This window comes from Drosophila miranda, assembly GCF_003369915.1.
Source record: "Drosophila miranda strain MSH22 chromosome Y unlocalized genomic scaffold, D.miranda_PacBio2.1 Contig_Y1_pilon, whole genome shotgun sequence".
NCBI classification, from domain to species: domain Eukaryota; kingdom Metazoa; phylum Arthropoda; class Insecta; order Diptera; family Drosophilidae; genus Drosophila; species Drosophila miranda.
In genome coordinates this window covers 35,861,463-35,931,195 of record NW_022881603.1, presented here as the reverse complement: position 1 = coordinate 35,931,195, position 69,733 = coordinate 35,861,463, and the positions used below count along the sequence as shown (strand labels likewise).

The window sequence follows — 69,733 nt, the reverse complement described above, 5'->3', positions numbered from 1 at the left end:
CTCGCTGCCTTACCTTTCTTCGGATACACCTTCGGTGAGAGTGTGTGAGAGCCATATGGGTGTGTTTGTGTGCACAATTTACAAAGGAAATGAGAAAAGGTTTTCGGCTTGCTGCTTCCATTTTGTGTTTGTTTGCTTGCCTTTGGCGATGCTCGCGGCCGGGGCGGAGTGGGGCGGGGCGGCTTGCAAATTGGCGTGGAGAAGGAAACAGGAAGTTGTCAGGGCAGTGTTTATTCTTAAGCAGCAGACGGGAGGCAGGCCGCAAGAAGTCATAGGGAAACGAGACGAGGAGAAAGCGCGTAAAGAGGAATACGGGACGGTGAAAAGGCAGCTGGGTAGGGAGGCTATGGTAGGGTAGAGGTTGACATTCGCGGCATGCAAATTACAGCGGAATTTCGATTGTAACCTAGAAACAACGGCGACCGCGACCCTCCGCCAACCCGCCTGCCCGGAATGGCCATCCACAGTGAACCCCAGACGCGAGAGAAGAAGAAAGGTACGCGCATTAAATTCGAAATGTGAAAGGACCTCGACAAAATAATCTCTTAAATGTAAGCATAGTACGAGTATCTTGCGAGACTGGCGCACCAGAGCACCGGATCGGGCGGGCGTGTGTTGCTTCAGCTAAATGCCGAAACTGGCAATTTGCTAAAGTTTGCCCCGACCTCGCCCCCCCACAAAAGTTAACAGAAGAAGGACTACAGATGGGGTGCTGTGCTGCCTGAGAGGGAAGAGTCCCGGGGGTGGGAGGCAGCGGGATATAAAAGTCAAAGCTTGTCTGATACCGGGAGGAGCCCGGGTAGGGACAGGGGCTGTGGCAGTGGCAGTGGCAGTGGCAGGGGCAGCAATGCTCGTTGTCAGGTTTATCTTCGCAGGGGCCAGCGCACTTGTTGAGCATTTTCAAGCAAATGTGTCAAAGAAATTGAAAGTCTGTCTATCTGTCTGTCTGTTTAGTTGAGGGTAGAGTCAAGAGACAGGTGCACCGGATGGTTTGTGGCACAGGAGTTCGTTGTCAGTGAGCTTTTTCTCTGGTACTCCAGTGTCAGAGTCAGAGTCAGTGGTAGAACAAAAAAGTGACCTTGATGCCGGAATGCGGATAAAAAAATATGGATAAAAAGTCAAAACATTCTGAAAACATGCTGCAGTCAGCGCTCCGGGCGCCCGGCAGCAACGTAACCCAATTCTGATCCCGGTCAAGGGTTGGCTTTGCCCCTGTGAAATGAACTGTTAACCGCAGGGATAGCAAATTCCCTATCTCCCCAGCTCTTGGGGACGCTCTTGGCCTTGGCATCCAGTTGCAACAAAGTTGCAACTCTGTTGCAACTGTCACGGACACGACTTCCATGTCCCAAACGCTCTTTTTTACGTCCGTCGATGCCAGAATTTTTGTTTATTTTTTCAACATTTACCATATTGACAGGGCGTGGGCATGGACGTGACATTTTGAATAATGCAAATTTAAATTTTACTTGGATTTCTGTTATACCCGATACTCAAAATGAGTATTGGGGTATATTAGATTTGTGGTAAAAGTGGATGTGTGTAACGTCCAGAAGGAATCGTTTCCGACCCCATAAAGTATATATATTCTTGATCAGCATCAATAGCTGAGTCGATTGAGCCCTGTCTGTCTGTCCGTCCGTCCGTCTGTCCGTCCCCTTCAGCGCCTAGTGCTCAAAGACTATAAGAGCTAGAGCAACGATGTTTTGGATCCAGACTTCTGTGATATGTCACTGCTACAAAAATATTTCAAAACTTCGCCCCGCCCACTTCCGCCCCCACAAAGGACGAAAATCTGTGTGGACGGTTTTCTAAGGGTTAAACTACAAAGAGAGTGAGAGCGCTCTAACTGCGATTGCCCACTCGGAGAACGCCGTCTTTTCATGCTAGGGCGGCGTAACCTCGTCTCCGATCACCAAGAAGAGTCTTCGTTTGCGTGTCGACGAAATCACAACGACAATTAGCAGTTGCAGCCGGCCGCGCTTAAACCCTTATTACCCATTACATTGTACTCTATACTCGATTAAGATTAAAGTTTAAGTTGATTGAAGTCCAAATGAATAAATCTCGAATTGTCTATATCGTGTAGTACATTATTAAACGCAAAGATTCCCCAGAGCATTTCTGCTCAACATTGAAATCTCGTATCGAGGATTTCACAACATTTTTGGTGGCCCATGGGGGGAACCGCGTTTAATTCGTACTATACGCATATGATTCTACCTCGTTCCGCGTTCAGTTAAATGTACAAATAAAATCATATTTATATGATAGCTCTGCGCCTGGACAGTAGCACACAACAACAACACAAGCCGACGGTTAGACAGCAGCCTCTCTCTCGTGCATAGCAGAGACCAAGAGACCAACGAGCGTTCTGTTGCTGCACATCATCTCTAGACACAAGGCCTCAACTCAACGCTCACAGTAGCACAGTTTCTGCTCTCCGCTCGGACAACACCAACAACAACGACTCGCAAGTTCTCTTAAGCTACGCTTTAAGCAAAGAGAAGCCCTCCCGAGTACCAGAGTAAGTGTTTCGTTGTGGGTATTTTGTACAAGGTCAAAGAGAGTGCAACTAAGGGTGAGAAAGGTACATACACATATAACAGCAACATGTCAACAGCCGAGTCCCACGACCTCGAAGCCGATCCTCAGGTGGAGATCGACAATCTCAGTGTTATTCAGACAAATCTCATTGCGAGGGTTAATCAAACGGTGCGTAATTTCAGAAAGGATGGCGCAGATCGGAAAACAAAAGCTTATTTTCAAACGCGCTTACAAACTTTGCAACGGTTCTTAGGTGAATTTGAGCAAAATCATCAACGTTTACTAATACTTCGATGTCCAAGTACGCATAGTTATGTGTCCAGCGAAGTGGCCTTTCGCTTTGATGAAGACTATACAACGTCATTCAGCATCATATCAGAGGCCTTCGAAAATGTATGTCCAAGAGCACCACCGGTAGAGCAGAATCCGGAGCCAGCAAATCCATCTGTATCATCAGTGCAATTTCCCAAGCTACCTGTACCGACATTTACAGGCAAGTTTGTGGATTGGCCGGCATTTCACGATGCATTTGTTCAACTCATCCATAACAACCAGAAACTGTCCGACGTCCAAAGGTTTCATTTCCTGAAGCAAGCTCTTCCCTCGGATCGCGACGAGGATATTCAGCAGATGGCGCTTGCGGGAAATAACTATGCAACAGCTTGGAGTCTCGTCCTCAAGCGATACGACAACAAACTGCTGCAGTTTATGTACCATATGAACGGTTTGTATGACTTGCCACAGTTGACAAAGGAGCAGTCTGCTGATATAAAACATATGCTTAATGTTGCGACGGTTTGTCTCAATGCTTTCAAGAATCTAGATGTTCAGCATTGTTCATCTCACTTCCAGACTGCCAAGCACGACACTGCAAGCTTGGGAGCTCCATCTCGGTAGCTCTGCCGAACTTGCCACATTTTCTCAGCTACAATCATTTCTCAACGACCGTCTCGTCAGCATCGATGTGTTCGAAAATCGAGGCCACTCCACGACGCGGACACCTGTGCCGCAGCCTGTCAATCAAAGGCACCCGAAGAAGTCAGTTGGCAACGTAACATACAAGGGCAACAGTTTCCACGCCAAGATTGCGGTTGCCGAACACACTCGCTGCCCTCACTGTAGCGACAGTCACAATCTTCGGCATTGCCCGGACCTTTTGTCCAAGGACTGCTTTGCAAGGAAAGCCATCGTCGATCATGCAAAGGCATGCCTCAACTGTCTGAGCCGTTCCCATGCACTTTCAAAATGTACCAGTAAAAGGAACTGCACGCAGTGTGGTCAAAGACACCATACACTGCTGCACTTCCCAACTCCTGCTCAGGTGGCAACACAGCCTCACGCAGCCTCCCATAGCGCTCGTTCCGGTAACTCCTGGCAGTATACAACGAGCGACTCATCTGGCAGGGCTACACCTACGCAACTCTACGCTAGGACCCCACTTCCTACTCAGAGCACTGCACAGCCTCTCCCAGTTGTTCCCAACACTAGTTCCGGTGGTCATCCACAGTCTGCAGCGACCGACTCGTCTGTGAGAACACACTCTGCGCAACTAGTCTCCGCTACGGCAACGCATCACGGACCCAGCACTGTCCTTCTGGCCACTGCCCTGGTCACAATCCACAAACCCCACACTGGCCAATCAGCTGTGGTACGTGCGTTAGTGAATTCAGGCTCGGAAGGAACCCTCATTACAGAGCACACAGTGCAGGCTCTCAACCTCAAGCGGCATCCAATTTCGGCAGAAATTGCTGGAGTTGGGACCACCTCCAAGAACAGGTGTACCTACACTACAGAATTGTCATTACGTTCTTGTACTTCGCAGTTTTTTACTACCATTGATACTGCGTTTATACTTAAAACGCTTACATCGCAATTACCTTCAAAATCCATCAAATTGCAGCAATGTCCTCATTTGAACGGAATAGAACTCGCCGATCCCAGGTTCTACAAATCACAACGGATTGATCTTCTGCTGGGAGCGGACGTAATCCCACAGATCCTGCTTTCAGATATCCGCAGAGGAAAGGAGAACCAACCAATTGCACAGCACACCCAGCTTGACTGGATAGTCTTTGGTCGAGCCACTTCCACACGCTCACACGCTGTCACCATTAGATGTCACCACAACAGGCTAGAGAATCTCGTCCAGAAATTCTTCGAAATGGAGCATCTCGGTTCTGCAAAACAGCTCACACCAGAAGAGCGATGGTGCGAGGAGCATTTTAAACGAACTCACATCCGTCAACGAAACGGCAAGTATTTGGTACGGTTACCACTTAAGCGTTTGTTTGACCCTTCGCAGGTGCTAGGCAAATCACGTCAAATCGCGATTAATCGATTCCAAATGCTTCAACGAAGATTCCAAAGGCAGCCGGAGCTGCAAAATATGCCAAATATTCGGAAGTCATGAATGAGTACTTTCAACTAGGACAGGTGACCAAAGTAACAACCAAGGAGCAGCAGCATTGCATCATTAGCAAGGAGAATGGAATCGAGTCCACATGTTGCACCTTGCCTCATCACGCAGTATTCAAAGAGGAAAGTGTCACTACTAAGGTTAGAGTAGTATATGACGCCTCCTGTAAAACGTCAAACGGAAAATCGCTCAATGACGTCCTATGCACCGGACCAGCGCTTCAAAACGATCTAGCCGGCGTGGTCCTGAATTGGCGTTTCCATCGTTTTTTTTTTGCTGCCGACATTCAAAAGATGTATAGATGCATTGACATGAATGCAGAGGATTCGCAATATCAACGCATCTTTTGGCATGACGAACACAACCAAGTAGCTGAGTATTATCTCAACACAGTTACGTTTGGAACCGCTTCAGCTCCTTACACAGCCATTCGCGTCATACATCAACTGGCGCAGGATGAACGCGACCGATACCCACTCGCGGAAAGGGTCCTTCGACACGAAATATACGTTGACGACGTACAAAGCGGAGCTTCCACTCGCGAAGGAGCATTAGAAATTCAAAATCAATTGATCGGAGCCTTACGATCAGCAGGAATGGAGCTTCGAAAGTGGTCTGCGAATGACGCTTCTCTGCTACAAGACATACCTCCAGACCATTTATCTCATAAGACATTATTAGAGTTTGAGTACCAAGATCCCGTTAAAACCTTAGGCCTCTATTGGCATCCACATCAAGACTATTTTGGGTTCAAGATAAATTTTGAAATCAGTCACGCACATACTAAACGTTCTTTACTTTCCACAGTCGCCCGACTGTACGACCCATTAGGTTTCATCACGCCCTGTGTCATGACCGCGAAGGCGATACTCAAGGACTCATGGATGGCCCGCATCAAACGCAACGATGGCAGCCTAGCACAACTGGACTGGGATGAACCGCTGCCAACCGAACTGCTTGATAGATGGCAGGGATTCATACAGAACTTGCCATATGTCGAGCAAATTCAAGTACCACGATGGCTGCGCTTCAACATCCACGAGCTTGCGTCATTACAGCTACATGTTTTCTGCGATGGATCATCACTGGCGTATGCAGCATGTGCATATATTCGTGCAGAGCTACCAAACGGAATGATTCAAACTCATTTGCTAGCTGCACGCAGTCGAGTCACACCCACGAAACCGATCACAATTCCACGAGTCGAACTTTCGGGTGCGCTGCTGGCAGTTAAACTGGCAAAATGGATCCGGGACCAACTTCGCACTGCAGGACCACCTATGGCAACCTTCTATTGGTCAGATGCTACTATCGTTTTGTTTTGGATAAATGGAGACCCCCACCGATGGCAAACCTTTGTGTCAAATCGCGTTGGACAGATTTTGGAGCATAGTACATCAACTCAGTGGAGACATGTACCTACTGCGGTAAACCCAGCGGACTGCGCAGCTCGTGGCTTAACACCACAAGAGTTAGCAGTACATCCATTATGGTGGTCTGGACCATCATGGCTACAGCAGCCGGAAAGCCAATGGCCGGCAAACGGAGTTCCCAGTCAGGACATCGACAGGACTATAATCGAGGAGAAACCATCAGTTTTGTTCCAAAATGCTGTGCAAGTCTCGGAGGCTCCAGAAGCCTTCATCCAAAACTCGTCCTCATACGACAGGTTAATATCAGTCATGGCATATGTTCTACGGTTTATACATAACATTCAAGCCAAAGGGGACAAACTGTCTGGACCACTGAGTGTGCAGGAGCTCGACAACGCTTTAATTCATCTCGTTCGCAGCATTCAACAGGAGGTCTACGCGACAGAAATATTGAGGTTGAAGGGAAACAAGGCACTATCGGGCACACACAAGCTGTGTCAATTATCCCCATTTCTAGATGACCAACAAATTCTACGAGTCAGAGGTCGACTGCGAAATGCAATGCACCTTCCAATAAGCCAGCGACAACCAATGATCATTCCCAATCATCATCATTTTACCGATCTCGTCGTGCGTAATGCCCACCGTCTCGCACTCCACGGCGGCACCGAATTAACGCTGGCCACTATTCGACACAAATTCTGGATAGTCAACGGAAAACAAACTGTCAAACGCATTCTTCGACAATGCGTCCGATGTTTTCGTCACCGACCGAAACCAGCAGCACAATTGATGGCCGATCTTCCCCTACATAGAGTCAATCCGCCAACTCGTGCATTCATCGCCACCGGAGTGGACTATACAGGCGCGTTCGAAATTCAAGCATCCAGATTCCGTGGACACACAAACTACAAGGCGTATATCGCAGTTTTCATCTGTTTGGCTACAAAGGCAATTCATCTTGAAGCGGTCACGGGCTTAACCACCGAACACTTTCTCATGGCCCTACAACGTTTCATCGCGCGTCGGGGCTACTGTCAACACATGTGTAGCGACTGCGGCACGAACTTCATTGGTGCCGACCGGGCTCTTCAAACCTGGCAAATACATTTGAAACGAGAGCTACCCACAACTGTAATACCTGCTTTAGCGGCCCGAAACGTCCAATGGCATTTTAATCCACCGCATAGTCCTAATTTCGGAGGCCTTTGGGAGGCAAATGTAAAGTCTGTCAAAACAAATCTCTATCGAGCCTTTTCAGGATATAAAATGACCTACGAACAACTTGCTACCGTGCTAACACAAATTGAAGCCTGTTTAAATTCCAGGCCATTATGTCCACTAAGCGCGGAGCCGGAGGACCTAGCTGTCCTCACCCCGGCACATTTTCTTATTGGAGATTCATTATTAGCTCCGCCGGATGTAACGACAAGGGATGTTCCACTCACAGTCCAATTTCTGGAAAGACAGAAAATGATCCGGCAATTTTGGAAGCGTTGGAGTTCGGATTGGCTATCACATCTTCAAGCCCGTCCAAAGTGGCGACATGAAACCGACAATCTACAAGTCAGCGATCTAGTAATTGTCAAGGATGACCGACTGCCACCCAACGAGTGGAAACTGGGAAGGATAATAGAAGTTCACCCTGGAGCTGACAGTTTAGTCAGAGTCGCAACTGTTAAAACAGCATCAGGCGTATACAAACGATCGGTCTCTAAACTATGTTGTCGGCTACCGTTGTCACAGACCTCAGAATAATCCTACCACCGTTGCTAGCTCCATTCGACCATACATGTACCATAACAGACACTTTATTTATTCACAGAGCTTTCACATGTGACATCCTTTGGTTTCTAATACTGGTCCCAGTATTGAGGGCGGCATGGACGGTTTTCTAAGGGTTAAACTACAAAGAGAGTGAGAGCGCTCTAACTGCGATTGCCCACTCGGAGAACGGCGTCGTTTCATGCTAGGGCGGCGTAACCTCGTCTCCGATCACCAAGAAGAGTCTTCGTTTGCGTGTCGACGAAATCACAACGACAATTAGCAGTTGCAGCCGGCCGCGCTTAAACCCGTATTACCCATTACATTGTACTCTATACGCGATTAAGATTAAAGTTTAAGTTGATTGAAGTCCAAATGAATAAATCTCGAATTGTCTATATCGTGTAGTACATTATTAAACGCAAAGATTCCCCAGAGCATTTCTGCTCAACATTGAAATCTCGTATCGAGGATTTCACAACACTGTGGCATCCACAATTTTAAAGATATGAGAAAACCAAAAACGTAGAATTGTAGAGAATGACCATAACTTTAAGACTGCAGAATCTGAATTGGATCGTATCATTATTATAGCCAGCATCAAGAAAACAATTTCATTTTTTCTCTCTAACACACACGTAGCATAGCCGGCTTTGCTTAGAGTAAAACATTAGCGCCTAGATCTCAGAGACTATAAAAGCTGGAGCAACCAAATTTAGTATCCACACTCCTAATATATCGGACCGAGACGAGTTTGTTTCAAAAATTAGCCACACCCCCTTCCGCCCCCGCAAAGGACGAAAATCTGGGGCATCCACAAATCTCAGAGACTATTAACGCTAGAGTAACCAAATTTGGTATCCGCACTCCTGTTAGATCTCACTATAAAACGTATATCTCAAAATTTCGCCCCACCCCCTTCCGCCCACACAAAGAACGAAAATCTGTTGTATCCACAATATTGCAGATTCGAGAAAACTAAAAGCGCAGAATCATAGATAATGATCATATCTATCAGATTGCTGAATCTGGATCAGATCAGATCATTTTTATAGCCAAAAGGAACAAATCAATTTGCACTGGCTACGCAGAGCCCGACGTCACGCTCAGACTGATTTTCTGTCTCTCTCGCACGCACTCTTTGTCGTGTTAAACGGCACGGCGTCTGCCGGAGGAGAGCCATACTGACTTAGTATCGGGTATAACTGTAGAGTTGCGGTGTCCGCAGCAACTCACACCGTTCCCCCTCGTTTTTTTCTGGAATCAGCAATTCTGTGAAATCAACTCTAGCGGATGCCATTATTTCAGGATGTATGTAAGGGGTGTACGTATTTCTCTATTACTTATGTATGGTTACAACATGCTAATATCTGCAGACAATAGGAAAGCTTTGACTCAATGTATTTCTTAAAAAAAAATTATAATTTTCTTGGCTGATACTTATGAGAACCCGAACGGACTTCGAAGAGCTCGAAAAAAAATGGAGGACCAGCAATTCGAGTATAAATCCATATCCACTGACAAGCCCAAGGACTAAGTACCGCCAAAATCTCAAATTTCATACATAACAGAAAGCGCCTTCTGCAAACCTCTTCGCACCGACTCATACGTCATATCGGCGGAGCAAAAACGACAGTTGCTGGCTTTGTACCGAAGCTGAAGTAGAAAACAATAAAAATGTATACCTTGAAAGTAGGTCGAGCTCAGTTTTCAGAAATACGTATAATTAGGTCGATCTAGATCTACTCAGAATGTTCTTTGCATTGGCATTATCAAATACCGAGCATAAGTAGATTATATTGATTTAGGCGAATCGTTAGCTGAGACGTGCTCTAACTAGATTATAAACGCCGTAATCTTATACGAAAGAGTTTTACCACAATTCTGTAACCCGTTCTTAAGCAAGGTGCAATGGATCTACAGGTGAAGCGGCTCACATTTTGTCTGCCATTATTTCAGCACTGGCAAGGTAGATTGTTTTCTGTGTTACTTGTTGTAAAAAAAGCTGAAATCTGCCACCAACAGCGCGACTGGTTTGATGCCCTGACTTCCTGCCAATATTTAAGTATGATGATGTAAGCACAGCACATACCTTCCAAGAGATCGAAAGTAAACTGCTTGACCGCGAAGAGTATTGGTTCGGCTTAAATGGATATGAGAAAATGACCTTTAAATACGTATACGCGTACGCTATTGGTACAGCATCTTGCGGGCAGCTCAAACGATTTGTGTGCACCCCTACCGTAAAATGCAATGGCCTTGAGACGAACAGCAGCTTTGTTTCCAACTTCCCCACGGAAGTGCCCTGCCAGCTCAGCCCTGAAGTATCGACTATACTCGGCGTTTGAATTTTTAATGCTACGCTGCTATTTTAATAAATGACTTTCAATTGGCCTTAATCTTGACATCGAAAATGTCATCAACCTTATCCTAAAACCGCAGTCAGCTGCTAAGATTATTTTTTTCATTATTTTCCTTCAGACGCTTGCGCTTTCTCCCCTTTTTTTAACTGGGACAAATATGCTCGACATTTTGTTTTGTACGCCTGGACAATACGACCTCCAGGTGATAGAGCAATCGCTGCATGGATCTTTAATGAAACACAATTAGAATTCCGCACATTTGGGATATGAAAAGGCTTTACCTCGAGGTACTGCAGTTCACTTTCATAATGCAACGACTCCTCTAGAAGACCTAGGGCCTCCTAAAAATGTTCTGGTCGCAGAAGGTAGGACATTTCGCCAATGTTCTGCTTGTACCACTTAGCGTAGTTATCGAGATTGCTGTGAATGTCCATTGTGCAGGCTGACGTGGCACGCGCCGTCAGCAACAAATGCAAGAGAGAAGTCAGACAACCAGTTGTAGCCATGTGCAGTACTCGGCTTTTGAGGTATTCTATGGTGGATATGCATAAATATACATGGGTATAGACCTTCAAACCAATGTTTACTTTTCATAAACGCTGTTGTTTCCGAATTGCAGGTGCTGGCTATGGACTGCACCAAGATGAGGTAGAACTTCCAATTCGTGAAGTTTTCGGAGTTCGACTGTTTGAACAGCACTTGAAGAGCCTCTTGGTGATGGCAGGCAAAGAGCTGAAAGAATGTTTCAGTTAGTCTCAGCAACTAGCCTTTATCCGACAGTGGAAACCTTTTCACAGAAAAGCTTTACAAAGGTTAGCTCGTCCACACCTTCATTGATACAGGCACTAAAGCTGGCAAATGCCTCAATGATGTCCTTAGCCTTGTGCAGTTCCAGCAAGGTGCACAAAAGCATATTCATACACACGCCCATGGCATCGGCTGCTAGCATCAAAGCATTATTTGGAAGATATTTCCGGGATCCTCTTACCTGGCAGGGCAATGCACAACGGCTCGACATAGCTTAGGTTGCTTATCTTCGGATCGGCCACGAGTCCAGTAAAGAGATTGCCCAAAGCGTCTGCCAGAATAGCCGAAAGCTTCATTCCAGACTCCGCATCTGTCAAGAATAGAAGCACATCAAATTGGGTGCAAATATCATCTGGGTATGAACCAACCATAGGCCGCAGATACAAAGAGATTGGCCAGGAGCTCGTACTCAGTTTCCAGAAATATAATTAAATTCACCTGGAGCTGCTCAGAGTGTTCTTTACTGATATCAGGGATTAATCATTGTCACATTTTGATCATATTGAATTAGGCGAATGGTACCAGTACCTGGTAACTGGTAATAGAATTTGGATGCCAATAGCTAGAAGGTATCCTTATGTACATATGTATGTATTCATGTGCATCTAAACTGGCGCACTCACCCTTTCCTTAGCATTTAGTTGTCTCAGGAGTTGGTCCAGCTCGTACCTGGCCCCAGGTCGCTGCTGCGTAATTCCGCATTGTGTTTCTATGGTCTATGTGGTAAAAACAGGCATTGTATTATCAACGCACCTTCCTCCGACTATCACTCACCTTGCAAACTAGCGGAAAGCAGTTTCTAATAGTAGAGAAATTTCTGTTTAGCATAATTAACTTTTAAAGAAACTCCCGCCACCCTGGAAAGACCCTCAGAAATATACCAAAATATGACCATCTTATTTTAAAAATATACCGTAAATATACTGACGAATTCAAGTTCTATTGTACGAACTTAGCCCACTTAAGCCCCCTTTATTTAAATAGTTAAACTACTTGAGGTAAATGGCGGAAAATATTAACGCATGTAAATTCTTCTTGTAGATCCATTTTATATTTCCTCTGAACTTACAAAAACCACCATATCTTTCAAGCTGCGCTACAATTATTAAATTTTCATTATTTTCGGTGGAAATTTGAAATACCCCCTTGGCTTATAATAGGTTAATCATTTTCCGTCAAGTATTGGAAACCATATTGCTAAATTTTGATGTTCGGTCCAATATTATTAGCTAGATAGAACATTTAGCCATGCCCAAATACTTGCTTATATTGGATCTTGTCTAAAATAAGGTTTTAGCAAAATAGGTCAAAACAAAAAAAAACCAAAGCGGATAGTCGTTCATATTGCTCAATTTAGAATAAATTGTATACAAGATTGGCTAGTTTTTATTCCTTGCTTTTATTGTATTTAGGCTAAAACCAGGCTTAAACCAAATAGTTCATCGAAAAAACAGTCGCAAAGTTTGCTGGCATTTGCGTGTATAGGCCTTTGTATACCCTATTTCGATGATTTCATATGAAGACAGTGATTTCCAAACTCCTTTTAAAACGTAATTAATAAAGAAATTTTCTCAAATTGATACGTTTAAGACATATTGATGCATATGATTACTATCTTGTAACCTACGGAGCCTACAAACATTTTCTCAATTATATAATAGTCTTTTCGTTAGGGTATGAAAATTAGTGTTGCCCGCAACATTGTGTATGGAATGGGGCTCAGTGTCGTCAACCGGTTCAAAGAGAGCCTTACCCGATTGAAATTAGGCTATCGATACTATCGACTGGATAGTGTGTTGCGCGCCAAATATAAATTGTTTGAAAGTGAATGAGCGAAAAGGTATTTAAGTGCAAGTAGTGCAAATTCTGTTTAGCATAATAAACTTTTAAAGACCTTCCGCGTACAAATATTTAATACAACACATTGTGTCTACTATCGATGTTTTCCTAACGTCAGCTCAGTGCTGAAAAACATAAGGAAAAGGCGCGCTTTTTGAATTCGAAATAAATTAGTGCTATTATTTTAGATGTATTATGGAAGTCTTTCCATTCAAAAAAGTGGCTTCCATTCAGCAAAAGCACCAGCCCTACATTATATAGATGTGCCAGTTCATGCAAGGAAAACGTGCCAACATTTAACATTAGTTTGAGCCACGCCTCCATCGCAGAACTAGTTATTAATATGCACATCTGTGTCAAACGAAAAGTCCTAAATTAATTAGTGTTCAGCATGCAAAACTTTCGTACTCGTATATATAAAGATCGACTGATGCTACGGCCCCAGTACAGAAGCAGAATAACTACATATAAGTGAAAATGTCCGTATGGTGTGCAACGGTTGTTCTCATCCTGTGGCTTGATCCTACATTGGTAGATATTTGTTTTCCATATATGCAAAGCAAACACTTACAGTGGACTTACAGTGCCTGGGAATATCAAACTACGATGTTAGACTTGAATCACTCGAGAAAATAAAGGTTGATGAAGAAGCCTTGTTTGAATTCAATCTCAAATTAATTGGGCGAGACCGACTGCTAAATGGATCTTTAATCAACCACGTTGATATGGATGAGCAATATGACGTATGGATAGATATTGCGACATTTAAGAACGGAGAATGGATGCCAATGAATTTGAAAATACGCACCAAGCCATGCGATTTTATGAAGAACATTTTTGGAAAATATTATCAGCCCTTGTTTTTGGATTCAAACTTACCCACTGGCGATGACCTGTGCCCGTTCCACAAGGGTGAATACTAAGCTAAAAATATTGCCATGTCCACCGATAATTGGCCATCTTTCACAATAAAAGGACTCAACAGAGCCTGTTTTTCCTTCCTGAAAAATGGCAAGCCAGTTGGTGGGTTCGTTGTGGTAATTAATTTATTTGATCGAAACACTTGAGTGATCGAAACTAATAAAATTAATAGTTTGAATTAACATTTCTGAAATAAACGATTACTGCGTCCAAATGTATATATCCAATCCATTTTGCATGCCTCTGTAGCGATAACAGAGTTTTCTATGCCCTAATCTCATTTGGTTGCTGCTGGTCATGCCCCTGCCACACTTTGTATTGAAGCCGACATGGATCTAGATCGAGACCTCCGATTTTCAACTCTCATATCCATAGTTTTCTTTATTTTTGTCATCGACACTCATCGAGTGGAGTCCAGAGGAACTTGCCACTACTTCAGTGTCGTAAAGGTAGTTGAGCTGATTGTATTCTAACCATTTTCCACAGCTCACAATTTCAATCTAAATTCGCGTAGAAAAACTGGGAAACTGCATTGGACATATGCATGGGAATGAGCATGTGCCTGGCAGACTTTGATACTGAGAAACACTTTCGAATTCTGAGCTCCCTGACTCTAAGTCACTCGGAGTACTGGGTTGGCTTGAACAGGAATTTTACAGAGGACTGGAGTTACGTATCAACCCACCACAGTACCAGATATTTGCCACTCGAAAGTAGCTTGAGCGACGAGCATCATAACTGTGCAGTTATAAGGTCTTCGGACCAGGAAACCTTCGGTGTCTGGGCTGCCCGATGTGAGGAGGAGAAGATGTTTGTCTGCGCAGAATCTATTTTCTGCATGAAGGAACATCAGTTCAGCAGATATTCGAGTGGCTACAATTCGTTGCCGAGGCATGAGGGAATTGCCTGCTGCAGATAATTATTTTTATTAAGTTAGCAATCACGCCCAGTCAGAATAATTTCTTTGTTAACGAAAAATGGCTTTCCCATTCAGTCAAAGTTAAATTAATAAATTTATGGAGCGGGTAAGTTTCTAAGTGTTATCTTTTTACTCTTTGGAAGTATTCATGTTTATGAAGCTATCTACTACGAGTACTCGTATCCTAGCTATCTACTTGACGCAATAGTCCTTTCGCTGCTGCCGAATGACGGCGTTAAGTTTGAGGCACTGCTGTCGCAGCCCATCGTTGTCGCCCTTGAGTACCTCAATGGTTTCCTCCTGTCGGTGAATGGTGTGGAGGACCCTGCAAATCGAGAAGTGATTGATAAATGGGGCTGTTGCTTACCGTTTCTGGAGCTGCTCCATTTCCTGCTTATGGCGCTCGCTGAGGACGCTCAGCTCGCTCTGAATGTCCGCGTTGAAATTTTCGCGGAGCTAGTCTCGTTCTCCGATGATGTCGCCGCACATTTTCTTGCTGTGGCTGAGCTCCAGCTGGAGCTGCTGAACCTCCGCCTGGGAGTTGCGCACCTGGGCATCGGCCTCGGCCAACTTGCCCCGCGTCTCGGCATACTTCTCCCTCAGGGACCTCTCCACACTCTCGGCCAAGGTCAGATCCTTCTCGTACTTTTCCTTGAGCCGGCTTCAAAGGATGGACGTTGCAGAAGAATTGACTACACAAGCATTCAAGTTACTTACGCGATCTTCTGCTCGTGCTCCTCACCGTTCTGCAGGGCGTCGGCCTCCATGCGCACCACCAGCTCATCCAACTGGCGATCCCGCTCCGCCCGATAGTGCTGCCGGATGGCATTCTCCTTCTCGGCCTGGTCCAACTTGCACTTGTTCTCGTACTCCGCCTTCCACAGCTCGAAGTCGGACAGGTACTGCTGCTCGATGGTGTTGATGCGGTTCTGGTACTTCTCCTCCTCCTTTTGCCATCCTCTCCTGCATCTCGAACTTGGCCTGCTCCAGCTCGATGTCCTGCTCGCGCTGCGCCTCCTGCCGCTTGGCCTGGTAGTCGCTCTCCTTCTGCCGCAGCTCCGTCTGCAGCCGCTCCCGTTCGACAGCGAACTCCTCGCTGAGCTTTTGGCGTTGATCAGCTTGGGCCTTCTGCTCCTCCTGCAGCTGGCGCTCGAAGCGCTCTCGTATTGCAGTGCGCTCCTTCTCGATGATGGACTCGCGATCCTGCAGTCAGCTCTCCCGAATGCCCGTCTCGATCTGCTCGTGCTTCAGGCGCACCTCCTCAAGAGCGTCGAGCAACTGCATCTGATGGCTTCGCTTCAGCTCAGTGACCTCGCGCTGATGGTCGCAGTTCATTTTGTTGATCTCCGCCTCCAGGCCCTTTACCGTCAGCTCATACCAGTGGATGTGGAAATGCCAGAAAAATTAAACAGAACTATTAAAAACTTGCCTCCACCTAACCCACCTTAATCTTCTTGGTGTTCTCGCGGACCCAGCGCTCGCGTCGGATCTTCTCGCCCGCCAGTGTAGTCTCTTTGGCCCGCGTCAGCTCCGTCTCCAGACGATGTTCCCAGGCCTGGTTCTGGCTCTCCAGGCGCCGCGTCAGGGCAGCCACCTTCTCGCACAACGACCCCTTATCCTTCAGAAGCTGCTCAATAAAGCCCTGATGCCGGGACACCACCTCCTCGTAGTGTTTCTTCTGGTCGCGCAGCTTGCCGGCATTGTTTGCCTTCTCGGCCCGCAGCGACTTCTGCTCCTCGCGCAACTGCAGCACATGCTCCTTGGACAGGTGAATGGCATTGGCCAGCTCATTGGCCCGCAGGCTCAGGCCAATGACACGGCGGGCCAGTTGATGGTTGGGCTGCATCAACAGTTCCGATAGCCTAGAAAGCAGAGCCAAATCGATCAGCAAAGCTAGGAGAATCAACCTAGGATCTTTCATTTACTTGGGCACTTCGTCTGTGATGTCGGGTTCCATCACAAACTCAACCTCCGAACGATTGCTATCCGGCATGGACCGCCGCGTTTCCATCAGCGTCTTGTCACAGCTACTTTCCACATTGTTCAGATAGGCCTAGGTGTCCCTAGAACGGTTTGGAATTCTCGTTATTTCTTTAGAGTCCATTTCGCCTTTAGTCAACTCGATATTTACTTGTACTTGTCGCCGCTCTCCTGGACAGGTCCCTCACTCATAGTCCCCGTGTCGGCGGTTTCGCAGCGCGAATCCAACTTTAGGTTGAGCTTAAGGTCGTTGGGAAGACGTTCGGCATAGTTGTCTATAAAGATGATAATCTATTAGGGCCGAGCTCAGTTTAAGGAAGAAGGAGCGGGGTATATACTCCACTCTGTCTAAGAAGTTACCTCTCTTCTTGTCCTCTTCGATCTCCTTGATCACCGACACGATCTCGTCGTAGGTGGAGTCCCTGGAGTCTTCGTTTGACTTCAGGGACAGCTGTGACCCACTATCGATGTCATTAGCATCTTCCAGACCATCCCCTTCCAGTCTGTGCTTGTGCAACTCCTCGAACTGGGCACGAGCCTGCTTTTGGTCTGGGGATGCTGGTCTGGAAGATGGTAATGACATCGATAGTGGGTCACAGCTGTCCCTGAAGTCAAACGAAGATACAGGAGTATGCTCATCCAGCTGTCCACCTTGTCCAGATTGTATTCACTGAGCTTGCGCAACTCCCGCAGGCTCCCCACACTGACCGCCTTCTTGAGCTTCCCAGCGGGACAGGCGCTGATGGGTATTCCTGTCTTTGGGAGCTTCGACTTGCTGATTCTGTTGTTGTTGGCCTCGGCACTGGCGGGCTTTACATTCTCCTTCTTCTTTCCCACAAATGGCGGAGTGGATGCCACCTTCAGGTAGTTGTTGATGACCGAGTCTGCGCTGCTGTTGCTGTTGCCGTTGCCGTACTTTCGTCGATCATCCTGCACCGCTGGAAGAAAGTTGTTTTCGGCCCCAAAGTTCCGACCGCTGGCACTGGGGTACTGCTGGCAGGAGGCACTGTTGGTGCTGTTATTCTTCGGAGAGCTCTTTGGAATAATAGTGGCCAGGTTCTTGGTCTCGGATAGATTCTTTTGATTCTCCTTGGCCGGTGCCGCTGCCGCTGCCGGCGTTGAAACTGGGGCATACTTGTCCAGATAGCTGGGAAGCGGCTCAATGTTGTTCAACGGCTCCATATGCTTGGGTGAACGGTCCATGCCGAGATGGTTCCTCACGATCTGAACCCCCACTGCCTGCTTGTACTCCCTGATGACGTCTAGCTCTGGCGTGGTGGACTTTTGGGGAACCTGCAGAGGGGGAGAGGGCGGAGATGGAAACGCCATGTCCAGCAGCGGAGTGGACTCCATAAAGCGACAGCTGGGGGCGTCGCAGGCACGCTTGACCTCAGCGGAAGAGGCCTCATTCGTGCTGGTGGTGGAGGAGGAACGCGTATTGCAGGTGCAGTTCTCCGAGGGGCACTTGGGGTACTCGTACGTCTCGGCCAGAACTTCGCCCTCGGCTGCGGTAGAGCCAAAGTGCACGGATTTCTTCTGGCCAGCCGAATCCGGGGGCTCCGCCTTGCTGTGGAAGCTGGACAGAGCTATTGGGCCGGGAGCCGAGATGCTGGGCCGTGCTTCCTGCTTGTCATTGTCGCAGTCGCTAGGGTCCGCATCGTGCATGTTGGGTTTGCTGAAAAACACACGCCCCGGCAGATCCGGCTTGGCTGTCTTTTGTAGCAGGGTTGCATTGCTGAGACCCTGACCCTGGCCCTGGCCCGTCCAGTTGGTACCAAAGGACTTGTTCTTATCCGCGACGGGCATAGTCACCAGGAAGCGCTCCAGCTGCTGCTCTCCCTCGCTGCTGTCCGGAGTGCGCTTTTGCGAGGAGAAGTCCGACTCTGAAGAGTTGCACGCGCTGGCGCTGCGGCACAACCAGCTTCGTTTGATGGGCTCCCCCAGCAGGGACTTGAGCAAATCGTTGGAAGACACCTGGCGCTGAAGATGTATAAGATATTAAAATGATGAAAAGATCCTTAATATGCTTGTGGCTCAAGCTCAACAAACCTTGCTGTGGGACTTAAGCTCCTTGTCGTTGAAGTAGACGCTCTGCCGTTGTCCAAACTTCGGGTCCGCGGACTGTGGTCGTCCCAGGAAGGGCGAGGAGCGACTACGTTGCTTCAGGAAGTTTGCCGAACGGGGCCGAGAGTGCGGGCTCGGATTGTGGAGAGTCGTCAACGAGCGACTGTTGTACTTCGGTTTCGATTTCTGTCGTGTGGCGAGGTTTATCTGCGTCCAAGGTTCGAGTGTAGCGAAATAGGATAATAGTAGGAGGAGCGAGTCTAGTCCACTTACCTGCGAGCCCTGAAGACATAGATCCATAATCGCTTGCAAATTAGTAATCAGAAATCGGGGGGCAGCTCATCTAAGTAGTCAGTTTTCAACTGACAGGAGTGCCATGGCCAACTGATTTCGAACTAAGGATTCAACTGAACTGAACCCCATTTGATAATTCGTTAGTTGTGCCATGGTCGAGCGGCACTTTGTTTTGGCCAAAATGTGAAAACAACCACCACATGGCTGCGGCATATCGATTTAACGCAAGGCCCGCCTGGGCCAAGAGTTGACATGGTTACCGGGCCACTACCGCTACCGGGTCCAACCCCTGACAGGTACAGGTGTCTTCTACATGGAACCCACGTGACTCGGTCGGTGTCTATGATTCACCATTCAGCCGTCCACAGTCGGTCTTTTCCAATTAAATTAAATTATGTTATAATTTATTATGTTCGCAATCAATCACTGACTATCGCGTACAGACAAGACCCACCGAATCGAGGCAATTAATCATGGAAGGCAACTGATTGCCGCTAGAGCATATCGAAGCGAAGGACAGCTACACCTCAGGGTTCAATGCTAGACCTCAGCCAACATTTTCGTTTTTTCATTCACAAAAGTGAATTGAGATCGGTGCGAAGTCCCCAAACCCCATGGGGATTTATATTGTATCCATCAGCCGAAAGCCGTCCAGACAATTCTTTGACAATAAATTTTTAATAAACTTATACTTTGGGCGGACTTTAGAACGAATCTTCGTGCTCTCTTATCTGTTATAAACCAACTTTATCGAAGGCTGATTAGTCCTATCTTTGAAATACTTCAAGAGAATCAAACAAAATCCAAGGGAAATGCCAAGCAATGTTCGTTTTTAATAATAATAATTTATTTAAATAAAGCAAATGGTTTCTATTGAAATAAATGTAGTTTGGTTTAGCTGGCTATTTCCATGGTCATAGTCCAATGTGGTTAGGGCTTCATGGATGCTCCATCGTCCATAATCCATAATCCTTTATCCGTTTTCCATTTTCCATTCTCGATACTCGATACTGACTGATGCGCGAAGCATAAAATTAAATTTGGCAACATTTCTCATAATCAACTTAGCAGCTAACACAAAATACAATACATAGATAGCTCTCTCTCTCTCTCTCTTTCTTTCTCTCGTCTGGCCTCGCCTCGCCTCCCCTTTTAACAACAATTGAACTAATCCTGGCCAGAGTCCGCACATTTACTCCGCACGCAGCACGGGCGTCACCTGGACATCGTCCGCCTGGCCATCGTTTTTGATGTCGAACTTCAGTTTAGCCAGATCCTTCAGCTCTCCGTCGGAGGACTCAGAGGTCACCACCATGACCGTGTCGGGATAGTTGTTCTCGCCACCGCCCAGCTCCTGGGAGAAGCTAACCACCGTCTTGGGCTCGTAGTTGACGCCAAGAGCACCGCTGGGGTCCGGCGAGGGTATGCTGGGGCCATCGCTGCTCTGGCCATTGGTGTGGGAAATGGTGATGCCATCGGTGTCCTGGCCATTTGTGGCAGGTGCAGCTGTAGCTGCAGCGGTCTCGCCGTTTTGCACATGCTGCACAACCTCCACTTGAGCCTCAACGGGAGAGGGTGTACGCGCCGCTGTCGCTGGGATGATCTCCTCAGTTTTTGGCTTTGACTCGTCCTCTGACTCAATCTTCATTTCAACGGGTACTGGAACTGGAGGTGGAGCTGAAGCTGGTTCTGCTTCCGGTTCTGGAGTCTCTGCCTCGGGCTTGTCATCATCCTCCCCAGCCACCGCCTTGTTGACCTCCTCAATGGCCTTGGCCACCTCTTCGGGAGAAACATACTTATGATCCGCATGCCCATTGATAGTGGTTTCGGATTCCTCGCTGTGACCATTGGTGATAGCCGCAACCGTCTCTGGTTCGCTAATCAGGGCTGATGTAGTCACAGGTGTGGCACGCTCCCGCTGCTCCTGCTCCTGCTGCTGCTTCTGCTCTTCCTCCTCCTCCTCGCCGACCTTCTCGTGCACTGGTGCAGGCATTTCAAGGGACGGAACTATGGCCGGACTGGCCATGGTCTCCACAAACGAGGTGCGATTGGGCGAGTCTGGCGAGATCACGACGTGAGTGAAGTAGCCACTGCGACGGTTCTCAAAGTCCAGCACATTCTCCTTGGCCAGACGCTCTTGGATGCGTCGCTGACGTCTGATGAACTCCGGCACATTATCATCCTCGGCCTCGGCGGGCGGCGGTGATGTCGCCGCCTTCGGACGACGTAGCACGACCTTGGACGCCTCATTCTCTCCGCCGGCAGCGGCTCCATTCCCATTCAACGAGCCGTTCCCGTTGGTGGTGGCGGTGGCCCAGCTGGTGGCCGCTGTCGATGGCTTGAAGACTCCATTGAATTTGGTGCCGACGATGAATTTGTTGATCTCGCTCCCAGTGCCGTTGCTGTTGCTCCCGTTGTTGCTGGCACTCTTGTAGGGATTGTAGTTGTTGTTGGCGGTCTGCTGGGGCGACAATGGACTGGTGCCATTATCCTCGGCCTTGGGCGATTTGTTGCCGATGGTGAAGTTGGGCTTGCCATGGCTGATCAGCAGCTTGGTGGCCGGCGAGGGGCTCTTGTCCGGCAGCGGGGAGGGCAGTCCATTCCGAATCTGTATGCTCGGCTTGTTGTTGATCGTCTCCGCCATGTCTGTGCTTGTGTTAGAGTGTCTGTGTCTGTATCTGGGTGAGATGGCTTTTACTTTCCGTTTCCGTCGATCTTCGCTCTGTCGCTGCTCTAACGGGTCTTTGGGTTTCTTTGCAATCGCTGAGCTACAAACAAATATAATAAATATATAATTTAATTGCAGCAATTTTATTTGATTAAGAGATTAAGACTTATAGCGGACTAAGGCCCTAGCTGCCCCAGATAAAGTTTACTACTATTACAATCGAAGACTTGAGTCATGCTGCCTTTGTAATTTTTATAGAGTACTTTTCAAGACCTTGAAATTTTTTGTTTCTCAGCATTTTCCGAGATTGAGAAATGAGTACCTATAGTACATACTATAGGTAGTGTTCGATTTATATTGAGACTGTGGCCCAGTCACTTTAGCAAACAAACACCTTACACTCGTCGTTTCACATGGCGTATGCGCAATTACGCAACTCCAGCCAGTGCCAATGGCAGGGTCAGCCGCTGTCTACAGCAAGGCCGAAAACAAATGTCAGTTGATTGTTGCTTGTTGATTGTTGGCAGAGGTAAGCATGCTTAAATATCAATTAGATCGATTGGGGCTTGGGTTTGTCCAAGTGTAATGGCCTGGCGGCAGATGCGGTCCCCGGTTTCGGGGGCCGAGAATCCACGCCGCGGATCGATCAACGATCAAGCATGTGACTTGATGGCTGACCCAAGCCTATCAGTTGACCAGCAAACGTCGGCGATCCACTATCCACATTGCTAGCCCCATGTCTATTAACTGTAAACAGATAAAATGTGTACATAGGTAGTGCCATTTCCCCATCTTTTCCACCTTGCCACTTGGGTAATTTAATTAAATGCTACAATTTATAGACCTATATACTCGTAATCGTACAAGGCAGCCACTCATAAATTCTAAAGGCGTTCAATTGCCCGACGAAAGGTCAGCTCTCCGCTGCTGTTTGATTTGTGTCTCATTTTCTGATTACTCAGTCGTTGCTTTATAGTTGATTGCTTTATAGTGTCTGGGATGGGTATTCGTAATCGCTTTAAACATACACAACATAGCAGATGTCAAGTGAAACGATATATAAATACAAGATGGCTTAAAATATCTATCTCCTCTGTGGTGGATGACGACTCTTGGCAGTGCATCCCTTGGTAGAAAGGGTGTCCCTAGCTACTCCATAGTTAATTCATTCATGACTCATTCTCTGCCATATCTTTGGCTAGACTTGGCTTTATAATTGACATAGTGACTTAATTATTCATACCGCTGGCTGCCAGGCTGGCTGGCTACAAAACTGGGCTGCGAACGTGCGTCAAGAGGCTTACAGGTCTCTGGGTCTGTTTGTTTACTTAAAATGATTTCCTTTCCCAGTTGAAGCAATTAAAGAATGTCTGGAACTGATAGCCGCAAAAAGAAAACGAAAACAGTTTATAGCACAGACTCGACTACGTACGTACGTACGTACGTATTCCCGAGTGTGTTTCAACTCTGCCGCGAGGCTTACTAGCAGTTTGCGAATGTTTATTTTTATGATCCAAAATTAATTGTGCACCACTGAGAGCCAACTGTTCGTAAAGATCCTTCCCACGTCTTCGTCTTCCCAGCTGAAAATGTGTGTTATCTTTTCTCTGTTTGCTATTTGAATATGTACGTTCCCCACTCACTCGGCGATTGGTTTCGTTTCTCACCCAGTAGATTGGCCTTGAACCATGAAGTGCAATGTGAGTTATTTTCGTTGCCAATTTGCATAAGGTGAACGAGAGTGAGACTCTATCGAGAATAAGCTTTGAATTTATGACTATGGATATCAAGGCAGAATAAAGCTTTACCAACATTTTATTAGTCGATATAATAATATATTTTCAGATAGAACCGAGGCCTTTCAGTGTGTTTCTCACATCTTTCTCACAATCTTGTGATGAGATGGCAACATTCCCATGCGAGTAGACCGAGTAGCAGGCCCCAAAAAACAACCAAATTTCTCCAAAAATTCTTCGAATTCAGGGTGTGAATTTATTGTTTGTGCCAAACGGTCAGATAAAACATTCAAAACCATAAAAGCCCAGCTCGAAATGAACCAAACATTGGTTTAGAAATTTAATTTTTCTGCTCTCCCACTCCCCGTCGCCCGTGGACCGTTGCCCGCTGCCCGTGGCCCTTCCAGCTTTCTGCTGCGTGAGCTTGGTGCGTCTGTCAGCCGGAGATCAAATTAGTTTCTTGGCCCCCTTCCCATTCACATTCGCATTCCCGAACCCTTTTCCGTTCGCTTTGGTTCGACTGAAGCTGAAGGTGTGGGTCTTGTGGTTGCCGACAAACTCGGTCATCTCTGTCCCTCTGTCTCTCTGTGTCTCTGTGTGAACAGTGCACAACAATTGCAATCTGCTCAGATCTCGGCCGGGATGGGAATTCCGCTTACCCAAGAGTTGGCTGGATACGTGCAGGTACTACAGACAAACATTAACAGAGTGGTGTGGTGTTGCCCGTGGAGCTAATCTTATCACTAGCTGGTGTTCTGCCATTGCCAAAAAGAACACTGATAAGCGGCCAGCATAATCCGGGGCGATAAGGCAAGAATATTGTAGCACGGGTCGAGTGCGGGGAAGGCGGTCAGCAATGAGTATTATTACCCAATCATGTGATTAACGGCCCTCGCAGGCGTAAAAAGAAAGTGAAACCTCTTTGCATAAAGAAAAGCTCAAGCCATAGTTGGGTTCAAGGTACGACGACGATGGTGGTGTTGGGGAGAGTGGGGGGGGGGGGGGGGGCTGGGCGCATAATTAGTTGTAAATATTTTTTATTCGTCTTGGCGTTTTGCAATTTATGGGAGTTATAGTTATGTATGTGCATGTCTGCATAATGCCACCAACCACCGCAGCTTGGTTCCAGCCCTGAGCTGTGAAAGTTACCGGTCCGTGATGGGGCGGGGGCGGGGATTAGCCCAGTGGAATTTTTCCTGCCATGGATATTGTTGGTTCGATCGCGTACTATCGTATATAGAACGTGTTTGGGAGACAGACGCGACAACGGCAACAAATGTCAGAGTCACGAACAGTAACCGTAAGCGGCTTTTTCTGGGCGGCCAACGCGGCGTATGAGCAATCGTAAGGCGCTCAGGCAATATTTACACGTTTGCAAGTCTTTCAAAAATTATTATTCTTCCCTCCCTATCCCTCTTCTATTTTTTGACACACACACACATACACATAGATATACTTTTAGACGCACCTATAATTGGAGGCTAACTGTGTTTGTCGTCCGCGCTGCTTTACCGTAAAACGCCAAAATGTAACTGAAACTGAACCTGAACCAACTTCCAACTTCCAACCGCCTGAAGTCAGCGTTGCCAACGCCGTCGTCGTCGTAGCCATCGCCATCGTCGTCGTCGTCGTCGGTTATCGTGCGCATAGCTGGCAAAATAAATACGAAACGAGGGGGAACGTTGTGAGTTGCTGCGTACACCGCAACTCTACATTTATACCCGATACTTAGTCAGTATGGCCACTAACCATACAGTATATAGATGTGCCAGTTCATACAACGAAAGCGTCACACACTGGCTAGCGCGTTCAGTACCCCAGAGTGACGTCATCATGAGAGAGAGAGCGCAGAGAGAACATCTTTGCATGTTTAGTACACACGCAATATGTTTCGACAAAAATATGTGATTGTATGCTTTTTCAGATTTTTTGAACTCTCTCAGGTCTGGTTCTGTTTTGCCACCAGCATGTTTTAGTGTATGGGTGCACATGCATTCTCACGTACTTTGCGTGTGTGTGTTTAGTATTGCTGGCCGCTAGAACTGAAATTTGAGTTTGGTTCTTGTTTTGGGTCTTTTGATGGACTGACCTACCGCCACAAAATAAATGAAGAATGGGCAGGGGGTGGGGGTATGGTACACTAGGGCGCGGGAAATTAAATAAAAGCTGTTATTTGTTTGATTTATACCACAAAATATAAAATATTACAATAATATAATTACACATTTATTTCCTTATTTTAAACAGGTTTATTATAAATTATAAAAATTATGCAAACGCCGTCGGTTCTCGACTTTTTTGTTTTTATAACTAAAACAATGATGTACATATCTACATATATATATATATATATATATATATATATATACAAAATATATATATACTTAATGAAAACCAATTTGCAATCGATGTTTGCATTATTTACAGCGAAAACATATTGTGTTCGTACTCGTGACTAAAAGAGATTCCGAATTCAAACACAGTTTAAGCGAGGGGGAACGTGGTGAGTTGCTGCGGAGACCGCAACTCTACATTTATACCCGATACTTAGTCAGTATGGCTCTCCTCCGGCAGACGCAGCTAATATTAAACGACACGACAATGAGTGCGTGCGAGAGAGACAGAAAATCAGTCTGAGCGTGACGTCGGGCCAGTGCAAATTGATTTGTTCCTTTTGGCTATAAAAATTATCTGATCTGATCCACATTCAGCAATCTGATAGATATGGTCGTTATCTATCTGCGTTTTTAGTTTTCTCGAATCTGCAATATTGTGGATGCAACAGATTTTCGTTCTTTGTGTGGGCGGAAGGGGGTGGGGCGAAATTTGTTTGCTTAGAGTAAAACATTAGCGCCTAGATCTCAGAGACTATAAAGGCTAGAGCAACCAAATTTGGTATCCACACTCCTAATATATCGGACCGAGACGAGTTTGTTTCAAAATTTCGCCACACCCCCTTCCGCCCCTGCAAAGGATGAAAATCTGGGGATATTCACAAATCTCAGAGACTATTAAGGCTAAAGTAACCAAATTTGGTATCCGCACTCCTTTTAGATCTCACTATAAAACGTATATCTCAAAATTTCGCCCCACCCCCTTCCGCCCCCACAAAGGACGAACATCTGTTGCATCCACAATATTGAGGATACGAGAAAACTAAAAACGCAGAATCATAGATAATTATCATATCTATCAGATTGCTGAATCTGGATCAGATCAGATCATTTTTATAGCCAAAAGGAACAAATCAATTTGCAGTGGCTACGCAGCGCCCGACGTCACGCTCAGACTGATTTTCTGTCTCTCTCGCACGCACTCTTTGTCGTGTCGTTTAATATTAGCGGCGTCTGCCGGAGGAGAGCCATACTGACTTAGTATCGGGTATAACCGTAGAGTTGCGGTGTCCGCAGCAACTCACAACGTTCCCCCTCGTTATACCCGATACTCAAAATGAGTATTGGGGTATATTAGATTTGTGGTAAAAGTGGATGTGTGTAACGTCCAGAAGGAATCGTTTCCGACCCCATAAAGTATATATCTTCTTGATCAGCATCAATAGCCGAGTCTATTGATCCCTGTCTGTCTGTCCGTCCGTCCGTCTGTCCGTCTGTCCGTCCCCTTCAGCGCCTAGTGCTCAAAGACTATAAGAGCTAGAGCAACGATGTTTTGGATCCAGACTTCTGTGATTTGTCACTGCTACAAAAATATTTCAAAACTTCGCCCCGCCCACTTCCGCCCCCACAAAGGACGAAAATCTGTGGCATCCACAATTTTAAAGATATGAGAAAACCAAAAACGTAGCGTTGTAGAGAATGACCATATCTTTAAGACTGCGGAATCTGAATTGGATCGTATTATTATTATAGCCAGCATCAAGAAAACAATTTCATTTTTTCTCGCCCTGTCTCTCTCTAACACACACGTAGCATAGGCGGCTTTGCTTAGAGTAAAACATTAGCGCCTAGATCTCAGAGACTACAAAAGCTAGAGCAACCAAATTTGGTATCCACACTCCTAATATATCGGACCGAGACGAGTTGTTTCAAAATTTCGCCACACCCCCTTCCGCCCCCGCAAAGGACGAAAATCTGGGGATATTCAAAAATCTCAGAGACTATTAAGGCTAGAGTAATCAAATTTGGTATCCGCACTCCTGTTAGATCTTACTATAAAACGTGTATCTCAAAATTTCGCCCCACCCCCTTCCGCCCACACAAAGGACGAAAATCTGTTGCATCCACAATATTGCACATTCGAGAAAACTAAAAACGCAGAATCATAGATAATGACCATATCTATCAGATTGCTGAATCTGGATCAGAGCAGATCGTTTTTATAGCCAATAGGAACAAATCAATTTGCAGTGGCTACGCAGCGCCCGACGTCACGCTCAGACTGATTTTCTGTCTCTCTCGCACGCACTCTTTGTCGTGTCGTTTAATATTAGCGGCGTCTGCCGGAGGAGAGCCATACTGACTTAGTATCGGGTATAACCGTAGAGTTGCGGTGTCCGCAGCAACTCACAACGTTCCCGCGCGTTATACCCGATACTCAAAATGAGTTTTGGGGTATATTAGATTTGTGGTAAAAGTGGATGTGTGTAACGTCCAGAAGGAATCGTTTCCGACCCCATAAAGAATATATATTCTTGATCAGCATCAATAGCCGAGTCGATTGAGCCCTGTCTGTCTGTCTGTCCGTCCGTCCGTCCGTCCCCTTCAGCCCCTATTGCTCAAAGACTATAGGAGCTAGAGCAACGATGTTTTGGATCCAGACTTCTGTGATATGTCACTGCTACAAAAATATTTCAAAACTTCGCCCCGCTCACTTCCGCCCCCACAAAGAACGAAAATCTGTGGCATCCACATTTTTAAAGATACGATAAAACCAAAAACGCAGAATCGGTGAGGATGGCTATATCTTCTAGAGTGCAAAATCTGAACCAGATAGTATATTTATTATAGCCAGAATCAAGAAAACAATTTCATTCTTTCTCGCTCTGTCTCTTTCTAACACACAGGTTTCATGGTCGGTTTTGTCAATTGCAAAATATGAGTTCAAGGATCTCAGAACCTATAAGAGCCAGAGCAACCAAATTTGGTATCCACACTCCTGTGATATCGGACCTTGACCGTTTCGTGTCCAAATTTCGCCACACCCCCTTCCGCCCCCGCAAAGGACGAAAATCTGAGGCATCCACAAATCTCAGAGACTATTAGGGCTAGAGTAACCAAATTTGGTATCCGCACTTCTGTTAGATCTCACTATAAAACGTATATCTCAGAATTTCGCCACACCCCCTTCCGCCCCCACAAAAGACGAAAATCTGTTTGTGGAGATAATGTTTTTTATCCCCAATCGGCCGACTAATTATTTCGAATTAAATAAAACTCGGCGCAGAAATAAAATTACGATATGTTCTTTAATGCGTGACATCCAAATTGCAAGTGTGGCTTGCCTGCCCTTTACATTGCCGCTCCGATCGCTAAGCGCAGCTTCGCTCGGCCGACGTCGGTAGGCAGACGCAAAGCGGAGATAGTGAAGAGCGAGCTGGCAGAGAGCGTTTAGCAGGGCAAGCAAGCGCAGAGCTTTAACAAACAAATGAGTGACATAGACATAAGTAACAAACAAAATAAGCGGCTGAGGGCCAAGAATTAGGTGCTATTTGGCAAGCAGCTAATCGGCTGGGTTCTGCTCCGAACATTCACCCCCCGTTGGAAGGCAAAGGCTTTCAACAGATCCATCCTGAAGGGGCAGAACCGCTATTTTTCCAACGGCCCTCTTGAAAAGGCCTTTTTGAGTGCGGATGACGGCTACTCTGATGGTTCCATCTTTTCCTGGGATGACGCTCTCAATGCGGCCAAGCGGCCACCTTAATGGTGGCAGCGTTTCCTCCTTGATCATGACGAGCGCTCCTAGCTTGATGTTTGGAGACGATGACCGCCACTTGCTCCGCTCCTGAAGAATCGAAAGATACGCCGTGCTCCATTTTCTCCAAAACGCCTGCTTCATTTGACACAGCCGCTGCCATCGACTAAGTAGGTTGACCCGGAGATGCGCCACATCTGGCTCGTCGAATGCAGCTTTCGGGGCTCCATTGAGAAAGTGGTTTGGCGTGAGCACATCTAGATCATCGGGACTTTCTGTAATTGCATAAAGCGGACGGGAATTTAACAAAGCAGAGATTTCACAAGCCAAGGTCTGAATTTCATCAAGAGTAAAAATGTAGGTCCCGACGATGCGATGAAAATGATATTTAGCTGCTTTAACAGCCGCCTCCCACAAACCCCCAAAATGAGGTAAGCGAGGTGGGATGAATTTCCAGTCGATTCCACTAGAAACGCAGAGATGTGACACAGCCGACGTATGAGGATCGCTGAGGAACATTTGCCGAAGCTCCAAAAGCTCATTTTTTGCTCCTACAAAATTTGTAGCGTTGTCTGACCAGATGATTCGAGGTTTGGGACGTAGACTTATAAAACGCCTTAATGCTGCCAGAAAGGATTCTGTAGATAGATCCCGAACGACTTCCAAATGAGTTGCTTTGGTGCTAAAGCATACGAAGACAGCGATGTAACATTTGATAGGAGGCCTGCTTCTGACTTCCGACTTGTGATAAAAGGGTCCGCAAAAATCAACGCCCGTTGTGTGGAATGCTGGATTAGTCCTTACGCGATCCGCAGGCAAGTTTCCCATGATATGTTCCCTCAGCACTGGCTTCAAACGAAAGCATCTAACACATTTGCGAATGATTCCCGCAACATATTTGCGTCCGCCAATAGGCCAGAATTTTTGCCGAAGCAGTCCGAGCAATCCTTGAGCTCCTGCGTGGAGAAACCTTTCGTGAAAGAAGATAATAATAGAGACAGTGACAGGATGTCCCTTAGGAAGCAGGATCGGGTGCTTCGCGTCGTAGTCCAATTCGGCATTTTGGAGGCGGCCTCCAACACGCAGCAATCCAAAGCTATCCAGAAATGGATTCAGTGAGGCCATCGTGCTTTTTGGGGGTAGGGCCTGTTTGCTGGCGAGGGCCCTTATCTCTTCCGAAAATTGTTGCTGCTGTATTGCCCTTATGAGCAAATGCGTACCATTTTTGATGTCGATTACGGTAAGTTGACCCTTCGACCGCGCTATGCCTTTGTCCTTGAGAATGTAGAATCGATATATGTAAGCAAAGACGCGCTGCATGGATCCGAATGAGTTTTGAAATTTGCAATCGTACGATACATCCCTTTCGTTTGAAACAACCAATGCTGCATGACGACGTTCTGGTACATCGGTCGGCAATTGCAAGCCTGAAGGCCACTCTGAGCTCTCAAGACGCAAGAATGGTGGTCCAGAGATCCAAAGGCTGCTATCCATTAGTTCAGCGGGCGTGGCTCCACGTGATATGATGTCGGCAGGATTCAACTTTGTGGGCACGTGATGCCAAGTCATTCCAGCGGTGAGCTCCTGAATCCGCTGAACTCGATTAGAAACAAATATATTAAAATTCAATGGTGATTCTCGAATCCAGGCAAGGGCTATGGACGAATCCGACCAGCAATGTATTTGGCATGGAGCTGATAATCCCTTAACTATGGTGGACACTAGTTCGGCTAATACGAGGGCAGCGGACAGCTCAAGCTTGGGGATAGTCATACTTTTCAAGGGCGCGACTCTGGATTTAGAGCATAAGAGATGACTTTGCACAATGCCAAGAGCTTCCGAACGCATGTATACACAGGCGCCATATGCTGCTTGGCTCGCATCACAAAACGCGTGCATTTCTAATCTGGCTTGCTGCCGAAGCACGTAACGTGGAAACTTAAAGTTTTTAACCATCGACAACTGCGAAGTCAGCTCAATCCAAGTCGTATGTAGATCCTGGGGCAGGCATTCGTCCCAATTCAATTTTAGGCTTTTGTGATGATGGGAGAGATGAGCCCTAGAGGATCGTAGAACCTAGCTAGTGTAGACAGGACCGAACGCTTCGATATTGGGCCTGCAGCGGTTCCGACGTGAGCGAAGCTAAACAGAAGATTGTCCGTGGTGGGATCCCAAACTAGACCAAGCGCCTTGGTTACTTCAGTCCCGTCATGAAAGGTAAGGAACTTTTCGCGATCCGCCTCCGATACGCCTTCCAAAGCAGCGGGTTCATTGGAACACCATTTACGTATGGGAAAACATCCTTTCGAAAGTAGCTCCTTTACCTGCTGACGAATTTTGATGACAGAATCAATGCTGTCCCCTCCAGATATGAGATCATCGACATAGAAATCTCTTCGAACAACATCAGCGCCAAGCGGAAAACGCAACTCTTCATCATTTGCCAATTGATGCATAGCACGAATTGCTAAGAAAGCGGCAGGTTTGGTTCCGTAAGTAACAGTCTCCAACTTGAACACCTGAATCTCCTCCTTCGGGTCATTGCGCCATAGGATGCACTGCACGTGCGTATCGGGATGGGAAACGCGTACACAGCGGTACATTTTGCAGATATCGCCACACAAGGCGACTTTAAAAAAGCGGAAACGAAGCAGAGTTATCAGAATTTTAGGTTGGATGGTGGGTCCAGCCATAAGCGCATCATTCAGTGATACTCCAGACGCTGTTTTGGCAGATCCATCGAACACTACGCGTAATTTGGTGGTTGTACTATCCTGCTTGTGGACGCAATGGTGAGGCAAGAAGTACTGCGGGAGGTCTGACTGCCGCGAAGCTGGCGACATGTGTCCTAAATCACGATACTCCTGAAGAAACTCCATATATTTTGCCTTAAGCTGTGCATTTTTTGCTAGCTTCCTCTCCAAATTGAGAAATCTACGTAGCGCCTGCTGATACGATTCTCCTAATTCCTCTAGACTGAATTTGGTTGGCAAACGCACGGAGTAAGCTCCGGACTCTAGGCGAATGCAGTTTGTGACGAAATGCTGTTCGCAATGAACATCTTCCTCCGAAATTGATGAGGGCGAATAATCTCCATCGACTTCCCAAAACCGCCTTACAATATCGCACAAATTAGTCTCGCAAGCGGAGATGACAGGGGGATCTTCAACGGCTGCTAGCGCCGCACGGGCTTTCTCAGAGTTTTTAATACTTCCTGACACTATCCAGCCAAGTTTCGTCTTCTGCAATGTTGGCAATTGGTCTGACAGTCGAATCTGTCCAACGCACATTAATTCGAAAAACAAACCAGCACCTATCAACAGATCGACACGCTGGGGCTTGGCGAAATTAGGATCAGCTAGTTTTAGGTTATTTGGCATTGGCCAATCCTTTGCGTCTAGGCCGAAGTTAGGCTGCATTCCTGTGATTGAGGCAGTGATAATTGCAGAGAGGAAACCGCGATAGCTTTCGTCTTGAGATTGCAGGACGATGTCCACAGCCTTGCTGGATGGTAGAATTGACTCTCCAATACCGGCGATTTTAACGTGAGACGGGTGAGGATCTAACTGCAGCTGATTGGCGAGTCTCGATGTTATAAAGTTAACCTGAGAAGCGGAATCTAAAATGGCACGACATGGAATAAGCGATCCAAAACGGCCCCTGACATATACGATTGCAGTAGCTAGCAGCACGTTTTGGCTAGGCAGAGATTTTTGACTCGAGGGGGGAGGGCTAATATATTTGCTTGCTACTAGGGCACTTGCAGGATCATGCTGGGTCGATTCCGTGCTCGGCGACGGCAACTCAGCGTCAGCGCCCGACTGCATGTGGAGCAGTGTGTGATGCTTGGCTTGGCAATTTCTACATGCCCCTGACTTGCAGCGTTGCAATGAATGGCCTTTGTTGAGGCAGTTTAGACATAAATGGCGCTTCTTCACCTCCTTGTATCGAGAAAAAACAGGGAGATCTATAAATGCCTGGCATCGGGATATGTAGTGCTCGGAGGATTTGCAATACTTGCATGTTGAGCTATTATGATCGTTAATGGAGGTGATTAGGGTGCTAGGTTTACTTTCTCCCACCTGCTGGCTAGGAATTGTTACCATAGCCGATCCCAAATTTTCCAGCATCCGACATCTTGCTTCCAAGAATGAGGCCATGCTTGACCACCGAGGCAATCCTGACGTCGGCAAGTTCTCTTCCCATTTCTCCTTGGTCTTGTGGTCCAATTTCGTGCCTATGATGAAGATCAGCAACCCATCGGAAATCTCCTGCGGGGTCGCCAAGGTCTGAAGTGCACGCAAGTGCGAATTGATTTTATCGCTGAGCGCGCGCAAGCCGATAGCCGAGCCCTTCTCCACCCCTTGCAGCCCGAAAATAGCCTTGACGTGTGCCTGAAAATGTAACAGTTTATTATCGAATCGCAACATTAGTAAATTCAACGCCTTGTCGTAATTCTCCTCAGAAAGTTCCAAGGAACGAATCGTATCCAGCGCAGCACCATCTAGACATCCACGAAGATATTGCAATTTTTCGATGATTGGTATACGATGGTCTTTGTGCACCATTGTCGAAAACATCGCGTGGAATTCTGGCCAATCCATGTAGCTCCCACTGAATCGCGGAAGCTGCAACTCGGGCATTCGAGAACGGCCTATACTATTATAGGCGAACAACGACGAATTCCCCTCGAGAGTATGCCGAGCCGTTGAATTGGCAACATTTACCGTGCGAGCAGCCATCAACTCCCGCGACAGCCTGGACCTAACCTTGACATAAACATTCGAAAAGTCCAGCCGGGCATCATGGGCTAACTGCAGGAAATCCAGCCTTTCAAGGCTCGTTTGAGCGGCATCGAAATCCGCATTCATTCGCTCGATTTGCTCTAAGCGAGCTTGAAGTTCTGCCTCATCTAACTCGGCAAGCTCTTCCTTGGTAAGAAAGCGATCCATGGCCTTTAGTTGGCGCGCGATGGACTCGGCCTTGTGCTTGTAGAAATCTACATCACTCGGCATTGCTGCGTTCGCGACATTGGTAGGCTCAGGTGCTGCCATGTTGAGGTTTTAAAAGAGTCACTCAGCACGACCGAAAAAGACACCCTGTATACGTATAAACGTGGGAACCGAAAGCAAAGGGATTACAGCTAATGCCTTTAGCTGTGCGGCTGTGCGAGCTGTCCGATTCCGCTTTGTACTCCGCTTGTGTGTATTAGTGAGTTCGCTGCACTGCCTACCGCACTGCACTGACCGAATTGTCGCGACAGAGAAATTAATAGCCAGCAATGCGTGTATGTAGGTGTATGTAAGTGTGTTTTAGCACCGAATTGTGCTTAACCGCCGAAAATTTGCTAGGGCTAACGAATGTCGATCGCGAATGATTATTAATTGACACTGCAACTCAGAGATCACGTCGGGGTCACCAAATTTTATGTGGAGATAATGTTTTTTATCCCCAATCGGCCGACTAATTATTTCGAATTAAATAAAACTCGGCGCAGAAATAAAATTACGATATGTTCTTTAATGCGTGACATCCAAATTGCAAGTGTGGCTTGCCTGCCCTTTACATTGCCGCTCCGATCGCTAAGCGCAGCTTCGCTCGGCCGACGTCGGTAGGCAGACGCAAAGCGGAGATAGCGAAGAGCGAGCTGGCAGAGAGCGTTTAGCAGGGCAAGCAAGCGCAGAGCTTTAACAAACAAATGAGTGACATAGACATAAGTAACAAACAAAATAAGCGGCTGAGGGCCAAGAATTAGGTGCTATTTGGCAAGCAGCTAATCGGCTGGGTTCTGCTCCGAACACTGTTGCATCCACAATATTGCACATTCGAGAAAACTAAAAACGCAGAATCATAGATAATGACTATATCTATCAGATTGCTGAATCTGGATCAGATCGGATCATTTTTGTAGCCAAAAGCAAGAAATCAATTTTCAGTGGCTACGCAGCGCCCGACGTCACGCTCAGACTGATTTTCTGTCTCTCTCGCACGCACTCTTTGTCGTGTCGTTTAATATTAGCGGCGTCTGCCGGAGGAGAGCCATACTGACTTAGTATCGGGTATAACCGTAGAGTTGCGGTGTCCGCAGCAACTCACAACGTTCCCCCTCGTTATACCCGATACTCAAAATGAGTATTGGGGTATATTAGATTTGTGGTAAAAGTGGATGTGTGTAACGTCCAGAAGGAATCGTTTCCGACCCCATAAAGTATATATATTCTTGATCAGCATCAATAGCCGAGTCGACTGAGCCCTGTCTATCTGTCCGTCCGTCCGTCCGTCCGTCCGTCCGTCCCCTTCAGCCCCTATTGCTCAAAGACTATAGGAGCTAGAGCAACGATGTTTTGGATCCAGACTTCTGTGATATGTCAGTGCTACAAAAATATTTTAAAACTTCGCCCCGCCCACTTCCGCCCCCGCAAAGAACGAAAATCTGTGGCATCCACAAATCTCAGAGACTATTAGGGCTAGAGTAACCAAATTTGGTATCCGCACTTCTGTTAGATCTCACTATAAAACGTATATCTCAGAATTTCGCCACACCCCCTTCCGCCCCCACAAAAGACGAAAATCTGTTGCATCCACAATATTGCACATTTGAGAAAACTAAAAACGCAGAATCATAGATAATGACCATATCTATCAGATTGCTGAATCTGGATCAGATCGGATCATTTTTGTAGCCAAAAGCAAGAAATCAATTTTCAGTGGCTACGCAGCGCCCGACGTCACGCTCAGACTGATTTTCTGTCTCTCTCGCACGCACTCTTTGTCGTGTCAGTTAATATTAGCGGCGTCTGCCGGAGGAGAGTTATACTGACTTAGTATCGGGTATAACCGTAGAGTTGCGGTGTCCGCAGCAACTCACAACGTTCCCCCTCGTTTTTAAATCTATTTTGGCTTCCGGCGCACAACCGGTCTGGATCAGCCCTCCGAGATCACTCCCGAGCCTGGCCCGCGCTGGACCGTGCCAGAACTCTGCTTTACCTTTTGCAGCTTCTCCGCCGCTGCGTGGCTGCGCAGCTTTCGGCTGTCGGCCTCGGCTGCGTGGGCGATCGGCGGCTTCTCTGCCGCTTCGCTCTCTTGCATGCTGTTCCTTTGCCTTCGGCCGTTCTCTCTTGCTTTGGCTGCGTGGGCGTAAGAGCGACCGGCGAGTCTCTTCGTTTCCTTCTCTTCCATGTCGGCTCTCTTTGCTGCGTGGCCGTAGTAGGCGTCTCTCTTTCGTGTTGTCTCTTCGCTGCTAATAAGTAAAACGGCTCACTATTTTAGGGGTTTTCTTAGCCTATTTCTTATTTTAATTGGGGAAAATAAGGATTCATTGTTCGTTGTCTAAGTAATACTAAGTATAATAGAAGTAATAAGAATCGGATAAAAAGTGATAATGAAATAATGAAATTAGATAACCAGCCGTCGGGGCGGTCCCTCCAGGGGATGGTGTCGTGGTTAGTGCTGTGGAGGCTTATGCCTTCACACTCCCTTCCTACTTCGGGGTGGGGCGCGGTGAAATGCGCACCAAATTCCCGCTGATGCATACGCGGAAGCGTTGGCCGTCGTGGTGTTCTAAGCTGCGGATCCGGCTGCGCGCGTGACGCGCCGCGTTTGCCTGAGCGCTGGCGCCTTCCAACAGGCTTTGCGGGATGCGGCGGTCAGGCGTGCTTACCCGCCAGGCGACTGGGGCGATTGGCCATTCCTGCTCCTCCTGCAGCGTGTTTAGCTCGGGCATCTCCTCGAACGCTGTGAGCAGTCCGCCCGCCTCTGCCTCTTCCAAACCCAATGACAGGTCGCTGTCCTCCTTTGGTTGGCTCGCGTTTCCTGGTTCGGCCTCTCGGGCCGTGCAGCTCGTCGGTTCCGGGTTCGGAGGGTTGTGGTCGGTGGAAACTGGCGATATCCACTTCATTGGTGCGTGGTCCAGCGGCTGCCAATCGGGATTCTCCCTTCTTTCCGGGGCTGCCGCCTCCTCCTGCGCGTCCCACTCCTGCAGTCTGGCGTGCCACCCGTCGTCCCAGCTGGTGTCCGGGATCGGGCCGTTTGGGTTCTCCTGTTGATAGTCCATGCTGCGTGGTGTTGCCCGGTTCTGCTTGCGGGGTCGGAGAGTGGTGTCTTGCTTGTGGTTGGCTGGTCGTGGACCGTGGTTGCCTTGAGCTGGGCGGCGACGCACCCCTAGGATGCCCCTCCGTGCCATCTTCTGCCTCTACAGGCTGTGCGTCGCTGGTCCTTGGGTTGTCCATGTCGGATCTGGTGGGGGGAAGAAACCTTGTTTGGTTAGAACCTGCCCTGTGCTACTGATGTGTCCTGTGCCCTGGGTTTCCCTGATCGGTGCATCTTCTAGTTTCTGGCTATGTCTTACTCTAATCCCTTAAGGGGAGTTAAGCTATCTTACTGAGTGTGGTCGCGGTTTCCCCTTGCGGGGCGAGGACATTACGGCAGCGCACTACCATAAGTGGCCCTCATGAACTCGCGGTTTTCCTGGTGCTGGGGGCGTCGTCATCGTTGTCTTCGTTGTCTTCGCTGGTGAGTGTGTGCTCGTTGTCGTGGTAGGCCTTGAGGTCGGCTAGTCCGGCCGTTCGTCGTTGTCTTCCTGGATGCTTCTGGAGTCGTGCTATGGTGGGAGAAATAAATTTAATTACTTTGTAAGGCCCCTCATATTTGGGAGCCAGTTTGGCAGCGAAGTTGTCCGCCGCTTTGGACAGGTGATGTTGGCGTAGCATCACGAGCGTCCCGATCGTGGGTCTCCATTCGCGTCGACGTAGGTTGTAGGTTCTGCTCTGCGTCTGTGATGCCTGCTGGGTATTTTCTTGTACGATGGCGAAGATTTCCTTGAGTCGCTTGGCCTTGTCGGTTGGGATCTCTGTCACTTCGCCTAGTCCTGGGGTCGCCTCTTCGTACAAGACTCCAGGCAACCGAGGTTCCCGGCCGAGTACGATGAATGCTGGGCTGAAGCCTGTGGTGTCCGATGTGCTGCTGTTGATGGCTAGGCTGAGTTCGGGCAGCAGCTCGTCCCATGTCCGCTGGTCTCCATCGATGTACTGGGCGATCATGGTTTTGATCGTCCTGTTAGCTCGTTCCGTGGGGTTTTGGTGTGGCGTATAGGGCGCCGTATACTCCAATTCCATGCCTGCTAGTTTGCAGAACTTTCGGAAGGAGCGACTTGTGAATTGGGTCCCGTTGTCGCATACGACTTTCCGTGGGGTTCCGAAGCGGCTCAGGATCCGTTCCCGGAAAGCGGTCTCCAGTAGTGCGGTGGTGGCCTTGCGTAGTGGGACCAACTCCACCCACTTGCTGAAGGCGTCGAAGAACACCAGCAACATAGTATTGCCGTGTTTGGATCGGGGCAATGGTCCAATGAAGTCGGCGTAGACGATGTCCAGTGGTTCTTGGGCTTGGCGGGTGTGCATCTTCCCTCCTGGTTTGGTTTGACTCACCTTGTACTGCTGGCACTTGGTGCACTGCTGGATATATCGGGCGATATCTCGGTGCAGTCCGGGCCAGTAGTACCTCTGGGCTATTCGTGTCGCTGTCTTCCTGATTCCGAGGTGTCCTGCTGTCGGATGGTCGTGGCACTCTTCCAGCACGCGTCGGCGGTGGTCCCTGTGGACACATAGTTTCCATTTGATAGGGTCTTCTTCGCTGGTTCTGCTGCTGGCTCGTTTGTATATTTGGTCGCTCTCGATGATGAACTCCGGGTGTCCTTCCGGCTGTTCCTGGATCCGCTTGCGGAGCCTCTGCAGCCAGGCGAGGGGCAAGGGTCCCGGTCTTCGTCCGCTCGCTGCAGGGTTTCTACTGGTTGTCGTGAGAGGGCGTCAGCCACAACGTTTTGGCTTCCTCGGCGGTAGTGGATGTCAAACTGATATTGCTGGAGCTCCAAGGCCCAGCGGGCGATGCGTCCCGTTGGATTATCGATGGAGTTTAACCACTTCAAGGCGAGGTGATCCGTGACTACATTGAAGTGGTATCCTTCCAGAAAGCATCGGAGCTTCCGGATTGCCCAGACTATGGCAAGGCACTCTTTCTCGGTGGCTGAGTAGTTTTCCTCTGCCTTGAGTAGTCGACGGCTTGCGTAGGCGATGACTCTTTCTGCTCTGTCGATCTGTTGTGTCAATACTGCTCCGAGGCCATACGAACTGGCGTCCGTTTGGAGTACGAATCGCTCGGCGAAGTCGGGGCATGCCAGGACTGGTGCTTGCGTGAGTCTATCCTTGAGAGTCTCGAACGCCTGATGTTGTTCCTCTGTCCACTCCCACTTTTGGTCCTTTTTGAGCAGGTTGGTCATGGGCTGGACCACCGTGGCGAAGTTGGGGACGAAACGTCAGTACCAGGATGCCATCCCGATGCAGCGTCGCAGTTCTTTCAGTGTGGTGGGCGGTGCTAGTTTCTGGACTGCGCTGACCTTGTCTGGGTCCGTGTGGATGCCTTGTTCGCTGATGACATGGCCGAGGTAGACTAAACTCTTCCTGAAGAAGCTACACTTGTTTCTGTTCAGTCGGAGGTTCTCCTCTCGCAGCCCTCTGAAAACCTCGCGAAGGTGGTCTTCTAGCGTGGCTCCGATGACGATGATATCGTCGAGTTATGCGAACGCGTACGGCTCCATGGTGGGTCCGATGACGCTGTCCAACGCTCGCTGGAACGTCGCTGGGGCTGAGTGCAGGCCGAAAGGCATGACCTTCCACTGGAAGAGTCCTCTGCCATGGACGGTAAATGCTGTTGCCTCTCTGCTGCCCTCGGCCACCGGGATCTGCCAGTATCCGTTTTTGAGGTCCAGCGTGGAGATGTAGCGAGCGTGGCGAAGTCTCTCGAGAATGTGGTTAATCCGTGGCAGCGGATATGCGTCCGGCACCGAGCGGGCATTTAGTTGGCGATAATCCACGCACATTCGCATTTCTCCGGTCTTCTTTCCTACCAAGACGATTGGGGCGCTGTGGGGACTGTGGGATGGCTCGATCCTTCTGTCCCGTAGCAGCTCGTCCACCTGCGCGTTGATGATCTTCTGCATGGCCGGGTTCTTCGTCTGTCGTGCCTGTCGGGCCTGTCGTCTCGCATTGTTATCGTGTGTTCGGCGATGTGGGAGACTCCAGCTAGTCCGTCGAATTTCGCCAGTTCTTCTTCCAGAAACTTGCCTGCCCACGGCGTGGGGGGTGGTTCGGGGTCTGGGTCTTGCTGCCACGGCGATAGGTCCTCCAGTTCCCGGGCGGTAATGGCGGCCAAGATCGCGTTCTCGTCATCCGAGTCGGCTGGGCGAAACGGGTTTCGTTCCCGGGCTATTTCGGCGTCGGCTAATGGCTCCAGTTGGTAGTCCGTCGTCGAGGTCTCTCTGATCTCGTCCTGTGGTCTCGGGGTTCGTGGCTGGCGTGATGTCTGTCGTGCTGGGTTACTTCGTGGTGACTCCCGGTTCGATGAGCTGGCCCTGGAGTGGTCCCGCGGGGCCGCAGCTATCGTTGCTGGAGTATTCTGGTGATTCCTGGGTCCGGTTGCTGACTCCCGGTTCGATGAGCTGGCCCTGGGTTGGTCCAGCGGCGCCGAAGCTATCTCTGCCGAAGTTTTCTGCTTTCTGCTGTGTCCTGTTGGTGACTCCTGGTTCGACGAGCTGGCCCGGGGTTGGTCCAGTGGAGCCGTAGCTGTCTCTGCCCAAGTCCTTTGTTTCCTGCTGTGTCCTGTTGGTGACTCCTGGTTCGACGAGCTGGCCCTGGATTGATCCAGTGGGGCCGTAGCTGTCTCTGCCAAAGTCCTTTGCTTCCTGCTGTGTCCTGTTGGTGACTCCTGGTTCGACGAGCTGGCCCTGGATTGATCCAGTGGAGCCGTAGCTGTCTCTGCCCAAGTCCCTTGCTTCCTGCTGTGTCCTCTTTGGTGACTCCTGGTTCGACGAGCTGGCCCTGGATTGATCCAGTGGAGCCGGAGCTGTCTCTGCCAAAGTCTTCGTTTTGTTGCGTTGTCCTGTTGGTGTCGGGGTTCGTGCTGGGGAACTGGCCATGGTTGGTTCCATCGGTGTCGCAGTTCTTTCCGTCGTAGCTTTCTTCGTGTCCTGTTGTGGTGGCGTAGTCCTGGGGTTGTTGCTTGATCTTGTCTGGTAGGGCTTTGTTGTCACTGCGGTTGGATGGTTCGTGGTTGGCTGTGGGGTGCTGGTCTGCGGCTGGTCTCGGATGGCAGTGGAGTCCGCAAACGTGACAGACCGTGGGCGTGGCTGGGCGGTGCATGATGGTATCGTCCCGGCGGGTTTCTGCTGCAACTTCAGCTGTAGATATGCCCGTCCGCAGTGGATCCTTGCGCGGATGCCACAGAGGAAGTCGAGTCCCAAGATGAAGTCGTCTAATACCGTGGGGAGTATAAGAAGAGATACCTGTGTTTCTTGCTGATCCAGGCGCACTGTGACTGCTATCGCTTGGTTGATCTCCTTCCTGGTTCCATCTGCCAGGCGGATCCTGGTCCTCACCTGTCGCCTGTTCTCGGTCGTCCCTATCTCCTTCGCCAGCCGCTCACTGATGAAGGATCGTGTGGCTCCAGTGTCGAGGGTGGCCGCAAATGCTTTCCCATTGATGTCCACCAGGGTAGCGATCCTTCCTCCGGTCATGCTTAATGGGTGGGTTTCTCCTGTTCCTGGGTGCGCGCCTCCGTCCATGTCCCAGTTGGGCGGAGACCCGACCCGTTTCCCGACGCTGGTTTCCGGCAGCAGTTGATGGTCCGGACCCCTCGGTGGCCACATTCCCAACAGAACAGCTTCTGTCGGTTTGTGGACGCACCACTGAAATGGCCGTTTTCCCCGCAGTTCCGGCAGGCTCGTTGTACATCGATCGCCTGCTCTTGCTCCTGGCCGATTCCTCGGTTGGTGATCTCGGTTTTCCCGGGTGTCTCGTGTGTGTTGCCTCGTTGTGGGTTGGTTCCATTGGCGGGATAGGCGGCACGGGGTCGATGGTTCTGCGTGGTCCCGATGCTGCGGAGTGCGTCTCGGTCCCGCGCGGTTTCGTAGGCCGAGACGAGCTGGGTCAATTCTGTGAGTGATCGGAAATCTTGTCTGCGCGTATACATTTGATACTCCGGACGGAGATTTTCGTAGATCCGCTCGCGTTCCTGTTCCCGAGTATACTGGGCTCGTTGCATCATCAGACGCAACTCGATAAGGTAATCCCGGAAGGATTCCTTGGGCTTCTGTTCCCGACTTCGTATGGTGTCTTCCAGCCGCTGGAAGTATCTGGGGGGCAGGAAGAATTCTGTAAGGAGACCGGAGATGGCTCGCGGCAACTGCTCTGGGCTCCCGCCGTATGATTCCACTCGCTCCTCGAGCCTTTCGATGAACGCTAGTGGGTCCGCGTGGCCGTCGAAGGTAAATCCCCATTTCCGGAGTTTGTCCGCCAGTAACGAGTACGAGATCTCCCCCCCTCCGGGGCGTGAGACCCGATGTCCCTGAGGAAGACGTGGATGTTCTCCTTCCGTGGTTGTCTGGTGGCTAGGCGTTTCCAGCGGTAGTGGGTACTGGCGCGTGGTTCTTGCTGGACGCCTCTGGTCTGGTTCCTTGGAGTGGTCCTTGGGCAGCTCGCTGTGGTTGCTCGCCCTGGGCGGCCGGTGTCTCGGTTGCTGACTCGCGGTATCCGTGGGTGGATCCTTGGCTCGTGCTGGGCAGCTCGGGTACAATTAATCGCAGTTTTGGTCCCTCCTTGCTGTCTTCCATCTTCGTCCGGCTCTCTGGCCCGGGTGACGTGGCTGGACTCCGGTGGTCCCTGGGGCTCGGTATGGGCCCAAAGGGCGTAGCCAATTCGTCCAGCCTTGCCTGCACGGCTTCGGGGTGCCCAGGGCGTGCGATGAATGCGGTGATCCGGCTCCGTAGGTCCTCTACAGTCCCAGTTTCTCCTAGTCCAAACTCCTTAGCTAGGCTCTGCATCTCGTCCTTCCTGCGGGACGCTATCCAGCGGATGCTCATCCTGATCCTGGTACACTAATCGGGGCACCGGTACGAGTCCTTATCAGCACGGTACTGGGTCTGGGGCTTCTGTACTAGGATACACGGCACTGGGTGGAGAGTCCTGTCCGAAGGACACGCGGCACGGTACTGGATCGGTGATCCTATACTAGGACACACGGCACTGGGGTGGGGGGATCCTGTCGAAGGACACGCGGCACTGTACTAGATCGGTGATCATGTACTAGGATACACAGCACTGGGTTGGATGATCCTGTCGAAGGATACGTGGCACTGTACTAGATCGGTGATCCTGTACTAGGATACGCAGCACTGGGTTGGATGATCCTGTCGAAGGGTACGTGGCGCGGTACAGGGAGAGGTTCTTTCTGACTGCCCGGTGGTAACTGTGTGACTGCTCGGTAATGACTGTCTGACTGCTCGGTAACAACTGTCCGACTGCTGGGTAATGACTGTCTGACTGCTCGGTAACAACTGTCCGACTGCTCGGTAATGACTGTCTGACTGCTCGGTAACAACTGTCCGACTGCTCGGTAATGACTGTCTGACTGCTCGGTAACAACTGTCCGACTGCTCGGTAATGACTGTCTGACTGCTCGGTAAGAACTGTTCGACTGCTCGGTAATGACTGTCCCGACCGGTGTTCCTGCTCCGCCTTATATTGGCCGTGGCGTGGCCATGGCTTTGTGGCCGAGGGCTCCTCTGCCATGTAGCTGCTCCTCTGCGATCGCCCTCTGTCCCCCGCTGCTCCGTTGTTCTACCGCTGCTTCGCTGCTTGGCTGCTCTGTCACTGCTTGGCTGCTCTGTCACTGTCTCGCTGCTCTGTCACTGCCTCGCTGCTCGGTCACTGCCTCGCTGCTCTGTCGCTGCGCCTTCTCCGCTCTGCCGCTGCCACGTTGCTCTGTCGCTGCTGCTTCTCCGCTCTGCCGCTGCCACGTTGCTCTGTCGCTGCTGCTTCTCCGCTCTGCTGCTGCCACGTTGCTCTGTCGCTGCTGCTTCTCCGCTCTGCCGCTGCCTCGTTGCTCTGTCGTCGCTGCTTTCCTGCTCTGCCGCTGCGCCGCTGCTGCTGCTTTGCTACTCTGTCGTTGGTGCCGCTTTGCCAAAGTTTTAGGCGCCCGGCACATTTTCTCCCGGCACGCGGTGCTGTGTCTTCGCGTCTCTCCCCGTCTCTTTCTGGCGCGTAGGTGGCTGGCTGCGTGGTTTTCGCCGGCGCGTCTGGGACACGTGCCGGCGGCTGTTGCTTGGGGGGTATTAGAGAAACCAGCCTCAGCTGTACATAAGTCGAGGGATCAACGATTGGTGCTGGCTATTTGCCGGGACTCTGATTTTTGGCTGCTGATCACTGATTTTAAGTTTTCCTTCCTTTTCTCCTGCTGATCCGTGGCTCCTAAACATCGTTTGCCGTTTTGCTTTTGGGGGTCTTGCCTTTTAATTGTTGGCTGCTGCTTGGTTCCCTTTTCACTTTTAACTGCTTTTTACTTATTCCCTATGCTCACCGACTCTCCCCTCGTATCCCTGCTCGGGCGCCATCTGTAAGGAAGTTCTCAGGCCGAGGTACAGCTTCTCAGTCTGTCCAGGGCCCGGTCCTTCCCCACAGCAACATTTGTTGTGTGAGGACCTAAGGGGAGAGCCGTTCGCAGCGAAAGCGCACCCGTGGGGTGGATCGAGGCGCGGGTGAACCCGTGCTTGGGGAGCTGCCGAGACGTGTGTTGGGGGTCATGCGAGGCGGGAGGAGGGGGTTTGGGTCAGGGATCGGAAGGGTAGGGGAGAGGGGAGCCCAGCTTAGCAGATGCCGCATGATCCACGACTCACATCTGCGTCGCCTGGTCCCCAGGGCGAGGGTGTAGGAGAGGGAACCCAGCTTTGCGGATGCCGCGTGAATCCACGACTCACATCCAGCATCGCCGGGTCCCCCAGGGCGAGGGTGTAGGAGACGGAACCTAGCTTTGCGGATGCCGCGTGAATCCACGACTCACATCCAGCATCGCCGGGTCCCCAGGGGAGACAGGTATGGGGAAGGGAAGCCCAGCTTGGGGGATGCCGCATGATCCACGACTCACATCCCCTTCGCCGGGCCCCCAGGGAATAGGGAAGAGAGGGGGTGGGGCTGAGGGACTCCTACGGGCGAAAGTTCTGAAACCGGTGGGTTGAGGTGGGTGTCTTTATTGTGGGGGGAATAAATGACAAAAATTTACAACATTTTCGGGAAAACTTCTGGTTCTGTGCGGTACGCACCCCCTGCCTACTGCACCGATCTATCCCCCCAGAGCTCACATACGTGAGGTGGCTCACCCTTGCTTTCCCTTCTTTGGGTCCGGCGGCCGGTCCTCGTCACGTCGGTGGCTTCCTTTGCACACCGCTGTCACAGCTGGTTTTTATTCACCGCGTCCGGCTTATTGCGTACACGGCGCGGTCACGGCTAGTTTTTAAATCTATTTTGGCTTCCGCCGCACAACCGGTCTGGCTCAGCCCTCCGAGATCACTCCCGAGCCTGGCCCGCGCTGGACCGTGCCAGGCCTCTGCTTTACCTTTTGCAGCTTCTCGGCTGCTGTCGGCCTCGGCTGCGTGTGCGATCGGCGGCTTCTCTGCCGCTTTGCTCTCTTGCATGCTGTTCCTTTGCCTTCGGCCGTTCTCTCTCTTACTTTGGCTGCGTGGGCGTAAGAGCGACCGGCGAGTCTCTTCGTTTCCTTCTCTTCCATGTCGGCTCTCTTTGCTGCGTGGCCGTAGTAGGCGTCTCTCTTTCGTGTTGTCTCTTCGCTGCTAATAAGTAAAACGGCTCACTATTTTAGGGATTTTCTTAGCCTATTTCTTATTTTAATTGGGGAAACTAAGGATTCATTGTTCGTTGTCTAAGTAATACTAATTATAATAGAAGTAATAAGAATCGGATAAAAAGTGATAATGAAATAATGAAATTAGATAACCAGCCGTCGGGGCGGTCCCTCCAGGGGATGGTGTCGTGGTTAGTGCTGTGGAGGCTTATGCCTTCACAATATACAATATAAGAAAAAATATATATATACTTAAATAAATATGCATAAATATAAATGGAATTGGTTTTACATATATTTCAAATCAATTGTCAATCGCGCGCTTTCCGACGGGAATCTGCAAAGCAAAATTTAGATGCCGGTCGCACCTTGAATACTCTCATGGACAATACCCATAAATTTTCTAATTCAATTATAAAATATCTTATGTACATATATATGTACATATGATTTTGATATATTATATTATCGTATCGTATCTATATCGTATTTTTTATTTTGATATATTTAATCAGCATTTCGAGACAAAGTCTCACAAATTCAATTTAAAAAGAAGCATAGTCCAAAAATGTATAATTTTAAAATAGATAAATATGCAGACTGGTTTAAATTTTCCGATCCGTGCTTTGTACACCGAAATCATCTGCTCAATCAGTTTGTATTAATTTTGATTAGAAAATAGGATGATAGGGAATCAAAATGCAAAATCATACGAGAAGCTCAAAATTTTGCGGCAGTAGGATTTTTAATTTCATTTTATAAAATGTATGTAAGTTAACGACAAAGTTGCCAAAACACCAGCAACCGACACGAGCCGCTCCAGATCGCCAAAACTGCTGGATCAGCGTCTGGACGATATCCGCCAACGGCGAGGGATTCCGAGAAATACCTCGCCACGGCTGAACTGCTGTCGTTGCATCGCTGCAACATTCCGCGGTCGCGAACCCACAGTAAGAATAGGGCCTCAAAATATATTGAAAAGTAGTCTTTAATTATTCGTCAAATAAAGAACACGGACTTCGTCCGCAAGAAAACTCAATACGTTGAATTTATTAATATAAAAATTTAACTTGTATAAGTTTATTATATTTTGCTTATTTTTTATTTTCATTTATATGTATGTACATATATCTAACAGATTTAATTTTAGGCGGGGAACATGGATGTGACTTAATTACTTAAAAGTCTTGAAATTAAGTCATATCAAGTCGACTCAAAGGTCAGATTAATTTTTGACCCCATTTAATATATAATGGCCTCCTCGTGGTGTTCCCTGGGTACCGATCTTCAATCGGGAGCCAATTTGAGCGGCGACTTTAAGTACATGTGTATGTATGTATGTATTTACGTTGTAACGTGTCACCTACGCACGTCTGTATATATAAATCCTGCCAGGCTAGCTGTTATTCAGCGAAGGGAAGCACACGCTTTGGGTTTCCGGCCTCTGCTCGTCGGGGGAAAACTCTTTATTCTCCTTTAGCCCTTCTCTTCTCTTCCCGCAGCACTTACCCCAATCGGACTCAGCGCTATACGGCTTCTGACGACTGAATAGCCCACTCGCCTTCAACCAAGAATCTCGCAGTCGAATCTTGAATTTAGATATTTAGATTCCCTAGAGTTTTTTCTTCACTAAATTCTTGCCTTTTCCTTTTCGTCGCACCGATACGCAACCGACTCAATTGACTTTCGCTAGGGAATAGCCGATAGGGACGCCAACGTTCTGGCGGCAAATCCTCTAACAGGTCCCTGGATGCATTTTCAACAGAGATAGCCTGACGTTTTGACCTGTTACCGTCTTTTTGGTTTTCCCTTGACCCATCGTTCGCCTGCTACTCTGAGCACTAGATGGCGCCACAAAAAAACTCAGCATTTCCTGCTACAAGCGCTACAACGTATATATACCATAGCTCGCAAACGGCGGTCAACACTTTTTCCTTTTGCTGTCTCGTCACTGACAAAACCGAAAAAGACCACGAAGACACGGTCTCTCACTGAGCAGAACACTTTTTGTCTCTTCGCTTGTGTTATGTGTTTCGGGTTTTCGGGTGAGCCCGACACACGATCGTGTCTCACAATAACAACTTAGAAAGACCCTTTGGTCAAGCGCTCACAGCAAACGTGTCTTTAGATGAGCAGAACCAAAAAAGTGTCTGAGTAAAGTGTTTTTAGTTTTTTTTTCGTGTATATGTTTATTTATTCATGTTTTCCGCATCTTTTGGGCTATTGTATTGTAATATGTACATATGTATATTTATTTGCATAATTGGCAAACGAACATTTTCGTTTTGCTTTTCACGATTCATTTTAAGCTCCAATAGTCAAACCGTATAGAATTCATAAAAATTGATAGTTGCCATAAGCATCACACGTACAAGCACGCATACATACGCAAAAGACACTTTGTTCGTTCACTCGACAAGATGCTCAGTGAAAAACAGGAACAAAAGAGAAGTGAAAAAATCGGTCTTTGCTTGAGCGAAGAGCGAGTTGAGTAAAAACAGATTTGATCGGGTCTTTTCAGTCCATTTTCTCAATGTGTCCGTCAATGAGAGGTTTTTATCAGACACGCCGAAAGTGTCAACAGTTATTTGCGAGCTATGATATATATGTACATGTATATAGTTACATATATGAACATTCTTAAGGCATATCCTCTATTTATAGAAAGAAACATATATATTTATGCAAATTTATTTAAGTATATATGTATGTATGTATATATTTTTTCTTATATTGTATATTTAGATACATCATTGTTTTAGCTATAATAAACAAAAAAGTCGAGAACCGACGGCGTTTGCATAATTTTTATAATTTATAATAAACCTGTTTAAAATAAGGAAATAAATGTGTAATTATATTATTGTAATATTTTATATTTTGTGGTATAAATCAAACAAATAACAGCTTTTATTTCATTTCCCGCGCCCTAGTGTACCATACCCCCACCCCCCTGCCCATTCTTCATTTATTTTGTGGCGGTAGGTCAGTCCATCAAAAGACCCAAAACAAGAACCAAACTCAAATTTCAGTTCTAGCGGCCAGCAATACTAAACACACACACGCAAAGTACGTGAGAATGCATGTGCACCCATACACTAAAACATGCTGGTGGCAAAACAGAACCAGAACTGAGAGAGTTCAAAAAATCTGAAAAAGCATACAATCACATATTTTTGTCGAAACATATTGCGTGTGTACTAAACATGCAAAGATGTTCTCTCTGCGCTCTCTCTCTCATGATGACGTCACTCTGGAGTACTGAACGCGCTAGCCAGTGTGTGACGCTTTCGTTGTATGAACTGGCACATCTATATACTGTATGGTTAGTGGTATGGCTCTCCTCCGGCAGACGCAGCTAATATTAAACGACACGACAAAGAGTGCGTGCGAGAGAGACAGAAAATCAGTCTGAGCGTGACGTCGGGCGCTGCGTAGCCAGTGCAACTTGATTTGTTCCTTTTGGCTATAAAAATTATCTGATCTGATCCACATTCAGCAATCTGATAGATATGGTCGTTATCTATCTGCGTTTTTAGTTTTCTCGAATCTGCAATATTGTGGATGCAACAGATTTTCGTTCTTTGTGTGGGCGGAAGGGGGTGGGGCGAAATTTGTTTGCTTAGAGTAAAACATTAGCGCCTAGATCTCAGAGACTATAAAAGCTAGAGCAACCAAATTTGGTATCCACACTCCTAATATATCGGACCGAGACGAGTTGGTTTCAAAATTTCGCCACACCCCCTTCCGTCCACACAAAGGATGAAAATCTGGGGATATTGACAAATCTCAGAGACTATTAAGGCTAGAGTAACCAAATTTGGTATCCGCACTCCTGTTAGATCTCACTATAAAACGTATATCTCAGAATTTCGCCCCACCCCCTTCCGCCCACACAAAGGACGAAAATCTGTTGCATCCACAATATTCCACATTCGAGAAAACTAAAAACGCAGAATCATAGATAATGACCATATCTATCAGATTGCTGAATCTGGATCAGATCAGATCATTTTTATAGCCAAAAGGAACAAATAAATTTGCACTGGCTACGCAGCACCCAACGTCACGCTCAGACTGATTTTCTGTCTCTCTCGCACGCACTCCTTGTCGTGTCGTTTAATATTAGCGGCGTCTGCCGGAGGAGAGCCATACTGACTTAGTATCGGGTATAACTGTAGAGTTGCGGTCTCCGCAGCAACTCACAACGTTCCCCCTCGTTTTTATTAATATTAGTACTCCCCTGTGTATAAAAAACGAGGGGAACGTTGTGAGTTGCTGCGTACACCGCAACTCTACAGTTATACCCGATACTAAGTCAGTATGGCTCTCCTGCGGCAGACGCCGCTAATATTGAACCACACGACAAAGAGTGCGTGCGAGAGAGACAGAAAATCAGTCTGAGCGTGACGTCGGGCGCTGCGTGGCCACTGCAAATTGATTTCTTGCTTTTGGCTACAAAAATGATCCGATCTGATCCAGATTCAGCAATCTGATAGATATAGTCATTATCTATGATTCTGCGTTTTTAGTTTTCTCGAATGTGCAATATTGTGGATGCAACAGATTTTCGTCCTTTGTGGGGGCGGAAGGGGTGGGGCGAAATTCTGAGATACACGTTTTATAGTGAGATCTAACAGAAGTACGGATACCAAATTTGGTTACTCTAGCCTTAATAGTCTCTGAGATTTGTGGGTGCCCCAGATTTTCGTCCTTTGCGGGGGCGGAAGGGGGTGTGGCGAAATTTGGACACGAAACGATCAAGGTCCGATATCACAGGAGTGTGGATACCAAATTTGGTTGCTCTGGCTCTTATAGGTTCTGAGATCCTTGAACTCATATTTTGCAATTGGCAAAGCCGACCCTGAAACCTGTGTGTTAGAGAGAGCCAGAGCGAGAAAGAATGAAATTGTTTTTTTGATTCTGGCTATAATAATTAAACGATCTGGTTGAGATTTTACACTCTAAAACATATAGTCATCCTCTACGATTCTGCGTTTTTGGCTTTATCGTATCTTTAAAAATGTGGATGCCACAGATTTTCGTCCTTTGTGGGGGCGGAAGTGGGCGGGGCGAAGTTTTGAAATATTTTTGTAGCAGTGACATATCACAGAAGTCTGGATACAAAACATCGTTGCTCTAGCTCTTATAGTCTTTGGCCACTAGGCGCTGAAGGGGACGGACGGACGGACGGACGGACGGACGGACGGACGGACGGACAGACGGACAGACGGACAGACAGACAGGGCTCAATCGACTCGGCTATTGATGCTGATCAAGAATATATATACTTTATGGGGTCGGAAACGATTCCTTCTGGACGTTACACACATCCACTTTTACCACAAATCTAATATACCCCAATACTCATTTTGAGTATCGGGTATAAAAATGCCATTTAAGCGTAAAAGCCGGAAATATATATGCGAATCGAAGCATATCAATAAAAGTACATCGAACATTAATATTATGTTATATATGAATAAACTGGACCAAAAAATGGACCTGATACTTAATAAACTCGACGGAATAAATAACCTGGACAAAAAATTGGACATCATGATTAAAAAATGGACCGAAACACAGCGGAAATGGTGGCTCTTCGTTCCGAAATTGGCTCCATTAAGGCGAAGGTTTGTGGAGAGATCCGCAAACATAAAGAAGTTCTGCCTAGCCAACCGCTCACAACAATTCAAGAATTAGACCATTTTGAGCATAAATTGCATGAAGAAAGTTTCTTCAAAAATGTGGTAAGTGTTTTGAGTGAAACGAGCTAAATTTGAAAAATATATTCAAATATAATTCTGTACAGATCGCAGAGTTAATGATGTCGGGCAAGAAAGCATTTGACAAATGGATTCGGAGTTCTTGGCGTTCAATTGTGTCCGACGAGGTCGCACGACAGTGCTCTTGGAGGGGCACAGAGGCAAAAAAGTGCATTAGGGGCTTGCGGGTTACTCTAGCCATCCGTAGTAAGTATTATTTTCAAATTAATATGTATATTGTAATATAATAAGAATGATTATTTTTTTACAGCGCGATTTAATGAAAGATTTTCGTTAGAGGACGCCGATTTCGACCGAATCACGTAAAAATTCTTCCAGTACGCCCAGGACAGAGTGTCGAAGGGGCAAAAACAAATTAAATTTAATTCACTAATATAATTTTGTAATCTATTTATGTACCACCAAAACTAAAAATTAAAATTAATTTAAATTAAATTAAAAATTATAAAAAACAAAAAAAAAATGTGCGTCCCATTTCATATTACTTTCGGCTCGCAAAAGATATCATAAAAGGCTCGCAAAAGATATCATAAACGGCTCGCAAAAGTCTCGCAAAAGATATCATAAACGGCACGCAAAAGTCCAGTAAAAGATATCATAAAAGGCTCGCAAAAGATCCGTTTTTGAGCTATCGAAAATGAAACTTTCACTGCCACAAACTGAGCGACTAGTGATTCATTTTCTTATCGTTTTCAGATCTTAATTCGATAGTTTTACACGGCTGAGCTTCGCTTAACTCTCGTTTTCGATATCGTTTGCGAAGTTTTGGTCCACTGGGTTAGTATGTGCTCGTCCGGTCTGTTTTGGACTAGGTCGGTTAGTTGCGGAGGCTTAAGTGCGCTCCGAGGAGAAGTCGAGAGTCGGAGGTTTATATTCATATTCCTTATAGGCGGCGGCAACGTTGAAGCAGCGCAGCGCTGCTTCAGTCGGCTGAGGCGGCGTTCATTCCGAGCCTCTGTCTTTCTTCCCTCTCGCTCTGGCACATGTAGATCGACTTCTGCCCGTTTTGTATATTCGTTTGCATGTGTAGGTTTCCGATGGCGTTGCTGTCTGGGCTGAAGAAATCTTCGAGCTCAACGTAGAGTTTCAGATCAAGACAATATTCGACGCGCAAGAATAGAGCCATCAATGGATGATAATGTCGATGCACATGCTTGTGATAAATAATATAAATATTACTAGCTGACCCGCGAATCCATTTGCTCTTATTGTGAACTTTTTCTGTTGCTTAGAACAATGTCATTTGAAAGAATGAATTGTGCAAATGATCTCCAGGAACCAGTTTGAATCTGGATCCGTGCCGATGAGAAAACAGTTCAATACCACCGGAAGTTGTCTTAATAGTAAGATGATTAACGCCCAATGGTCATATCACTAACCATACAGTATTGTGCCAGTTCATAGAACGAACATGTCGCACATCGAAAACAGAATATTGCGTCCCATGAGCTTCGGGTCTGACGTACGGCTACCGCCGCGACATCAAGAGCCAGCCAGCAAAGCAACGATTTGCAAAAATATGTGTTGCTTTTTATACCCGATACTCAAAATGAGTATTGGGGTATATTAGATTTGTGGTTAAAATGGATGTGTGTAACGTCCAGAAGGAATCGTTTCCGACCCCATAAAGTATATATATTCTTGATCAGCATCAATAGCCGAGTCCATTGAGCCGGGTCTCTCTGTCCGTCTGTCCGTCCCTATCAGCGCATAGTGCTCAAAGACTATTAAAGCTAGGGCAACGACGTTTTATATCCGGACTTCTGTGATATGTCACTGCTACAAGTATATTTTAAAACTTTGCCCCGCCCGCTTCCGCCACCACAAAGGGCGAAAATCTGTGGCATCCACAAATTCAAAGATACGAGAAAACTAAACGCAGAATCGTAGAGGATGGCTATATCTTCTAGAGTGCAAAACCTGAACCAGATAGTATAATTATTATAGCCAGAATCAAAAAAACAATTTCATTCTTTCTCGCTGTGTCTCTCTCTAACACACAGGTTTCATGGTCGGTTTTGCCAATTGCAAAATATGAGTTCAAGGATCTCAGAACCTATAAGAGCTAGAGCAACCAAATTTGGTATCCACACTCCTGTGATATCGGACCTTGACCGTTTTGTGTCAAAATTTCGCCACACCCCCTTGACCCGGCTCAATGGACTCGGCTATTGATGCTGATCAAGAATATATATACTTTATGGGGTCGGAAACGATTCCTTCTGGACGTTACACACATCCACTTTACCACAAATCTAATATACCCCAATACTCATTTTGAGTATCGGGTATAAAAATGGTGCGCGAAGTCAGTTCCAGCGAAAAATGTTATATTCGTTGACGCAGGTTGCCTGATGCACAAGAAGATGGCTAGAAAAAAATATATGCACAGAATGTGTAGATTGTTGTCTTTTTGGGGTCTTATACTTCTCCCAAACTCAAATTTTGTGCACTATACTATACTATTAAATAAATAATAATTTACTTACCGATTTTTCCTTTTTTTCACTATTTTTACGATTTAACTCCCCGTTTACGTCCTTCTGCTGCGGTTTTTAATCACAAAATAACACAAAACGAAAAAACGGCGGCGTTGTGCCGGGCAGTTTGACATTTTCGTTCATGTTCTATTACGTGATCCGGCGTTTCTTGCGTATTGTGCCCGTTTTTAAGTCCGTTTGTGATAGTTTTGCGGGACTTTGGTCGTCGCACGGTTTTCGTCCTGTAAATGCTCTTTTCTGAGTCCGTCTGCGCGGTTTTTTGTGAAACTTCACTCATCGCTCCCGGATTTTTATCATTTCTAAGTCCGTTTCCGGACATTTTATGATAGTTCCGTTTTACTATCGCTCTTTGGTCCACTGGGAAGCTCTGTACCTTTTAACAACAATAAATCAACCCTATTTCTTGTTGCCGCTTAATCCACGCCTTATTCTTGAACCACGAGACTCTTTCCGGCCGTAGCGTCGTCACAATAGATATAATATATAACATAATTAAAGAAGGAACATACATATGTATTTATTGCTATTATTATTATTATGCGCTAACTACTACAAAATATTTACTAACATCTTAATCATTCATTTTTCGTCCATTTCTAATTTGGTTACATAAAATAAAGGATTTTCCTGCACTTCCCCCTTAAAGATACCTCAATTACACTAAGAATAATTTCCCCAATGTGTTTTCCGTTTTCTTCAAAAGCTATGCTATTGAGTTCCGTTAGGGATATACCTTCTACAGAGGTTTTGAAATGTTTTTCTAGGGCGCGATACCAGTTTGACATTTTTTTTTTAATGATTTCTTTTTCATATGTTTGCATACGTACAGGACAGCGGCGGTACAAAAACTTCGTCCTGTACAGCCTTGTGAACTAATTTGGCCTTCTCTGGGCATAAAGATATAAGTTTTAGAACAAAATCGAGGTCGTATTTGCCTCGCTTTCGTGCGGCCATGATTGCCGCGTAAATCAACAAATTAATTTTTCTTCCCTCTGAAACAACAAGATTGGCAGCCTGCCTTCTTCGTGCTCTGCGACTTTTTTTGAAATATGTGACCTACATTTTTTTCATTTTGTTGTCAAACGATAACAAATTTTCTTGCTGGTATCATCACGGGCTGTATTAATTTTATCTGATATATCTGCATTAAGCGTCGTTTTCAAAAATTTGAGTACCGCATTTTCCTTGCATGTTTTACCATTCTCGGAATTCCATGCGGCAAACAACGCTGCATTTTCGAATTTGATGTTATGATCTATTATTGCAAATTTAAAAAATTGTGCTGAAAAGTGGCATTATCATCACACGGCAGCAGTATGGTTGGTCAGCTTCTGCACAATGCTTCCCAGCTGTGGGGAACTGGTCACGGGGAGCGTTGTCTGAACGGACGGACTCTGGACGGACGTAGTCAGCACCACACTGACGCTGGATTGGCTAGGGTTGGCTGCGGGCGCCTGTTGGACCGACTGCTGCAGCTGTCGTGCCGTCACATTGGAGCCGTCCACCTACCCGTAGTCACGCTGTCATCGTCAGCGCCTCGACATTTTGGAATTTTGTTCTTTTGGTTTTTTTTTAATAAGCTGAGAGAATTTTGGAACCTTGCTCGGCCTGGTCAGATGGATTTTGTTTTTTTTTTGTTTTTTTTTTGTTTTTGTTGTGGCAGTTGAGTGTTTATTGTGCGTTTTGACCACTTTTCGTAGTTGCGTGAAATTTATGTCTTTTTATTTTAGTGGCTTGTTCGTCTAGGTTGAGCGTGGATTTAGTAAGCGCCGTACGGGCAGTCGCTCTCGGACAGGCTGCTGGCCTGCTCCATCCAGTAGTGGTCCTCGACTGGACTGCAGTCCGTCCATTGGCCATCGTCATCTTCGGAAGCTGGTATTGGCTGTGGCAAGGACATCAATGGGTGCACTGCCTCGGTGGCCTTCACGCAGCAGCAGGCCAAGCGGGCGGCCGACGAATCCCATCGCATCAGCGACGAGCTGCAGCATCAGCTGGCCACGCTGAAGGTCCAGTACGAGAGTGCGCGGCACGAGATCATGGAGCGTGATCAGCGGCTGCTCGAGCTGATGAATCGGCTGAAGAAGCTGGAGGATCGGTGCGGCCAGGCGGCTCCAGGTCACGACGAGAAAGGACGAGAAAAGTCGAGAAAGATTGACGTCTTCAATTCAACATTTAAATTTGTATCGAATTTGCTTATCGAAATTGCCACCGTTTCTATCGTGGTGAATTTTACCGCGTGTACGTAAACGTGTTAAGCACTAGTTTATAGTGTTTTATTTATTATTTATCATTATTATACAACACCAATGTAGAAACCGTGTATAAATGTGGACATGTAGACTACATAATACATGTTAGTTAATACATTACTAATTCTAATACTAATTCGTGATCGAATTCCTGATCGTGCCTGATCAAAACGGCATGTCAAAAAATGGATATTCTATATTGTTACACTTGGCTTGTTTCCCAGAGGGCAATGCCGGCTAGCTGTCGACCCCAGGGCTGGGTAGTTCCCCTTGCCCGCCAAATGTAGACAAAAAAGGAGACATACTACTTCTCGGGACATCAAAACTAACAACAAACTAACAACAACAAAGAAAATCATAAACAGACGGCTATCAAGTGGGTGAAGCTTGGGTGTTATCACTTCGCGCGCCCGCCCTACCTGTGACCAAACACAACGTTCATTTTGGCCACCCTCTGCTGGAACGGTAACGGCTGGCCTAATCCATGGCTTACGCCACGCGTCCTCCCTCTATTTTAAATTTAATGCATCATGCTTCAATATATATCCAAGCTTTAATAATCGTAAATTGACAATTTTATCTTTCTCATTAATAAATAGCTATACTCAAAATTATAACTAACCACTAAGAAACACCAAAACGTTCGACATAAAGGCAAACAAGGAAATAACTGCTGAAATTTCGTTCAACCAACAGGGATACCCTCACCCATACGTAATGGAATATGTGTAGTTGACTGGATCCATTTTTACGGGAGTTAATTTAACTCGGGCCCCTACGGAGACTTAACCTACCAAGAGCTCTTGTTAAGGGTCCCCGGGACATAAACAATAAACAATATTTTTTTCACAAATCGCTCGACCAAATACGGTGGACTGATGGGACCCCCGCGTCACCCACTAAGGGCTAATCTTCTGGCACTGAACAGCTGATCGCAGATTTAGGTTCGTGAAAGGTGTTGGTGTTTTACATATTTTTTTTCAATGTACGTTAAACGGTTTAAGCTAATACTAATTACTAAATAAAGGAAAACACACGGAACAAAATAACATTTAATGTGGAACGGTGTTTGGAGTGCGGATTATGTTTTTTTTTCTTTAAATTCAAACGATGTGGGCGATCGCTGGCCGTGGCCGGTCAGCCCTAAATTTATATAGGTCCGAGTATACGTGTGCGCGTGTGTGTGTGTGTGAATAGGGTTTCGGAGTTGTTACCTGGTGAATGAGACCAAACGTGTGGCACGCACTGGAAGGCGATGCAACGATCGTGCGGTGTGGCTAGAATCGCCCTGGCAGCTAAATCGTTCTCTTTCACCCTCCCCCTTCACACGTCCCGCGCTACTTGGCTCACACACGCGCAACTGGAACGAACTCACTCAGGTTCCGTTGGGCAGTCTTCTTCTCTGCAGTCGACTTTCTCGAACTCCAGTGTCCCTCTCCAGGAAACCTTCTGGCCCGGTTCTGGTGGCTATATTCCTTGCCGGTTCAAACTTTCTGTTTTAAGCACAAAATTTCCAATTTCGACGTTACTCCGTCCACGCTCCACGATTTCTATAATCCAATCCCCGTTTTCTAATATTTTCACTCCTATTTATCCCTTTTTCCCTTACTAATACATATAACTAATCCTATTCTCTTCCTTATATCCCCAGTGACGGCTCCAGCTCCCCCGATGTCCCCATACACCATCGAGCCTCCCTGGACTTCCGCTAGATGGCGCGTCGCCCTCAGCCCTGGCCACCTATCGTTCAGGTGGGACTGGAACAATATATATTATTTTTATTAAGGAAACTTCAAAAAGGAAATAAAAATTACTAAAAGAAACTTCACATCGATAAATTAACATATTTGTTATGTTTCCATCCTTTCTTTCTTCCTTATGATCTGCAAAAAAAAAAGGAGACAAATAAATATATATTCATTTTATTTTGTATTCCTACAGAAACTTACGGTACGTTTCCGAGTTCGCATCCGTTCGTAAATGACTCCGCCTTTATTAGTCCAATCTTTACTTTCCTCGTGCTCGAGTCGTGTCACGATCTCCTCGGCAAGGAGCTTGCAGCGTTGGCGGTTCAATTCGATGTTCATAGTTTGAAAGTAATCAATAACTATGTCCGCAATGCGACCTCTTTGCCTGAATTTCAGTTTTGCAGAGCCACGTCTCAGCTTTTGCCACTGTGATCGGACGTCTTCGTTTGCATTGAAAATGTTGAGTATTCCCGGCATTGTCTGTCGGCCTAAGCCCCCGAGTTGTGGGACAGGAGAAATGATGGCATTAGCGTCATTGGGGCCATCAGCGTACCCCAGAACCATGTCTACGGAGGCCTTGAGAAGAACATCATGTTCCTCGATCCGAACGGGAGTGGCAGAACGGTCAGAGGCCGGGGACGGACAGGGCACCTGCAAGAGCAGAGAGGAGTGTTAATTAATTCCTCTAGAGGAATTCTTTGATGGGTAACCTACCTGCAGGCCGTCAGCCATTGGGTGCTACAGGGGGACAAACGGATGACGGGTCGGCTCGCACAACTGTGAACTCGGCGCAGGCGCAGCCGCTCCGGTTAGTAATACCCGGTGCGGTCTGCGTCTTACACCCCCCCCCCTAGGACACAGAGGGTTGCGAGCGAACCGTCACCCGCCGTAACTGTGCACACCGGTGGAAGTGCGACTATACTCTCCCCGTGAGGGCGGCTGGAAACAGGTCCTAGCACGGTCATGTCTCTGCTAGGATGCTGGCGAATGGTAGTCGGGTGGAGAGAAGAAAACTCTCAGTGAAATTACCCCAATCCAAGGTGACACTGTTATATGCCGAGGGATGCATGGCCGGGGGGGTGCCCGGTCGCTAATATGCGGACTCTGGATACCTGCCGACCTCCAGTTTAAATCAGGCTTCCCGGGGCAAGCGGGCTATGCCTGGGGTGACCAACCCCTTCCCGCCTACTCGTGGGAACAAAAATGCCAAACATATCAAAAATACCAAATAAAAACACCGCAAAGGAGCTCGGTACTCCTCTTAAAGTACCGGAGGGACAAGCCAATCCCTCTGCACCAGCGCCTGGGAAACCGGGTCCAAAGAAGACGGGGAAGGAGACTGAATCGGTCCACCGTCTTCAGGCAGCAGCCGCAGCGAGGGGGGCCCGAAAAGCCAATCGGGTCCTTCCAAGTCGGGTGGCTCCAAGGGCGAAGCGGATACCGGGGTGGCTGCCAAGCAGAGCGTAATCGCGGCTGGTAAGCGCACCGGGAACGAAGAACCCATGGGAGCCCCGGCGGGCAGCGTCTCTGCACCACGGGGTGGAAAGCCGTCGTACCAGGACAGGAGCCGAGCGGCTTTCATCCTGTCCAACGAACTTCAAGGCGTCAGCCGAAGGAAAGGAGCAGAGGCTGTGGGCCTGCTCAATCCTTCCACTGTTCCAGCCAGCCAAAGCCGGAAAGGGCGCAGCCAAGGCCGCCAACAAGCGGCAACGCTCAGCGGAGGACCCCGCAAATCAGCCAGGCCAAGCCCAGCAAGCCAAGCGGGTGAAGACCCACCTCACGAACCGGTCGTTCGCTGAGGTGGCGAGGGGCAGGACCCTGATCGGTGTCCTGGACAGGGGCGCCGAGGACGGCCATGTCCCTCGCGATAAGTGGCACCTGGTGGAGAACGAGCTCCAGGACCGGTTCCTACTGGAACTGGAGGAGAACGGCGGACCACCTCCAAAGTGTGAGGACGCAGGGTGGCATCAAGGCAAGGTGAAAGCCATCGCCTGCCAAGACGCTCGCTCTGCGGCTCTCTACATGAAGGCGGTGGCGGCCCTAAAAGAGGTCTATCCAGGGGCGAAACTGGAGGCCGTGAAGTGGGAAGATGTCCCTAGTCGCCCCAGAGCCAGAGCGTGGGTCTCGGCTAAGCCTGCAGAGCCTGAGAAGATCCTCAGGTTACTGCAGGTCTGCAACCCCCACCTTCCTACAGCCGATTGGAAGGTGGCAAAGGTGGAGGATATCCAAGGGCAGAGGCGCCAGATTATCCTCGTCCTAAATGAGGAATCCATTGATCTCCTCGCAAAGTCGGACGGTGTAGTGGATTATGGCTACAAGAAGGTCACCATATCCACTTACAAGTCCGATCGCAAGGGCAGGCAAGCGGAGGTCGAGCCAGACCCGGAGCTGCCGGAGATCCCAAAAGAGGGGGCCTCGTGCGAGGAAGACAACCCGGCGTCGGATGCGGCGTCCATGATGTCGGACGATATCTTGGACGACTACGCGTTCGACGAGAGCGACCTAGCCAGAGGTCTCAGCCACATCGTTGTCGGGGAGGAGCCGGAGTCCCCTGACAGCGATCTAGAAGTAACAATGGTGGAGGCGAGCCTCAGGAATGTCGTTGACGCTCCTGCAGATAAACCTCCACCATTGTAAGGCAGCATGCGCTGCTCTACTGCTCCACCTGGCCAAGGGTGGAGCCGACATAGTCCTCATTCAGGAGCCCTGGATCCTCGGAAACAGGGTCTCCGGTCTGAGGACTTCTGACTACAAGCTATATGTAGCTGAAACCGCAGGTAAAATTCGTACCTGCATTCTTGCAAAAAGAGAGTTGCACCTATTTTTGCTCCCAAATTTCAGCAATGAAGACCACACCGCAGTGAGCCTCGAAGGCCAGGAGCGCTCACTGAGGATCTGCTCCGCATACATGGGGCATGAACAACCAGACCCCCCTCCACACGCGCCTCTCCGGGCTCTAATCGCAGACTGCTCGGCCAAGGACATCGGCCTAATTGTGGGGTGCGATGCCAATGCACATCACTGTCAGTGGGGAAGCACTGACACAAACGAAAGGGGTGAGTACCTTTTCAGTTACTTACTGACCACTCAGATGGTCTTACTAAACCGGGGTAGTGATCCCACCTTTATCATTAAAAACCGCAAGGAAGTCCTGGACCTCACGCTTGCCTCTCATGAGATACAGCGTAACATTGTATCCTGGAGGGTCCTGGAAGAGCACTCCTTCTCGGACCACAGGTACGTGGAAACTGTCTTCTCCTTCTCAGTACCGAAGCCAGTCCGATTCCGAAACATCAGGCGGACAAACTGGACTCGGTACTCTGATTACCTCTGTCGTGTTCTCCCTGAGCCCCCATCTGAGGAGGAGTTCTCCACGGAGGCCACGACTCGTCTTCTTAAGATCTTTACCGACGCCTGCAATAAGGCGCTCGACAAAGCATGCCCCTCTGGCAAGAACAGAGGCCGGAAGAAACCTGAATGGTGGAATCCGAAACTGGGTGAACTCCGGAAAGCCTCCCGGAGACTCTTCAATAAAGCTAAGGCTGAAAACGTTGAGCAAAACTGGGCCGAATACAAGGCCAGTCTGTCAACCTACAACAAAGAACTTAGAAAAGCCAAACGCGCCTCCTGGCGTAAGTTCTGCAGCGAAATCGAGAGTAACTCAGAAGCCTCACGCTTGCGCAGAGTTCTCTCGAAGACAACACCCACCCTGGGCTACTTGAAGAACACCGACCAGTCGTGGACTACGTCCAGCGAGGAGTCGCTAAATCTTCTCCTAAATACCCACTACCTCGCGCCTCCTTCTGTCGCCTCAAATGCCATCTTGAGACTGCTAAGCCAGGAGAACATTTCCTGGGCGATCAGAAGCTTTAAACCCTACAAGTCCGCGGGGCCAGACGGCATTTTCCCTGCCCAACTGATTCACGCGGGACATAAAGCCATTAACTGGCTCAAAATAATTTACGAGGGAATCTTCTTCCACGGGTGCATTCCTGACACCTGGCTTCAGACCAAAGTCGTATTCATACCCAAGGCAGGCAAGCCCTCGCACACTGCCCCAAAGGATTTCAGACCCATAAGTCTATCGTCTTTTCTTCTAAAGGCGATGGAGCGGCTCCTGGGGCTGCATCTAACGGCGTGCATTCCGTCCAGTCTGATCTCAGACTCCCAGCATGCCTATCGGAAGGGAAGATCCACCGAAACGGCCCTACACTCGATCACATCGATCATCGAAGCATCCCTTAATTTTAAGGAGTACACCCTAGTAGCCTTCCTCGACATAGAAGGCGCCTTTAACAACATCCTTCCGACCGCCATCACGGGCGCACTGACGGATCTGGGCGTTGACTCCAGGACGGTGAGCCTGATCGATCAGATGCTACAATGCAGGACGGTTGAGGCATCACTGGGGACGTCAACGTGTACCAGATTTGTCAGCAGAGGCACACCGCAGGGCGGAGTCCTCTCGCCCCTCCTATGGAACGTGGCAGTGAACACACTGCTGCGGGAGATAGAGGGGGGTGGCTGCCGTGTGGTGGCGTACGCGGACGATGTTGCCATAGCATTCTCCGGAAAATTTCCGCAGACATTGTGTGAATGCATGACAAGTACTCTCAACGAAAATGTCGAAATGGGCAGACAAATGCGGGTTAGGCGTCAACCCGTCTAAAACGGAACTGGTGCTTTTCACTAGGAAGTACAAAGTTCCGGTACTGATTCCCCCAAGACTATGTGGGGAAACGCTAGTCTTCAGCAACAACGCCAAGTATCTTGGCCTAATCCTCGATAGAAAGCTCGATTGGAAATTGAGCATAGAGGATAGAGTAAAGAAGGCCACAGTGGCCCTCTATACTTGCAGGAAAGCCATCGGACTAAAATGGGGAATGACCCCCTATATAGTTCGGTGGCTCTACACCGCCATCATACGACCAATCATGCTCTATGGAGTGGTGGTATGGTGGCCAGCCTTGGACAGAAGGACATGCCTCAATAAACTCAGCAGAGTTCAACGCATGGCAGAGCTATGCATAACTGGCGGGCTACGCACTACTCCAGGGGAAGCCCTGGATACTGTGCTGGACCTCCTCCCTGTGGATCTCATGGGAAAGAAGGTGGCAACACTTTCCGCCCTCAGAATGAGAGAAGCCAGACTGTGGAAAGCATCCGCGGTTGGGCACTCGGGAATCCTGATGAGACTCCCGCAATTACCAGAGAGGACAGATTACTGTATCCCCAGTGATCACCTCTCGACGCCCTTCCAGGTATCAATCCCATCTAGGGAGGACTGGGAGATGGGCGAACCAGGACCTGCAAATGCGGTCCACTTCTACACTGATGGCTCAAAGCTAGACGGCCGCGTGGGAGGCGGAGTCTACTGCAGCGAGCTGAACATCAGTCATTACTTCAGGCTCCCGGATCACTGTAGTGTGTTCCAAGCGGAGGTTGAAGCCATCAAGGAGGCCATTTCGATCGTCTCCAAATTACTTCTAGATACGCACTTAGTGTGCGTCTTCTCGGACAGCCAAGCAGCTATCAAAGCTCTAGGCTCAATATCGTCGAACTCAGCGACTGTAAATGACTGCCGCAGGTCTCTGCACGAGATCGCAGAGCAGTTAGATCTCTTCCTTATATGGGTCCCCGGCCACAGGGACATCGAGGGGAATGACGCCGCCGACGAGCTAGCCAGGCAGGGTACTACGATTCCTCTCCTACCGGAGAGGGAGCAAGTAGCGATGCCCTTGGCTACGTGCAGGCTCCTAACGCACGAATTGTTCGAGCAAAATGCCAATAGGAGATGGCAGCAAACCGTTTCCTGTAAAGTCTCAAGATTGATATGGCCATATCGATCGAAGAAGCGCTCAGCAGAGCTGTATAAACTCAGCAGAGCACAGTGCTCTGCAGTTACTAGAGCCATTACGGGACACTGGCAGATCGGCACTCACGCCTCTAGACTGTCAATCCCTCATAACGACTTCTGCAGGAGTTGTCGCGACGAGGAGGAGGAGGAATCGGTCCCCCACTTCTTCTGCCACTGCCCAGCCCTTGGAAATCGTCGTCTTCGAATTCTCGGGGCCGCTTTCCTCACGGACATTTCGGACCTGTCCGTAATCAAACCAGGGACCTTGTCCAAATACATCCAAGCCACCGGATGGGACTGCCCTTAACCTGCAGTAGTATGATCTCAAGGTTCGGGCAACGCGAAGGGGCACATGCCCATGCGGCAACACAACGGACCTTTTATAGGTCCAAGTGAGCTTGGGGCGGGAGGCTCTTATCCCCCCCTCCCGGCTACCGCCTTAACCTAACCTAACCTAACCTACCTGCACGGTGTGTTCTGGGCCTGGACAATACGGGTAGTCACCATTAATAGACTCGGAGCTCCGAGCTCCGGCTGCTGGGTTCTTGGAGTAATCGAAATGATCTTGCCCAGTGGAGTTCTTGCACCGATTTTGTTCGGAACTTTCAAGGCGGGCGAGGATGTTTGATGCATCTGAATTTTGCATGTCTGCGGAGGTGACGCTTCAACAGTTAGTGGACCCTGATGGGATGAAAATTGATTTGAAAGTCTAATTAAAGGAGATTATTAGTGACTGCTTACTTTGTCGAACAGTTCTTGTTTCTTTTGCTGCTCCTCAGTTTCCACAATGGATGTCCATAACTCCATCATTCGTCTGGCGTATCCTCCGCCGGGCACTTGTTGGGGAGCACGGATCTGCGGAGCACTCATTTCATCGCTTCCCGGTGTAGGGTGGTGCGACGGTGCGTGCTTGCAACAATAATAGTAATTAAAATTATTGGTCATTTCACACGAATATCGTAAACAGCACTGAAGTCGGCCATAGCTCGTCGTTTCGGCGTCGTTTAAAAAAGCAATACTGAGGCTTTCATTGTATGTGTGTCTGCCAAAAAGCGGACAAGATTGTATTAAGAGGATTTTCGTACAAACTACAATGTGTCCGAATAATTGTTGTGCCTTTTTTATACTTTTATGTTTATTTTGATATGACAAAAAAGGTTTTTTTTTTTGGTTTTATGTTTAAAATTAGTATTAGTAACATAATGGAATAAAATTTGTTTGTTAAAATTAAATTGTTTTCAAATTATTTGAAAAGAATGTGGAAATAGACGGGGTGTCCGAATAAATGTTGTGCTAACTGTTCTTTCATAGCAAAGAATATACATGTATGCATATATAGAGCAGAACTGCAAATTATTTGCAGTAAATCCTCAACACTTAAGCCTTCTGTACCCAGAAAAATCCAACCGTCGTCATGGACCAATTCATTTCGCCCTACGTCCGCACGCTGTCCGAGGACAGAGAGTCGCTCTGCAGAATTGAATTCTGGCGAAGTGAGCATGCTGTATAACCTTCATTTGTTTACGAGTCCGGACGAGTTTCATATGGGGTTGGGGTTGGCACAGAAAATGGAAAGTTCTGGTTATCGCGGCCTTTAATATGGATGGGAGCAATTTCCATTACCTCCATATGAAATTGGTAAGTGTTCATATATTCATACATACACCCAATTCTGTTTTATAAATATATTGTTGAGTCCAGGAACGTGAGAATTGCGGATAAAACACAATCGCTTATCTTCATAGGTACTTAGGCGTTGGTTGCGTTTTATTTCCTATTTGCAAAAGGAGGTTAATACATTTTATTCTTATATGTAGGTAATATATCTACGCACGCTTCGTCTTTTCTCCCCGCTCTTTCTTCGACTGCTCAAACTAATGTGACCTTCTTGTCTTTTCATAGTGTGGCCATTTTTCTTCTCTCTTTTTTCTTTACGTAGGGTATCTGTGCCCTTGCTTAAAACTAAGTATATATAAGCTAATTTTTCTCGACAACATCCCCACCACCGTGAATCAAGCACGCTCGTGATTCACAATATGTCTAGCTTTTCCAGCATACAGGTTGGGCGGTGTAGAACTCCAGCCGTCGTCTTTACAGTGGCTGAGCGAACCTGTCCGTCGCGTCCAGGCGTGACTGCTAGAATAACTCCCTTTTTCCATTGAGATCGATGAAGGTTCTTATCACAGATAAGAACAATGTCCATTTCAGCGAGTGGTGGCACTGGGTGATGCCACTTTGTACGTCTGCACAAGTCTGGTAGGTACTCATTGAGCCACTTGTTCCAAAATGAGTGTGAGATCTGCTGAGCGATGCGCCATTCCTTTCGAGTTGGCTGGTACTTCTCCTCTTGTGGATGTGGTGTCTGGCTAGAATTGGGAGAGCCTAAAAGAAAGTGATTAGGGGTTATCGGATCGTCTGTGGGGTTATCCAGAGCAATGTGTGTAAGCGGTCTGGAATTTACTATGTTTTCAGCGTTACACATTAGGCTATACAGTATGTCTTCTTTCAGGTTTTTGTCATGCAGCGCGTGTCCTATGGCCCTCTTCACACTGCGTACCAATCTTTCCCAGCACCCACCTGCATGGGGGCTTAGCGGGCAATTAAACAGCCATTCGATCTGCTTGGTTGACAGCTCGTTCGCTATTCTAATGTGATCGAGGTCCTGTAATTCTCTTTTCAATTCACGCTCAGCTCCCACCAAAATGGTACCATTGTCAGATCGGATTCTTACTGGTCTTCCGCGTAAGGCATGTAAATATGCATATCCAGCGTTTCTTCTATCCAGGCCTTCCTCTTACAACCAGAAACGGTCCCATATAGTAGATTCCAACATATGAGAATAAGCGTACGTACGGAGAGAGTCTGTCCTTAGGAAGTTGTCCCATTAATGGCATTTTTGGTGAAGCTCTCTGGATTTTACAAGTCATACAATTTCTAGCTGCACGGCGAACCTCCTGTCGGCAGTGTGGTATGTAGTACTTTCTGCGTATTTCTGCTATAATTGTGTTTTCATTCTGGTGTTTCCATAGCTCGTGATAATGTCGCACGATCAATTTTGTAACGTGATGCCCTTGGGGCATTAATATTGGACGCCTGGTTTCTTCTCCAACCGAACATGCGTTATTAATACGCCCATTCATGCGGATCACTCCTCTTCCGTCTATGATCGGAGACAACTTCCACAGCTTGCTGTTCTTTTCGATGGACTGTCCAGTCAATAGCGCCACCCGCTCATCATGAAATGCAACATCCTGTACATTGCGGATCACTATGAGTACAGCTTCTTCAATTTCAGCTACATCAAGGTAGACTTTTCGTTTGATCTTACGATCACACATCCTGTAGACCCAAGCGACAACTCGCATCCGCCTTGTAAATGAAGAGAACCTTTCCAGCAACTCCCTGAATACGATATTGACAGATCCATCTGAAGACATCTCATTGATTGATAACGTAAACTTGCTTCTTAGTTCCAGTTCCGTGTCACCAACGTCTGAAGTTCCTAGATTCCATTGACTTGCGTCCTCTTGAAGGAATTGAGGGCCTCTCAACCAGGAGGTTTCTCGAGTTCCAGATCTGAGTTTGGTGCCAAAGTCTGCCGGGTTATCCTTAGTAGGCACCCAATGCCAATCTTCCAACCTTGTGGCTTCAAGTATCTCGTCAATTCTGTGTCCTACATATGGCCTTTATTTTCTGTGATCCATGCTAAGACAGTCTTGGAGTCGGACCACATGTGGACACATTTGGGGTTGACACTCGTGACCCTCAAGAATACATTTCCTGAGACGAGTTCCTAGCACTGCCGCCTGTAGCTCGAGCATGGGTATGGTCGATAGTTTCATTGGGGCACACTTGGTCTTTCCCATTATAAATGCGGACTTCCATTTAGATTTCGTACGTATGCGCCAGTATCCAACTGCTGCATAAGCTGACTCACTCATCGCAAAATATGTGTAGTTCAATTGGTTCCCCAAAGAACTCTTCAGCGTAACATCGGGGTATCCTTATCTTGCATGCTTGGCTTAGGCTGCGCAACCAACATTTCCATTGCTTTATATCGTCGCCCTCAATTGGCTGGTCCCACTCTGTTCGCTTTTGCCATATTGACTGCAGAAGCAGTTTAGCGATCAGGGAATATTCGGCTAGAATTCCAAATGGGTCAAACACAGACATAACCACTCGCAATACTTCTCGCTTAGACGGTATTCTTGATTCTGAAAAGATTGATGCGTCAATTTTGTTAAACGAAAGAGAGAACCCAAATTCGTCGCTGCGTGTACAGCAGTACATTCCCAGGACCTTTTGATAATTCGAAGATTCATCCCTATCAAGAGTTATGGGTTCAGCTACTTGTTCGTTACCAAAAACCTTGTTGAAGAATTTCGAATTGGACACAAACTTTCTCAGTTCGAATCCTCCCTTTTTGTGAATGTCAACTATCTCCTTCACGACTCTCACAGCCGATTCTTCGGATGAAAAACAATGCACCAAATCGTCCACATAATGGTTTTTAATAATGGCATTCACCGCATCTGGATACGATTCCTTAAATTCAAGTGCGTTTCTATTTTTCACATATTGAGCAGAGGCCGGTGAACATTTGGCTCCAAAGGTCATGACCTGCATTTCATACTCCTTCATCTCGTCGCCTGGATTCTTCCTCCATAGTATGCGTTGGGCACATCGATCCTCCTTTCGTATTATGACTTGGTGGAACATTTCTGCTATGTCAGCACAGACTCCAATCGGTTTCTGTCTGAACCTCATAAGAATGTCCGTTAGGGATTGATACCCGTCGGGGCCAGTCATGAGCATGGAGTTTAACGACAATCCATCGACTTCTGCAGCCGCGTCGAAAACAATTCTCAACTTGCCGGGCTTGTTAGGATTTAAGACCCCAAAATGAGGCAGGAACCATTCTTTTTTCTTGTCCACTTCCAGTTCATTGCTTGTGATATGCCGAATGTATGACTTTTCTTCGTATGCTTCCATAAGATCGCAGTATTTTTTGTAGTACTCTGGATCATGTATAAATTTTCTTTCCAAAGACAATTGTCTCTTTATTGCCATTTTCTTGCTGTCAGGCAAGACGACGTCATCCACTTTCCATAGTAATCCCGTTTCAAAACGGTCACCAATACGTTTTGTCGTGGTTGATAGCAATCGGTTCGATCTCTCAGTTTCTCGACCTTCTACGTGGTTTTTCACAATCCGCACATCCATTTCCGAATTCGTGATGTAGTCTCGCACCAACTGTTCAATGTGCTCGTTATTGTGTTTAACCAGATGTACGGCCTTTACATTACTCATGGGTCCTGATTCTCCGCGACATTTTCCATACGCAACCCAACCCAGA

At 47.8% G+C, this 69,733-nt stretch overlaps 7 protein-coding genes, 1 long non-coding RNA gene and 1 pseudogene across 8 annotated transcripts; 2 read left to right on the top strand and 7 right to left on the bottom strand.

Annotated features, from left to right (window-relative positions):
* Positions 1-10,467: 10,467 nt before the first annotated feature.
* LOC117191860 lies at positions 10,468-12,140 on the bottom strand (annotated as a pseudogene).
* Positions 12,141-13,543: 1,403 nt separating this feature from the next.
* On the top strand, positions 13,544-14,237 carry LOC117191657. Its single transcript, XM_033396463.1, has 2 exons — positions 13,544-13,640; positions 13,694-14,237. Exons 1-2 carry the CDS (start codon positions 13,587-13,589, stop codon positions 14,030-14,032), a joined length of 393 nt encoding a protein of 130 aa, XP_033252354.1. The 5' UTR covers positions 13,544-13,586; the 3' UTR covers positions 14,033-14,237.
* A 100-nt stretch (positions 14,238-14,337) lies between these two features.
* On the top strand, positions 14,338-15,059 carry LOC117191656 (C-type lectin domain family 2 member D3-like). The gene is made up of 2 exons (XM_033396462.1): positions 14,338-14,479; positions 14,545-15,059. Exons 1-2 carry the CDS (start codon positions 14,360-14,362, stop codon positions 14,947-14,949), a joined length of 525 nt encoding a protein of 174 aa, XP_033252353.1. The 5' UTR covers positions 14,338-14,359; the 3' UTR covers positions 14,950-15,059.
* Positions 15,058-19,363, bottom strand: LOC108160836 (centrosomal protein of 131 kDa). The gene is given in 11 exon segments (XM_033396464.1): positions 15,058-15,274; positions 15,317-15,610; positions 15,667-15,899; positions 15,901-16,320; positions 16,394-16,811; positions 16,875-17,012; positions 17,081-17,204; positions 17,290-17,487; positions 17,565-18,909; positions 18,979-19,200; positions 19,267-19,363. Coding segments are annotated over 11 exon segments (3,552 nt in total). The 5' UTR covers positions 19,294-19,363; the 3' UTR covers positions 15,058-15,141.
* A 776-nt stretch (positions 19,364-20,139) lies between these two features.
* On the bottom strand, positions 20,140-25,255 carry LOC117185763 (fibrous sheath CABYR-binding protein-like). The gene is made up of 2 exons (XM_033396271.1): positions 25,160-25,255; positions 20,140-22,055 (listed from the first exon to the last, which is right to left on the bottom strand). The coding sequence occupies exon 2, from the start codon at positions 21,929-21,931 to the stop codon at positions 20,480-20,482; it is 1,452 nt and encodes a 483-aa protein (XP_033252162.1). The 5' UTR covers positions 21,932-22,055; positions 25,160-25,255; the 3' UTR covers positions 20,140-20,479.
* An 11,361-nt stretch (positions 25,256-36,616) lies between these two features.
* LOC117190699 lies at positions 36,617-45,965 on the bottom strand. The gene is made up of 2 exons (XM_033395763.1): positions 45,758-45,965; positions 36,617-37,794 (listed from the first exon to the last, which is right to left on the bottom strand). Exon 2 carries the CDS (start codon positions 37,739-37,741, stop codon positions 37,040-37,042), a length of 702 nt encoding a protein of 233 aa, XP_033251654.1. The 5' UTR covers positions 37,742-37,794; positions 45,758-45,965; the 3' UTR covers positions 36,617-37,039.
* A 12,592-nt stretch (positions 45,966-58,557) lies between these two features.
* LOC117190700 lies at positions 58,558-59,163 on the bottom strand. The gene is made up of 2 exons (XM_033395764.1): positions 58,722-59,163; positions 58,558-58,655 (listed from the first exon to the last, which is right to left on the bottom strand). The coding sequence occupies exons 1-2, from the start codon at positions 59,082-59,084 to the stop codon at positions 58,623-58,625; spliced, it is 396 nt and encodes a 131-aa protein (XP_033251655.1). The 5' UTR covers positions 59,085-59,163; the 3' UTR covers positions 58,558-58,622.
* A 5,673-nt stretch (positions 59,164-64,836) lies between these two features.
* Positions 64,837-65,575, bottom strand: LOC117191643. The gene is made up of 2 exons (XM_033396451.1): positions 65,119-65,575; positions 64,837-65,058 (listed from the first exon to the last, which is right to left on the bottom strand). Exons 1-2 carry the CDS (start codon positions 65,320-65,322, stop codon positions 64,837-64,839), a joined length of 426 nt encoding a protein of 141 aa, XP_033252342.1. The 5' UTR covers positions 65,323-65,575.
* A 535-nt stretch (positions 65,576-66,110) lies between these two features.
* Positions 66,111-67,181, bottom strand: LOC117190806. The gene is made up of 2 exons (XR_004473845.1): positions 66,212-67,181; positions 66,111-66,151 (listed from the first exon to the last, which is right to left on the bottom strand). It is a non-coding gene; the product is annotated as an uncharacterized LOC117190806 (long non-coding RNA).
* Between the last annotated feature and the right edge of the window lie 2,552 nt (positions 67,182-69,733).

Bases quoted from the DNA above. Each gene is read 5' to 3' on its own strand.
- LOC117190700 (XM_033395764.1), bottom strand. From the start codon at position 59,084: ATGGTTCTGGGGTACGCTGATGGCCCCAATGACGCTAATGCCATCATT. The intron at 58,656-58,721 runs GTAAGTTTCTGT...TTTTTTTTGCAG, and splicing joins TGCGAACTCGGAAACGTACC to ATCATAAGGAAGAAAGAAAG.
- LOC117191657 (XM_033396463.1), top strand. From the start codon at position 13,587: ATGTCCGTATGGTGTGCAACGGTTGTTCTCATCCTGTGGCTTGATCCT. The intron at 13,641-13,693 runs GTAGATATTTGT...GTGGACTTACAG, and splicing joins TGTGGCTTGATCCTACATTG to TGCCTGGGAATATCAAACTA.
- LOC117191656 (XM_033396462.1), top strand. From the start codon at position 14,360: ATGGATCTAGATCGAGACCTCCGATTTTCAACTCTCATATCCATAGTT. The intron at 14,480-14,544 runs GTAGTTGAGCTG...AAATTCGCGTAG, and splicing joins ACTACTTCAGTGTCGTAAAG to AAAAACTGGGAAACTGCATT.
- LOC117185763 (XM_033396271.1), bottom strand. From the start codon at position 21,931: ATGGCGGAGACGATCAACAACAAGCCGAGCATACAGATTCGGAATGGA.
- LOC117190699 (XM_033395763.1), bottom strand. From the start codon at position 37,741: ATGGCACGGAGGGGCATCCTAGGGGTGCGTCGCCGCCCAGCTCAAGGC.
- LOC117191643 (XM_033396451.1), bottom strand. From the start codon at position 65,322: ATGACCAATAATTTTAATTACTATTATTGTTGCAAGCACGCACCGTCG. The intron at 65,059-65,118 runs GTAAGCAGTCAC...TCATCCCATCAG, and splicing joins AACAAGAACTGTTCGACAAA to GGTCCACTAACTGTTGAAGC.